The 70,344-nt window shown below is 41.2% G+C and overlaps 1 protein-coding gene across 1 annotated transcript; it reads left to right on the plus strand.

Moving 5' to 3' along the window:
• Positions 1-10,478: 10,478 nt before the first annotated feature.
• On the plus strand, positions 10,479-59,895 carry dars1 (aspartyl-tRNA synthetase 1). Its single transcript, XM_052020825.1, has 18 exons — positions 10,479-10,707; positions 24,583-24,679; positions 25,624-25,650; positions 27,259-27,316; positions 27,851-27,943; positions 30,243-30,345; positions 37,431-37,533; positions 38,477-38,554; positions 41,239-41,298; positions 47,296-47,407; positions 51,914-52,048; positions 52,725-52,872; positions 56,043-56,189; positions 56,599-56,641; positions 58,622-58,702; positions 58,796-58,907; positions 59,533-59,604; positions 59,697-59,895. The coding sequence occupies exons 1-18, from the start codon at positions 10,685-10,687 to the stop codon at positions 59,786-59,788; spliced, it is 1,584 nt and encodes a 527-aa protein (XP_051876785.1). The 5' UTR covers positions 10,479-10,684; the 3' UTR covers positions 59,789-59,895.
• Positions 59,896-70,344: the final 10,449 nt, after the last annotated feature.

Below are 70,344 nucleotides of genomic sequence, written 5' to 3' on the forward strand. Positions count from 1 at the left end.
TGTTAGTTGGCTCTGATGAAGGATCATTGACCTGATATGTAACTCTGTTTCTCTGTCCACAAATGCTGCCACAAATAGTTACATTTTTATTTTGATATTTTCTGTTTTATGTAGTTTTCTAGCATCTGAAGTAGTTTGCTTTTTATGAGTTAAGAAAAACAACTGAAAGGATTAAGTTCAGAGTGTGCACTGACATACAGCTATATACTGGAAATAAGACAGCTGTTCAGGAGTGGTAACGAGGCATAGATAAGAGTTTCAGCAGCAAGTGAATTAAGACCAGAGCAGAGTCACCTTATGCCATGGATGTATAGGTGATGTGGGGTCAGGTGCTCAGCTCAGGATCAAACAGGATACCAAAGTAAAAACCGTTTGGTTCAGGCTTAGACATTGGCCAGGAAGGCAAATGATGTCAAGAGTATAGAATTTTAGGGTTCAGCCTTCTCTATACAATAAATGACGTATTTCTTAACCTTGTTCCGGAAAACTAAATGAGCAATGTCATTTATGTGGAGGTGGAAGAACAATTTATAAACAATGGCCATAACATTGTTAGGTACAATGTAAGATATAAAAGAATTATTAGAGAGGTAGCCCTTTAAGTGAATATCCTGTCCTGATGGGATGCATGTTAGGTTGCTGAGGAACTTGTGGATAGAAATTGTAGACTAGAATCACTGTCTTCTCATCTTCCTTGCATATCACGGTGATGCCAAATGGCTGAAGCATTGCAAATATTACAAACATGATAGAGCTAAAAATGGTAAGGAGGATAAACTGAGCAATGAATAATGAGTCGGTTAGAACAAGAGAACTTAACAGCCACTTGGGTATGTACAAACTAATAATGAGGCTACTGTGGCCTTGTTAACAAGAAATTGTGTTTGACTAGTTCGATTTTTGATTAGGATAACAGAGGCAGCTGGAAATAATTTAGTTGATGTGAAAATAGATTTTCAAAGCCATTTCCCTAAGTACAATGTGCTAGATGTTAGCAAAATTAAACCTCATAGGATTAAAGGGGTAGTGCCGATATTATGTAAAATTCACTTAAAGGATAGAAATTAGACAGCTGTGATGAATGTCTGTTTATTGAAAAGGGGAGAGTTATATAAGATTCTGGGACTACAGTTAATGAATTGGACTTGAATCTACAGGTCACAATTTCAAAAGTTGCAAATGGGATAAAGTTTGGAGTGTAGCAAACATTGAGAAAGATAGTAATGGACTGATCATATCAGTAGACCAGTGGCTGAGGTAATTCAATGCAGAAAATTGTAAGGGATCCATTTTGATAAGAAGGATAAGAATGAGTGAATGTGGCAGAACATATGAGCAATCACAAAAACATATGGCATCTTAGGCTACATAAACAAAGGCATAGAGCACTAAAGGCAGAAAATTACGATAATCCAATATAGAATACGAGATCAGCTACAGCTGTAGTATGATGTTCAATTCTGGGCAGCACACCTTTTAGGAAAGATTTAAATGGTTTGGAGAGAGTACACCGGGGATTTACAGGAATAGTTCCAGGGATAAGGAATTACATTATGTGAATACACCGGAGAAGTTAGGGTTGCTCTCTAAAGAGCAGAAAAGATGTGGAGAAAATTTAGTAGATGTGTTTAAAATCATGAAGAATTTAGATGGAGTTAATAAATAAAATCATTTACAAATGCGACTTCATCAATAACCAGAGGGAAAAGCTTTAAAGTGATTGACAAAAGAATCACGGAAAACATGAGGAAAACAACTATTCTGCCAAACTTTATGAAAGGCATAGACAGGGTAGATAGCTGTTTTTTTTTCCCCAGGATGGAAGTATCAAATATGAGAGGGCATAGCTTTAAGGTGAGAGTGGGAATATTTAAAGGAGATTTATGTGACAACTTTTATACACATTGAGTGGTAGGTGCCTGGAACGTGCTGCTGGGGAGCTGGTGGAAGCAGATACAATAGTGATATTAACAGAGGCATTTAGACAAGCACATAAGCAGGCAGGGAATGGAGGGAAATAGACCATGTGCTGGCAGATGGAATTAGTTTAGCTTGGCATCATGGTTGGCACAAGCATCATGGGGCGAAGGGCCTGATCCTGTGCTGTACTGTTCTAAGTGTCTATCTTTGGAATGCCTGATACAGTGGTGAAAAGAGATTCAATTCTCACTGTCAAAATATTTGAAGGAAAAAAAATGCAAGAATGTAGACAGAAAGCTGAGAGTGGGCCTAAGTGGATTATTCTTTGATAGGGCAGGCTGGTATTCAATGGGTCAAGTGACCTGTTCTGTGTTGTACTGTTCTATGATTTGAAGGTGGATGGAGGGACAAAAGTAAAGGTGTTGGTCAAGTAAAGTCAACACTCTCAGAAATAAGGAGAAATCTAAATAAAATTAACAAGGCAAAAAAAACATTGGAAAATGATCAAATATGTGGTGGATGGAATAAGATTGCATTTTCTGAAAAAGATAGAATTTTGTAGATGAAGGCAACATAAATGAAACAAAAGAAGCCACTTGGTACCAAACAGAATCCAAGATTGCTTTACAAAACAATGAAAATGAAGAATTAGGTGACAAATAGGAAATACTAAAATGGTTAGCAAATAATATAAAATAAAATGTTATATGCTTTATTTGCATCTTCAAATATTGAGGATAGGAGGGATTGGCAAAGAGAAAAGCAATGTAATTGTGAAAGACAATGGCATTATAGATTTTAAAAATACTGCACTAAATGATGCAGTGCAGTATACAATGATATTCAGTTGTCTTATGGAGTAATTCTTCGAGACAACTGATGAAATAAAACGTCTCTGATAGAAGTAAGCAGAGCTAAGAGTGGTTTGAATCATCTGTCGTTGGGAAATTTATTCCGTCTATTAAAAGAAGTCAGAGAAAAGGACTTTTGCTATAATTGTACAATCATTCTTATTTATGCAAATTGCAGAAATGAACCTTTGCCCCAGTGTAAGACTTCTGTTGAACAATATAGAAATGGATACATGGTAACGATGGGTCAACTATTTTAACAACAGTTCACATCCATTCTTAGAATGTATAATTCATGACATAAATAGAAAGTAAAATGTATGGATTAATCAAGGACAATCAATTTGGATTGGTCATATTTGACATTTTTGAAGTAGTAACTGATTGGATGATGAAGGGAAGGAAAAGGAGGAGTATGTATAATAGTCAAAAGGTAAATATCTTTCACAATATGATTGTTAAATCAATTTTAAATTAGTACAGTGAAAAACTTGTCTTGCATACCGTTTATACAGAACAATTCATTGCACAGTGCATTGAAGTAGTACAAGGTAAAACAAAAGAGAATGCAGAATGAGGTGTTACAGTTAGAGAAAGTGCAGTACAGGCAGACAATAAGGTGCAAGGTCGTAACAAGGTAGATTGTGAGGTCGAGAGTCCATTTTACCGTATTAGGGAACCATTCAGTAGTCATATAACAGTGGGATAGAAACTGTCCTTGAGCCTGGTGGTATGTGCTTTCAGGCTTTTGTATCTTCTGCCCAATTGGAGAGGGGAGAAAAGAGAATGTCCAGGATGGATGGGGTCTTTAATTATGCTGGCTGCTTTACTAAGGCAGCAAAAAGTATAGACAGAGTCCATGGAAGGGAGACTGCTTTGTCCACAACTCTCTGCAGTTTCTTGCGGTCCCGGGCAGAGCAGTTGCTATACCAAGCCATGATGCATCCAGATAGGATGCTTTCCGTGGTGCATAGATAAAAATTGGTGAGGGTCAAAGGGGACATGCCAAATTTCTTTAGCCTCCTGAGGAAGTAGAGGTGCCAGTGAGATTTCTTGGCCGTGGCATCTATGTGGTTGGACCAGGACAGGGTCAGGGTGTTGGTGATGTTCACCTAGAGGAACATGAAGCTCTTAACCCTCTCGACCTCAGCACCTTTGTTGTACACAGGAACATGTGCACTGCCCCCCTTCCTGAAGTCAATGATCAGCCCTTTTGTTTTGCTGACATTGAGAAAAAGGTTGTTGTCATGACACCTTGTCACTAAGCTCTCTATCTCCATCCTGTACTCTGACTCATTGTTAGTTGAGATACAGCCCAGTACGGTGGTATCATCTACAAACTTGTAGATGGAGTTAGAGCAGAACCTGACCATGCAGTTGTGAGTGTACAGGGAGCAGAGTAGGGGCCTAAGAATGCAGCCTCATGGGGCACCAGTGTTGAGAATAATTATGGCAAAGGTGTTGCTGCCTATCCTCACTGATCGTAGACTGTTGGTCAGAAAGTCAAAGATCCAGTTGCAAAGAGAGGTGTTGAGTCTCAGGTTTCGGAGTTTGGTGATGAGTTTGCTTGGAATGATAGTATTGAAGGCGGAGCTGTAGTCAATAAACAATAGTCTAACATAGGTGTCTTTATTGTCCAAATGCTCCAGAGATGAGTGTAAGCCAGGGAGATGGCGTCCACTGTAGACCTGTTTCAGCAGTAGGCGAATTGCAGTGGGTTAAGGTTGCCTGGGAGGCTGGAGTTGATGCGTGCCAAGGCCAGCCTTTCAAAGTACTTCATGGTGGTGGATGTCAGAGCCACCAGTCAGTTGTCATTAAGGCATGTTACCTTGTTTTTCTCAGGTACCGGGATGATAGTGGTCTTCTTATGTTACGTACCAGCAACAATAGGAACACAACGAGCCATGTATAAATGTTAGAATCTATTTATTAATAACTACTTGAAATAATAAGAGGAATAAAAATGTTAGATATCAGACATTCACCCCAAAATAAACTCAAAGTGCCTGTGTGTGGCAAGTTCCCAAACCCCAAGTCTAGGAATAGTTCTCAAAGTTCAGTTCAGCAAGTCATGGAGTAGAACAATGAGCAAAGGCTTCTGAAAACCACAGCAGAATGTAGAGAGAATGTAGAGAGAAGGAGTTTACGAAATCCACAAGTTCCACGATGGAACAATACGATGCCTCAATCACCAAAGATCTCCATTGCTTTGTTCCGAAATATCTGCCACACCGAGAGCACTCGATATGTGGCCACCCACCGGCATACCTGCTTTCCAGTACAGGTTAACAACAAAGTGGACTCCACAGATTGCTCCACGGATCCATACATGGATTTTACATTGGCAGTCACAACAATTGTTATTCATCCTTAGATACAGAGACCGGCAGTCAGTGAGTCAGTGTCCCTCCCTCCCTCTCTCTGTGTAACTGCCAGTACGCTCCAGTTATAGTCGTTTGTTTTTTCACTCGCAGTAGTCAGACAAAGCCACACACACACTAATACACTACTGTCCAGGTGCCTTAAAGGGACACTCACCAAGTAGCAACCTGGCTTGTAACACTTAAAACAGGTGGGAACCTCATATTGAAGCAGTGAGAGGTTAAATATATCTGCAAATACCCCCGCCAGCTAATCAGCACAAGATCTGAGCACATGGCCAGGGACACCATCTGGACCAGATGCTTTCCATGGGTTCACTCTCTGGAGGACTGATCTTACATCTGCAACGGTGACTGTGGTTTCAGGTGCATTGGAGGCTGTCGGGGTGGGGTGACATTCAAATCCCCTTATGTTCAAAACATGACTAGAATGCGTTAAGCTCTTGCGGAAGAGATGCACTGTTGTCAGCGATGCTGCCTGACTTCGTTTTGTAGACCCTGCCACAACTGACAATATAGCAGACATATGATGAGGAAATGGCATTGAATAGGTTGAAAGTGAGGTGATGAATGGATGTTGCTTGAACTAGAGAAGGAATGGAAGTAATGCACCCAGGTCCAATGCTGGGTGCACTTTTGTTGCCAGTATTTATAAATGTTTTAGACTTCAGTGTTGTGGATGAAATCTTAAAATTTGCTGTCAACACAAAAATTTAAGAATTGGCAAACAGCCTGCAGGATATAAGAGTCTTTAAGAAGACACAGCTAGATTAACAAAATGGAGCAACAAGTGATAGGTGCAATCTAATGTGGATATCGTAATTTTATATGGTTATACATTTTGGGTAACAAAAGAAGAACAAACAATCTACATTCAATCTTGTTTATATTTATTCATTTTTCAGGAACTGGATGTCTTTGGCAGGCCTAGTAGTTATTGCCTATTGCAAATGGCCCTTGAGAAGTTGGTGATCAGCTGCCATCTTGAACTGCTGCTGTGCTTTTGGTGTTTGGGAGGGAATTCCAGGATAAATACGGCAGTGATGAAGAAACAACCACGTATTTTAAAGTCAGGGCAGTGTGTTGGAGAACCAGGAGTGGTGGTGTTCTCACAAGCCTGAAACCCTTGCCCTTCATGTGGTTAGCAATTGCAGATTTGGGAGGTGCTGTGTGAGTAGTCTAGGCGAATAACTGCAGTGCATTTTGTAGATGGTTAACTTTGCAGCCACTGTGAGTCAGTGAAGGGGAGAATAAATATTTAGGGTGGTGGTTGGGGTGCAAAATAAATGAGTTGCATTGTCCTGGATAGTGCCAAGCTTTTTGAGAGCTGTTGGCGCTGCATTCGTCCAGGGAAGTGGAGAATGTTCCATCATATTCTTGGTATGCCTCAAGGAAAGACCAGGATTGCAGGAGAAGAGTCCGCTGCTGCAGGATGCTCAACCTCTGAAATGTCCTTGCAGCCACTGTACCTGTGTAATTGGTTTAGATTCATGTCTGGACAATGATGGGTCCCCAATGACATTGATGATGAAGACACTGACAGTGATAATTCCACTGAATATAGAGAATTGGTGGTTAGACTCTTTTATTGAAAAAGGTCATAGTTTGGCACTTTGGATTAGATTAGCTTAATTTATTGTCATATATACCAGGGTGCCATGAAATTCCTTGTTTGCATGAAGCTCACAGAGTAAACAGCATACATGGTAATAATAAATACAACAACAAGCACAACACAGCATAATGGTGCAAAGGTTGTATTGCAGTCTGAAGTAGTGCAATCTGGAAAATACTGAAGCCACAATAATGGAATAACCGAGAGAGGTAGAGTTAAGAGTCTGAGGACGTGGCAGCACCACCAGGTAGTGGAAATGAAAGAGGTAATTGGTTCAGAAGTCTAAAGACTTTTGCAGTACTTCCCATGCCTAAATGTGGTCTTTCTCAATGCAAGCATGGATTGCTTCATTGGCTGAAGCTTTTCAAATGGAATTGAATATTGTGCAATCGTAGGTTTTTCCATTTTTAACCTTATGATGAAAGGAAGTTCATTAATGAAGCCAGCAGAAGATATTTCAGCCTAGGACACCACCCTGAGGAGCTCCTGCAGTGATGCCCTGGTGCTGGAATGATTAACACCAACTCATAGTGTTTACTGTCTACAAAATGCACTGAGTTCTTTGCCAGGCTACTCACACAGCACCTCCCAAATCCACAAACAAATCAGAAATCACAACCATATTTCTCTGTACAAGGTATGTCTCCAACCATTGTAATGTTTTCACTTTGATGCTCATTGATTTTAGTTTTATCAGGGCTCCTCAATCCCACACTTGGTCACATGTTGCTTTGATGTCAAAGGCAGTCACACTCTTCGCACCTCTGGAATTCAGCTCTTTGGTCCACAATTCAACCAAAGCAATGATAGTCTGGAGCAAAGTGGTCATAGTAATACACAGTTTTGCATCGGTGAGCAGGTTATGACTGAGTATGTGTGCCTCAACAAAAATTTCCAGCAGTTTGCTGCTGAATGAAAGTACGCTGATTTACAGCTACAGTGGTGGCTCAGCTGTTGTTACCTGAATTCAAATCTTGGCATGGCAGCTGTGAAACAAATTTAAACTATTTTTCACAATGATCACAGCCTATCTGGTTCACTGATTCTCATCCGGGATGTAAATCTGGCATCCTGACCCAGTCTGGTCTAGATATAACTCCAGATACAGCAGTGTGATTGACTCTTTAATAGCCTCTGAAATGGCCAAGCAAGCAATTTGGTTGTACTATAACTGCTACATTAAAAGAATAAAACCAGACCGACTAACAAGCATCATCTTAGGAACTTGGATAGATAACTATGTCAGCACTGTAGAAGTAACCATTGCGGAGACCTCGTGAACACGAGGTCCCATCTTCATACTAAAGATACCCTCCATCACAGTTGTGTTAAATGGGATAAACTCAGAATAGATCTGGAAGGAGAGAAACAAAGGACTGCAGATGCTGGAATCTTGAAGGATGGAGGTGTTCTTGGAATCTGGAAGTTCAGAAATGATAAGGTAAGATTTCTTTATTAGTCACATGTATATCGAAACATACACTGAAATGCATCTTTGCGTAGAATGTTCTGGGCGCAGCCCACAAGTGTCCCCATGCTTCAGGCGCCAACATAGCATGTCCACAACTTCCTAACCCATAAGTCTTTGGAATGTGGGAGGAAACCGGAGCACCCAGAGGAAACCCATGCAGTCACGGGGAGAACATACAAACTCCTTACAGACAGCGGCCGGAATTGAACCCGGGTCGCTGGCACTGTAATAGCGTTACACCAACCGCTGCACTACTGTGCCATCATAAGATGCCGTGGACTATCAGCAGCAACAGATTTGTACGGATATGAATTCCTTTAACATCTGAAATCTCAAGGCCTGCATATTTTTCACTGTATTGTTGGTATGAAACCAGGAGATCAGACTGGATTCATACAGACAATACAGTGGTTTAAAGAGGAATGTGGAAGGCCATTCTGGGAACAGCATGAGGCATATCTAAAAATGAGATGCTGACCTGTTGAAACTGCATGCTGAACAGCAAAATGGAATGCAGTAGACTGAGTTAAGCAGTTTCACAGCTAACAGATCAGATAAAAGCCTGCCATGCCTCAACATGAACAGTGGCAAACAATGAAACAATTATTGGGAAAACGGGGTTCCAAGAACACCTCCATCCTTTATGTGAGTGCTAAGGACAAGGTTGAAACATTTGCAACCATGCTCAACCACAAATGCCAAGTAAAACATCATGGCTTTTCCTGAGATCACGGAAGCCAAGCTGCAGCCAAATCAGTTCACTCTACAGGATACTAAGAAGCAACTGAGAGCACTTGTTATAGTAAAGTCTATGGGACCAGACTATAATATCTCCGCTATGACAATGAAGACCTGCTTTCCATAACTAGCTATGCCTCTATCCAAGCTGTTCTAGTACAGTTACATTGGCATCTACCTGCCTATGCAGAAATTGCCCAGTTATTTCATGTTCACAATAACATGATAAATCCAATTGACTTATTGCTGCCCAATTATTCTACTCTCAATCATTAACAAAGTATGAAAGGTGCCATCAACAGTGCCTTTGAATAGCTTCTACCCACTAATAATGTGCTGATCAATGCCTAGTTTGGGTTTTGTCCACACCACTCGCATTGCACCCCTCCATGGAAAAACGCATCTGGTTAAGCACAAACATTTGTTCAAAGATATAAAATTCTGAGCATGCAAGTACAAGTATGTACTGTCATAAAGTGGCTGAGAGCAATGTAGGATTCATTCAAAAGCAAATAAGTTATTTTGAAAATATATACATTTTATGCCAAAGTTAGCTTTGGAGGGCCCAATATAGCGAAAATATTGAATTTACGGCAATATCTTCCAAAAGAATAAATGAATGGTAAGGTATAGTTTTGAGTAAATGAGGTATCAAGACTTAAAAAACAAACTGCTGGAAGAACTCAGTGGGCCAAGCAGTTGTGTTTCTCCAGCAGTTTGTTTTTTTTTTGCTCCATATCCCAGCATCTGTAGTCTCTTGTGTCTCTGGCTACCAAGACTATTTCGATTGAAACCTGAATCAAGATTTTGTGCATATTTTTCAAACTGAGGATTTTTGATAGTAACTAAGGAAATAACATTTCCCTTGAGAGTTGATGTCAATTATCAGCAGTTTTAAAAAGTGTAGAAAAACCTATATTCCTGAAACAATTACATTAACATTATATAGTTTTACAAAGTACCAGGAAAAATAAGAAACTACAGATGCTGGAATCTGGAGCAACAGACAATCTGCTGTAGGAACTCAGCGGGTCAAATTCCTCCAGCAGATTGTTGTTACAAAGCACCAACATTGATCTAACAGTAGAGGCACAAGAGACTGCAGATGCTGGAACATGGAGCAACAAACAATGGGCTGGAGGAACTCAGCGGTCGAGCAGCATCTGTGGGGGAAAGAAATTGTCGACATTCCAGTCCATTGTTTGTTGATCTAACAGTAGACTGAGCATTTTCCAAATAAGGTTTGATTCTACACCAAAACAATGTTATAAAGTCTCTCACTACCAGACTCTGCTCTGGAGTTAGTTTAGCCATAAATCAGGAATTTATTGTGTGATAATAATAGATATTGACAATGTACATGCATGGTAAAAGCACTGAAGTAGTAACACTGTAATTCTGAAATTAGTTTAATTTTCAGTGAACAGTTATAATGATCTTTTCCCTTCCACAAATTCAGGTTCCGTTGCTTAATAGGTTTTAAAAAGGACTCGAGCGTCTGGCTGTCCGCACAGCACAGGTTACAGTGCAGTACTCTGCAAGTTCAGCGGGCCCTGCCTGGACGGATCCATGTTTGGAGACGTCTGTTGCACCCGGAGCGGTGGTTGGCGTGCAGTCAGCCTCTTCCGGTTGGTGCAGAGTGTTGAGTCGGACAAATTCGTGGATTCAGGCGAGATTTGAACCGGTTCTTTGTAAAGGAATCGTCAAGATGACAAAAGGAGAGGCCGTTGGGTAAGGTGTAAGCATGGAAAGGTGGCCAAGATGAAATATTTTTTTCAGCACATGATGGAGTCTCCGCTTTCATGCACATTGCATCATCCCCGCAGGATCCCCACCCACCACCCCCGGGCTTCCCATCACCCCCACTCCCCAGGCTTCCACCCCCGACCTACCGGGCTTCCCAATCCCTCACCCACCCGCCGGGCCTTCCTACTCCTCCCCACCCCCACCCCCCGGCTTCCCCTCCCCCCCCCCACCCCCCCCCCCCCGGCTTCCACTCCCCCACCCCAGCCCCCCTGGCTTCCCCTCCCCCTCCTGAACCCACCACCCCCTTGGATTCCCCCCTAAAGCCACGGGCTCTCCTTTCCCCCCCCCCGTACCAACCGGGCTTTCCTCCCCCCTCCCCAGGGCTTTCCCCCAAACCCCGGGTTTTCCTCCCCTCCCCCCCTCAAACCCCGCCGGGTTTTCCTCCCCTCCCCCCCCTCAAACCCCGCCGGGCTTTCCTCCCCTCCCCCCCCTCAAACCCCGCCGGGCTTTCCTCCCCTCCCCCCCCTCAAACCCCGCCGGGCTTTCCTCCCCTCCCCCCCCTCAAACCCCGCCGGGCTTTCCTCCCCTCCCCCCCCTCAAACCCCGCCGGGCTTTCCTCCCCTCCCCCCCTCAACCCCCCCCGGGCTTTCCTCCCCCTCCCCCCCCAACCCCCCGGGCTTTCCTCCCCCTCCCCCCCCCAACCCCCCGGGCTTTCCTCCCCCTCCCCCCCCCAACCCCCCGGGCTTTCCTCCCCCTCCCCCCCCCAACCCCCCGGGCTTTCCTCCCCCTCCCCCCCCCAACCCCCCGGGCTTTCCTCCCCCTCCCCCCCGCCCAAAACCCCCGGCCTTTCCTCCTCCCCCCCCGCCCCAAACCCCCGGGCTTTCCTCCCCCTTCTCCCCCCCCAACCCCCGGGCTTTCCTCCCCCTCCCTCCCCCCCCAACCCCCCGGGCTTTCCTCCCCCTCCCTCCCCCCCCCAACCCCCCGGGCTTTCCTCCCCCTCCCTCCCCCCCCCAACCCCCCGGGCTTTCCTCCCCCTCCCTCCCCCCCCCCAACCCCCCGGGCTTTCCTCCCCCTCCCTCCCCCCCCCCAACCCCCCGGGCTTTCCTCCCCTCCCTCCCCCCCCCCAACCCCCCGGGCTTTCCTCCCCCTCCCTCCCCCCCCCCAACCCCCCGGGCTTTCCTCCCCCTCCCTCCCCCCCCCCAACCCCCCGGGCTTTCCTCCCCCTCCCTCCCCCCCCCCAACCCCCGGGCTTACCTCCCCCTCCCTCCCCCCCGCCCAACCCCCCGGGCTTTCCTCCCCCTCCCTCCCCCCCCCCAACCCCCCGGGCTTTCCTCCCCCTCCCTCCCCCCCCCCCCCCCAACCCCCCGGGCTTTCCTCCCCCTCCCTCCCCCCCCCAACCCCCCGGGCTTTCCTCCCCCTCCCTCCCCCCCCCAACCCCCCGGGCTTTCCTCCCCCTCCCTCCCCCCCCCAACCCCCCGGGCTTTCCTCCCCCTCCCTCCCCCCCCAACCCCCCGGGCTTTCCTCCCCCTCCCTCCCCCCCCCCAACCCCCCGGGCTTTCCTCCCCCTCCCTCCCCCCGCCCAACCCCCCGGGCTTTCCTCCCCCTCCCTCCCCCCGCCCAACCCCCCGGGCTTTCCTCCCCCTCCCTCCCCCCCCCAACCCCCCGGGCTTTCCTCCCCTCCCTCCCCCCCCCAACCCCCCGGGCTTTCCTCCCCCTCCCTCCCCCCCCCAACCCCCCGGGCTTTCCTCCCCCTCCCTCCCCCCCCCAACCCCCCGGGCTTTCCTCCCCCTCCCTCCCCCCCCCAACCCCCCGGGCTTTCCTCCCCCTCCCCCCCCGCCCAAAACCCCCGGCCTTTCCTCCCCCTCCCCCCCCGCCCAAAACCCCCGGCCTTTCCTCCCCCTCCCCCCCCGCCCAAAACCCCCGGCCTTTCCTCCTCCCCCCCGCCCAAAACCCCCGGCCTTTCCTCCTCCCCCCCGCCCAAAACCCCCGGCCTTTCCTCCTCCCCCCCGCCCAAAACCCCCGGCCTTTCCTCCTCCCCCCCCGCCCAAAACCCCCGGCCTTTCCTCCTCCACCCCGCCCAAAACCCCCGGCCTTTCCTCCTCCCCCACCGCCCCAAACCCCCCGGCATTTCCTCCTCCCCCCCCCCCAAACCCCCCGGCATTTCCTCCCCCCCCCCCCAACCCCCCGGGCTTTCCTCCCCCTTCCCCCCCCCAACCCCCCGGGCTTTCCTCCCCCTTCCCCCCCCCAACCCCCCGGGCTTTCCTCCCCCTTCCCCCCCCAACCCCCCGGGCTTTCCTCCCCCTTCCCCCCCCCAACCCCCGGGCTTTCCTCCCCCTTCCCCCCCCAACCCCCCGGGCTTTCCTCCCCTTCCCCCCCCCCACCCCCCGGGCTTTCCTCCCCCTCCCCCCCCCCAACCCCCCGGGCTTTCCTCCCCCTTCTCCCCCCAACCCACCGGCCTTTCCTCCTTCTCCCCCCCCCTCCAACCCACCGGTCTTTCCTCCTTCTCCCCCCCCTCCAACCCACCGGCCTTTCCTCCTTCCCCCCCCCCTCCAACCCCCCGGCCTTTCCTCCCCCCCCCAACCCCCCGGCCTTTCCTCCCCCCCCCAACCCCCCGGCCTTTCCTCCCCCCCCCCAACCCCCCGGCCTTTCCCCCCCCAACCCCCCGGCCTTTCCTCCTCCCCAACCCACCGGCCATTCCTCCTCCCCCCCCCCAACCCCCCGGCCTTTCCTCCCCCCTCCCCCACCCAACCCCCGGCCTTTCCTCCCCCTCCCTCCCCCCCAACCCCCCGGGCTTTCCTCCCCCCCCAACCCCCCGGCCAAAACCCCCGGCCTTTCCTCCTCCCCCCCGCCCAAAACCCCCGGCCTTTCCTCCTCCCCCACCGCCCCAAACCCCCCGGCATTTCCTCCTCCCCCCCGCCCAAAACCCCCGGCATTTCCTCCTCCCCCCCCCCGCCCCAAACCCCCGGCCTTTCCTCCTCCCCCCCGCCCCAAACCCCCGGCCTTTCCTCCTCCCCACCGCCCCAAACCCCCGGCCTTTCCTCCTCCCCCACCGCCCCAACCCCCCGGGCTTTCCTCCCCCTTCCCCCCCCCCAAACCCCCGGGCTTTCCTCCCCCTCCCCCCCCCCAACCCCCCGGGCTTTCCTCCCCCTTCCCCCCCCCCCAACCCCCCGGGCTTTCCTCCCCCTTCCCCCCCCCCCAACCCCCCGGGCTTTCCTCCCCCTTCCCCCCCCAACCCCCCGGGCTTTCCTCCCCCTTCCCCCCCCCAACCCCCCGGGCTTTCCTCCCCCTTCCCCCCCCCCCAACCCCCCGGGCTTTCCTCCCCCTTCCCCCCCCCAACCCCCCGGGCTTTCCTCCCCCTCCCTCCCCCCGCCCAACCCCCCGGGCTTACCTCCCCCTCCCTCCCCCCGCCCAACCCCCCGGGCTTACCTCCCCCTCCCTCCCCCCGCCCAACCCCCCGGGCTTTCCTCCCCCTCCCTCCCCCCCCCAACCCCCTGGGCTTTCCTCCCCCTCCCTCCCCCCCCCAACCCCCCGGGCTTTCCTCCCCCTCCCTCCCCCCCCAACCCCCCGGCCTTTCCTCCCCCTCCCCCCCCGCCCAAAACCCCCGGCCTTTCCTCCCCCTCCCCCCCCGCCCAAAACCCCCGGCCTTTCCTCCTCCCCCCCGCCCAAAACCCCCGGCCTTTCCTCCTCCCCCCCGCCCAAAACCCCCGGCCTTTCCTCCTCCACCCCGCCCAAAACCCCCGGCCTTTCCTCCTCCCCCACCGCCCCAAACCCCCCGGCATTTCCTCCTCCCCCCCGCCCAAACCCCCCGGCATTTCCTCCTCCCCCCCGCCCCAAACCCCCGGCATTTCCTCCTCCCCCCCCCCCCCAACCCCCCGGGCTTTCCTCCCCCTTCCCCCCCCAACCCCCCGGGCTTTCCTCCCCCTTTCCCCCCCCCAACCCCCCGGGCTTTCCTCCCTCTTCTCCCCCCCAACCCACCGGCCTTTCCTCCTTCTCCCCCCCCTCCAACCCACCGGCCTTTCCTCCTTCCCCCCCCCCCCAACCCCCCGGCCTTTCCTCCCCCCCCTCCAACCCCCCGGCCTTTCCCCCTCCAACCCCCCGGCCTTTCCCCCTCCAACCCCCCGGCCTTTCCTCCTCCCCAACCCACCGGCCATTCCTCCTCCCCCCCCCAACCCCCCGGCCTTTCCTCCCCCCCTCCCCCACCCAACCCCCCGGCCTTTCCTCCCCCCCTCCCCCACCCAACCCCCCGGCCTTTCCTCCCCAATTCTCTCCCCTCACAGGCCTTTGCTATCCCCAACTTCCACAGCCAGGCTCTCACTAATCCCTGTTCCCTTCATTGTCCTCGACACGCCCATGCCATGACACTAATCAGCCCACTCCCAGACATTTGTGGTTCATTACTACCCACTAACCTACTGGGCAGTTTCCTTGTGTGACCAACCTTCCCCACTGTTATACACTTCCTCAATTCTCTTTAGACCTCAAGGACCACCTGCACCTTGGTACAAACCTGCCACAGGAGCTTCTTTATCTTCCTCCCTTCCCACACCGTGATTCTCAGTCAACATGTTCTGTAGATCAACTCATTCAGTTGCTCCACTGTCAAGTTTGTACCATCCTTGCTTTACCTAAGGGATGATTTTTGGTTGAAAACCAATGCGCTGCAGGTGCTGGACCAAAATAAAAATGGAAAAATGCTGGAAACACTCAGTAGGTCAGGCAACATCTGTGCAAAGAGAAATGATTAATGTTTCAGGTTAATGATGCTTCATCAGAACTGGGAAAGAGTGGAGATAAGCTGCTTTTAAACCGAGAAGACAAACTAGCTTTAAGCAGAGAGTGTGGGGAGAGATGAATAGATAGAACAAATATTGGGTGTTTTGTGTTGAATGAAGCAATGACAAAATAATGTGGTGTAATTTTAAAAGGGAGGTAATGACAAATTTGGGGATATTCATACACAGTTTTTGAAAGATAGCAGTTGAGAAGCTGCATTATATCTTTGGCAGTTGAAGTGGAGGTTTAAATTGTCAATGCAAGTTATGTACTTGACTATTAAAGTGAACACGTTACTGTCCATTTGGAAGATTTCCTCCAATTCGATACCATGTGTCAGGAAGGAGTTGTGGTGAGATTAGAAATGGTACTCTGAGCATACTAGAAAAGTGTTAGGGATGAAAAACATTGAAAGATTTGATAAACTTTTCTCTTTTACGAAGATTAAAGGAAGAATAGAAGTGTTTGAGATCTTGAATGGTTTTAATAGAATAAATAAGGGAAAATTGTCTCCTGTGGCAGAAGGATCAATAACCAGAGAACAAAAACATTTAAAGGATATCAGCACCTTTATGCATATGTTAAATGTTACAGTGTTTTATACCTTGAGCTAGAATTCTATACTGTTCACTTTTGGTACAGCTCATACGGCATTTTTGTAGAGGCCAGACACCCAACTCTCGGGCACTTCCTCCTACCTACTCCTGAACCATGACCCCACCAAGGACCACCAGGACATTATCTCCCACACTATCACCGACCTCATCGCCTCGAACGATCATCCCCCCCCCCCCCCCCCCCCCCCGTTACCAATTTGATGGTCCTGAAACCTTGGACTGCCCACTTCTGTCTCCTCCCCCAAAATCCACACGATAGACTGTCCCAGCAGACCTATTGTTTCCACATGCTCTTGCCCCACGGAGCTCTTATCCTTGTACCTGGATGCTATCCTGCCCTCCCTGGTTCAATAATCTCTGTTCTAAGCCTACTCCAGCCCCATTCCTCAACTCTTTCTCCGCTATATCGACAACTGCATTGGTGCCACCTCTTGTACCTGTGCGGAACTAGACAGTTTCATAAATTTCACCACAAATTTTCACCCTGCTCTCCAATTCACTTGGACTAACTCTGACACCGCTCTCTCCTTCCTCGATCTTTCCATCTCCATCTCAGGAGGTTCCCTATCCACCGACATCTCTACAAACCCAGTGACGCCCATAGCTACCTCGATTACAGCTCCTCCCATCCTGTCTCTTGCAAGGACGTGATCCCTTTTTCTCAATTTCTTTGCCTCTGCCACATCTGCTCCCATGATGAGGCTTTTCACTTCAGGACATCCGAGATGTCCAACTTCTTTTCCAACTGTAGCTTCCCCCTGACTGTGGTCGAGAGAGCTCGCACCCACATCTCTGCCATTTCCTGCACCTCTGCTGTCACCTCCACCCCTCCCAGACCCAACAGGGATATGGTCCCCCTTGTCCTCACATTTCATTCGACTAGCCTACGTATCCAACACATTCTCCGCCACTTCTGCCATCTCCAACGGGACCCCACTACCAAGCATATCTTCCCCTGCCCACCTCTTTCTGCCGCCGCTCTCTCTGCTATTCCTTAGCTCTCTGCTCTGCTTTTCCCTCCCATATATTGGGCTTCCCCTTTTTCTATCTTCAGTCCTGAAGAAGAGTCCTGACCCGAAACGTTGACCGCCTGCTTCACTCCACGGATGCTGTCTAGCCTGCTGAGTTTCTCTAGCATCATAGTGTTTTTCATCATAGGCATTTTTGTTTATTTAAAAGAGAACTTCAGGCAAATATGCCAACTTCCAGTTTCTTTTACAAATTCCAACTAAATTGCCAATGATAATAGAGTCCTAGGTACAGCATGAAAACAGTCCATGACCATTAACCACCCATTTGCACTAATTCTCCATTAATCCCCTTTTATTTTCCCCATAATCCCATCAACTATCCCCAGATTCTGCTACTCACCTACACACTAGAGGCAATTTATAGTGGCCAATTAACCTACCAACCTGCATGTGTTTGGGATGTGGGAAGAAACTGGAGCACCTGCAGGAAACCCATGCAATTATACTGATAACGTGGAAACGCCACACAGGCGGTGTCAGAGGTCAAGATTGAACCCAGGTCACTGGAGCTGTAAGGCAGCATCTCTACTCGCTGCACTACTAGGCCGCCAATAAATAATAGGTTTATTTATGATAATAAATAATAGGTACTGAACATTAGATGGTGGTTCCGTGGAAAATTGCTGGCTATTTGCAGTTCCTGACTTCTGTGTTGCATCGCTGAAATTGGGAATGAACTTGAGATCAAGTGAAAATGTCAAATGCTGGAGTGCGTAGCTTTAAAGTGAGAGAAGGAAAGTTGAACTGACAAGGCAGGTTTTTTTTTACACAAGAGTGGTAGGTGCCTGGAGTGCCTGCCAGGGGAAATCATGGCAATAGAGACAATAGCAATGTTTAAGAGGCTTTTAGACAGGCACATGAACAGACAGAGAAAGGAGGGATATAGACCATGTGCAGGCAGATGTGCAGTTTAAATTGGAATCATGGTCTGCACAGACATTGTGGGCCGAAGGGCCTGTTCCTGTGCTGTACCGTTCTATCAAGTGCTGGCAGACCTCATCACCTGGCTTGCTTGCTAGACTCTGCACTGAGTCCAGGGAAGGACCACAGACGTACTTACTAGGTGAGGGACTGGATACACTTTGTATAAAAGGCAACCCTATTATTTGAATGTGATTGCTGACATTGATTGGATAGATAAAGGCAGGTGATCTTTCTTTATTTAATCTCAATATTTTGAATTAGTCTCTCGTGCCTTTAAGTAAAAGTGTTTTTTAAAAATAATTTAGGTGTGTCATCAGAGACATTTAAAAAATGTTCAAAAGCCTTTGACAACAGTGAATTATTAAAAGGTCAATAGGATATTCAAGGGGTACGGCCCTGGGATCTGCCACCTGAGGTCTAGTCAACACCAGTGGACTGCTTGTGCAGTGTGCAATGCCAGTTGAATATGTAGGAGGAATCATAAAAAGCTAATGCAAGTTTAAAAATAATGAATGTTTTAAGTTTGTCTTTGGAGGTAGTATTCTGGTTATTTCAATTTAAAAAAAATGAAATTTCCATGCCCAAATTCTATCTGACTAGAACAAATAGTGTAAAGAATACTTGTATTACTTTCAGTTATTACTATTAATATAAAATGACTCATTTTAGTCTCCCACTTCCTTAATCTAATTTGTTAGCAGTTTTAAAGTTTTACTGTCATGTGGTAGGGGTGCAACTTTAGTCATTTTCTCTATTTTAAAAATTGTTTTCTGTTTATCAATAAATTCCAATCACACTGAAACCTGGTTTCTCTCATGCAGCATCTACAAAACTCTTAGGGCAGACTTGGCCTATGTTAAACATTGGTCATGGTTCTGATCATGTTAATTCTGATCTGGTCTGAGGACAGTCTCTTTGCCAGGAAAGATCTCTTGGCTATTTCAATGATTTATGTTTGGGATTGTTACCTGCAGGTGATTTCCTACACAAGTAGACCAGTGACAAATCTAAAAAAGTCTTGCCCAACGGAGAAAAGCTGGAAGACCAGATCTTCCTGTTAAACTGCAATTTTGTTTCATTACTAAGCAGATTTGGCAATGTAGAGTTGTTTGCATAGTATGGCAACACAAAAGAAAAAGAGACAAGCCAGTGAATCACACTTCCCTGAATTTCACGTGATGTATCCAGCTGCATTTTAGTTTTATTTAATATTTTAGTTGTTGTAATGATTCATTATACAACTCTGGTTATCCAGTAGATCCAGAGTGGATCTACTCTGGTACCGTCTCCATAATGGACTCTGATGCGTACATTGAACATATTTTTCCTCTCAGAATGTGCTATTATTTAAAATAAGATGATGGTGGCAAGTAATTCAAATTCTATGACAGTTTCACTTGTTAGAACCAGGCTTCTGAGATTTCTGTACACTAGCTTACTGCCTTCAGCTGAAGTATGAAAGTTTTTAAGAACTATAGAAAATGTGATTTGGACAGAGGGGGTAAAACTGTCATTTATTGTTCTTCTTTCTCTGAATTTTTACTTTGGCCTATCATGCAGAAATTAATTGTCCAACTGATCCATCCGTAACTAATAATGTTAAATGGTTGATTTTTTGGGGGGGTTTTTTGTGATTGTAGTTATGAACATTGGTGCTAATAATATTTTCAATCTAATGCTATGACATAGCTCCTACTCATTTTTGAGAGGACTCCTTATTGGCATTTTGCCCACTTCTGATAGTAGATTTTATTATTTTTCAGGCTTTACCATAAGTGTTATGTGAAGGAAATCACGGTTAGGATTTCCTGTTTACCCAAGGAAATGTTTGAAGCTGAATTTTCTGTATTGTCCCACCATTCAGAAAAGCTGCAGGTGTAGCCATTCATAGTTTTGAACAGCTGTATTTTAAAGAAAACAGTTAATTGTGGATTTGCATGGATTAGATCCAGGATTGTGTCAGTGCAACTAAACTCGTCTTTCCTTGGTCATATATTGGTCTACTAAATGGAATTTAGAAAAATTTCCACATACATTTGGCCTATTTTAACTGTACCACCAGCCCAGGCTTTTCCACGATGATTTCCACTGGCTGTTCCTTAATTTAAATTTATAACCTTTGTCAATCAAGGCAAAGACTTCAGACATCATATTTTCCAATGTACAAATTGATTTAAAAACAATTAAATGGTGATATGTCCATCTGTTCTCTACTCTAGCTTAACCAAACTTTGATTTCTGGTCTCTTTGTAGCTCAGATGTAAGGTGTTGGGTATAAGATAGGTGACTATTTCCTGCCTTGTGATATAACCAAGGCTAGCGTGTGACTCCCTCTGGGAATTGCATTCTATGATTTGTGTTCTGTGCAACCAGTATCCAGCAAATATTGCTCCTATGCTCTATCTTGTGGACTGGCATTTATTTTCTACCTCCAATTTATTTCTCCTCCTCTTATATTATCATAGTCCACCTGTCACTAAAAAAAATTATTTGGCACTTGAGCCTAATTTCTAAATGTTTCAGCTATTGCGGCAGCTCAAGAAGTTTCACTATCACAACCTAACAAATCATTCACAATGGAAAAGGCACTGCTAATGTCACCCACTTCATATAAATAAAAGGGAAACCTGAAAACGCAATTGTAATCACCTCTATCAATCTTACCTTCATTACTAATGGTAAACTTTGACAGTTTTGTGTCTGTTGTTGTCAGGACTAGAAGGCCTGAGTTATAGGGAGAGGTTGGCCAGGCTAGATCTTTATTCCTTGGAATATAGGAGAATGAGGGGAGACCTTATAGAAGTGTTTAAAAAAATTATGAGTGGCAGAGATAAGGTGGATGGTAACAGTCTATTCCCCAGGGCAGGGGAGTCCAAAACTAGGGGTCATAGGTTTAAGGTGAGGGGGAAAGATTTAAAAGGGACCTGAGGGACAATTTTTTTCATGCAGAGGGTGATGAGTATATGGAATGAGCTGCCAGTGGAAGTGGTTGAGGCAGGTACAATAGTATCATTTGGGAAGCACTTGGATAGGTACACGCAGGGGCAGGGCTTAGAGGGATATGGGCCGAATGCAGGAAATTGGGACTAGTTGGGTGTGCACTGTGGTTGGCATGGACTGGTTGGGCTGAAGGGCTTATATCCGTGCTGTATTGCTCCATGACTCTATTTCTAAATCCATGTAATTGGTGTACCCGATTAGCAAATGTTTCAGCACTTTTTTGCGAATGTGCAACTAATTACTCTCTTATTATAAGTAGCTGTTTACATGAGCTGGATAAATAGGATATTTTGTAACAAATTTGCCAAATCAATTTCACTATGTGCCAACCATCCCATGTTTTTTCTCGGTATGACCAAATGCCTATGTGATACAAATTCAAAAGCATTCCTGAAACTTGAAATTAATATTCTTGGAGTCCTTTCATGCATGACCTACCAGTACCTTTTCAAAGAATTTGCCAGCTTTCCAAGCACTGATGTCTCCCTCTAAATCCACAGTCTATTCAAAGTTGATGCATGGTGTCTGTGTTGGGGTTATTTGATGGGCTTGAGGGAGGATGAACCTTGAAGAATCTGGACAGTGATTCAGAACAAGAATGTTGGAAGTATCACAGTGAATAGTAGATGATTGGCACAGGTTTTGCACAGGGAAGCCCAAGCAAGGGCAAGCTGTAGGGCAGGAGAAATATGAAGCAATTTAAATGTGAAGATGATCATCTTAAATTTGTGAAATTAAGCCATTGCTCATCTGGAAGGACTTTAGGGATAGGTGTGCAGGACTCGATGAAATATTAGAGGCAGCAGAATTTTGGACAGCATTGAAAGACTCAAGTTGGGAGGTGACAAAGCCATGAAGCCTTCAGTAACAATTTGACTGATGCATGGGATAGGAAGATTTTCATGCTTCTTTACTGCACAGAAGTAGGCCATTTGGCCCAGTGAGTCTATACTGTCTCTCAGAGCAACCCCATTTCCCCCACTAATTACCCCTTTAACCTACTTTTCCCACATTCCCATCAATCCATCACCTAGCTACTATAGTGGTCAATGATTCTACCAATCCACATATCTTTGGGACTTAGGAGAAAACCAGAGCACCCGAAGGAAACCCACACAATGTGCGAACTCCCTTAAGGCAGCACTGGAAGTTGGGATTGAACCTGGGTTGCTGGATCTGTGAGGCAGCAATTCCTCTAGCTGTGCCACTGTGCACTTCCTAAAGAATACGTAGCTATGACCATGTAAAGATGCTGAGCTTGCAGTCATCCTCCTGCCGTAGAGTATAATGAAATTTGTGGCAATGGCACAGAATACATGAGGAGTTACAGTGCTTAATTCAAATTTCTGACTCCAGCAAGCAGTCTGATATTGTATTTTTTTTATTTGAGTCTATGTTTGCTGTCAGAACATTCTTCAATCTCATTCTCTCACACATTGTAACCCATTCAGATGCCTATCAACCCCACCCTGATTCTCCACCACCCATACAATTGATAAATTAACTTACCATCCAGCACATCTTTTGGATGTGGGAGAAAACCAGGGAAAGCCAAATGGTCACAGGGCTAATGTACAAATTTCATGCAGACAGACTGGAACGGTGAATTTAGATCACTAGAGTTTTAAGACAGCATATTACCTGCTGCACCAGTAGGCCATCCACAAGTCACTGGCAGGTCAAGACATGGTTGGAAAGTTGAACATCTAGAATGTGCCTCGTGATTTTGGATGTCATTGCCAAAGGGCATTGTATAGGAAAGGGTCAGCTAGCATCAGGTATATATTGATGAGTTCTCTGAAAATGGCATGGAAAAGAAAATCTTCATTGATGGGGCACGGTAGTGTAGCGGTTAGTGTAACGCTATCACTGCACCAATGACCCGGGTTCAATTCTGCCACTGTCTGTAAGTAGTTTGTATGTTCTCCGTGTCTGCGTGGGTTTCCTCTGGGTGCTCTGGTTTCCTCCCACATTCCAAAAAGATGTACAGGTTAGGAGCTGTGGGCATGCTATGTTGGCGCCAGAAGAGTGGCGACCCTTGTGGGCTGCCCCCAGCACATTCTCAGTAACGCAAAAAGACGCATTTCACCGTGTGTTTCGATGTACCTGTGACTAATAAATAAATATCTTGTTTGCTGGCTGTAATTTGTTTGGTAAATGTCGAACTATGAAGTTAATTCCATAAAGTTGAATAACAGTCAAGATATTGCAGGCAGGGTGTTAATCTTGTCATAGACCACATAATCTGAGAGAAAAAGTACATTTTATTCCCCGCAAAATCTAGTGCTTTAATGTTAATCTATTAAACATTTCCCCAAATTATGAGAATTAATGTAATAATCTATTAATATCAATTGGTTAAGTAAAAAGGTTGGCTGAATTTGGTTATAATTTCAACAGGTAAAAATGGTGTGATTTTGGAAATAACTTCAACTTTTAATCATTTTGTTTCTTCAGGATTACACAGAATCAGATTTCACATCAACAAATTTCACATCATATGTCAGTGATAATAAATCTGATTCTTCTGATTCTGAATTCGGGCTGAGGTACATAATTTATCATCAAGAATATTATTTGAAGCCTTGTGTGTCAAAATATTAAGAGCAAATGCATGTAAATCAACATATTGTTCCTGCGTTAATTTATTATGTTCAGTTGGCAGTAATAATACATTCACAAGAAAAAAAACCTGAAAATACAAAAAAAAATACCCCAGTCTTTTGTTACATTGGAACGAGCAGAGCTGCATGAATTGGGTGGTGGTCTGGAATTATGTCTGTTGTTAGCATTGTGTTTAATAAAAGCTACTTAATGGTAATAACAAAGGATATTCCAGGGATTTAAGGACTTAAACCAAATCTATTGCTTATCTCTGTATAACATCTGTTGTAGTCCTGCTGCATTTATGGAATTACAGAACAACTTTTTGATAGTCCAGGCTTTTGATGGTGGAAGTCAGCTGTAGATGAGTGTTCATTTCTTCTCCCTCCTCTGGGAGATCACGCTGAGTCTGATTCTAGTCCAGTGTGATTACATTATGTCTGGATATCCCATGCTTGGGTATTCTAATTTTAGTGGAAGTAACAAGATGGTCAAAACAAGTTTTGAACTTAAACTTTGTTCTCTTTGTTTTCCTTACAGCTGGTATCCCACAATAAAAGTTCTTGTGTGTTTATTTCCTGAAGTAGTTCAATAATTGAATGCCAAATGGATTATTTGTCCACCTTGATATATTATAGTTCTTTTGGTTAAAGGCAATGTTGTGTGGAATAAAGATGTGCAAATTCACAATGTTGTAAAATACAAATCTTTGAACTGCAAAATATAAATAAAGAACTGTATCTAGAAATTACTAAATCACCTCCATATCCAGTAGAATTCTGTCTTTCTAACAACTTTTTATCATCCTAAAGTACATACATGAAATGCATAATAGGTAGAAATAAAAAGTTGCTAATTTTGCATTATCATTTCAAAAGCATTTCAATGATTGCTACCATTTTATCCTACAGTGTCCCAGAGGACCAGGCACAGTCGAAGAAAGCAGCAAAGAAACTACAGAAAGAAGCAGAAAAGGCTGCTAAAAAGGCAGAGAAGCAAGCCAAATTGGTTGGTTTGAAAACCTTTTCAGATGCATGCAGTTGCCTAGACCATTTGTGAAAAATGGGTAACTAGTTGATTAGATTTGCAGATGTGGCTTTTGCAATTTTTAAATAAAATTAAGTTACAGAAGATATTGCTGAAGCATGCCTTTAATCTTGTGCTCAACATCAAAGATGTCAGAACCGTAACCTCTGTTGTGAAGTCCATTCTTCCAATGTGCATTGTGGAGTTTAATTGTAGATTGGATGATTACTGCATTCAGGGCAAGAAATGTTTATTTTAATTCCCAAGAAGTATGTTGTTTTGTTTTACTCCAGGTTTTTCCACTCTTTCCCAGACATTAGTGACTCATGCTCTCTACAACTCATGGCTGTCAGCAAGCTTCTGGGGCCCTACCCAATGGGCATTCTTTCTTAGAGACCAAGAAGCTTTGTAATCATGGGAAGTATTTCATCCCAACCTAATCTTGTCCTTGCCTAAAGTCCACAAAGTGGGCATTTTCTAGCATTTGTCACTAAATGATGACTAGAGATTCCTGGATTTTTTTTTGCTTTTTCTCATCCATATCTTTCATCCATAAGTGAAGGACCCTTGGGCTCCAAATGTGGTACCAAATTGCCACTTTGTCTAAGATTAGTTGACTCATTGTGTACTAATTTAGATTATTTGGCTCAGCACTTAGTTACCAAGTTATCAGGATGGCTACTCAAGCAGCATTTTGACAAATTTGCTTTAAGAGTGCAATTTAAGGAAAATGTATTGAAACATAATTATGGAGATATAGTTGTTCAGGTTTCTGAATACAAGATAATGGGTGACAATTTGTATAATTGTCTGGCAATCATAAATAATGGCATGTAAAATTTAATCAGTCCTTATATTTGTGTACTTTAATTCAAAAATAGTGTGATTGATGTAACTAAGATTGTTAATATTTTTATTCACTATAGGCAGCAGAAAATCAAGCAGATGAGGAGGTGGGTGCATATCTAAATTAAAGATTTTGTTTAATTTAAATTTTAAAAATTACATATGATAATGTGTCCAGAAATGTTGCTAATTTTTATCATTAAATAGTTTTGCAAAAGTTAATGTAAAATACCTTTCCATTCGTATGTCTGAGATTTCCAATCCGCATTTAGATTGGTTAACTGTAGAGACTTTTAAAACCTAAGCATGTTTGGTTCTCTTCAAAAGAAATGTTTTCTTGTGTACTGATTATACCACATGGAAGTCATCCATTACCTACATGACTTTATTTTCATTCTTGCGTTAACTGTGTCTCGGAATAATGAGATTTCAGTGTAGAGTTTTGTGCACTTGTATGTCCATTTGGGAGCATCACTTTTCTTCGTGCATGTGCATGGAATTTGAAATTGGCTCTTGGTTCAGTAACCTAATTCTCTTGGGCTGCCTTCAGGATATGCAAAATGCCCCAAGATCCATTATTCCCTTAGGTATTCCTGTTGTTTCTCCTGATCTTGTTTATAACCCATGATTTTTTAAAAATGGTCATGCTGGTGAACATATTGTGCTTCCTGCATTTGAGGATGAGTGTTTGGAGGTCTATTTCTTTGTAGTAGAGCTTGATACATCCCTGATGTTTTCATGGATGAAGACTTTATTTTAAGATCGTGATTGCAGGCTATATTAGCTCAGGCCTTGATTGTGAATTTGCCCCATAGATAGCAAGAAAAATTTCTCAGATACATTAGGAAACTATGCATAATTGGAATTGGGTGGTGAAATTATCTTCTCAATAATCAAAACAGTTGAATGATGCAATTGGTCTTTTTGTTTGTTTTGGAGGTGTTTGGGTCATAGTTCCGTTAATGTACATGCCTACAAAGGTCCCTACAAACTGTTGCATCCAACTTGCAAATGGGGAAAGAAATGAGGCAGAGACAATGTGTTCATTACTGGAAAACGGTAAATTTTGTACCTGCCCTTCATGAAAGTGGGAACGATGGTGATAAATATTCCTGGGCATTTTTCCGTCCATAACCACTCAAGTTCTATGTGGAAGCTGCAAACTAGGCTTCTTCATATTTGGTGGTGACCGAGGCAAAGAGTTTAAGTTGATTTAATGTTTTATTTTAAGAGAATACATCTGTTGTAGGGTATTGGCTGTTAATGGATTCTGAACTATTTTTAATCAGTTAGATTGAATTTCAGTCTCCATTTAAGACTGATGATGTTGCAATAACAAAATTAGCATTAGAGTGTATTTCAGTGCAACGTTCTGAAAAGAATTTTGAACCAATTGGACAAGACCTTGAATGTTCATTTAATTAGGAGATTGTGCATTTTTATGATTGTGTTATATGTAAGGTTTGAATAGTTTGTTATAAACTTCATAATAATTTGCATTAATGATAGAAGTAGATACAGTTTCAACATCACAGTTCATGTGAAGAATCACAAAGGCCTTCTCAACTATATCAATACAATTATTTAAAATTTGTGGTGATATTATGCCAGGTGCTTTATGATTTGTATGAACTGTTAGCATCAAATTATCATATATGCCATATTTATTGTTTATATATAATCTTCCAGTGTATTAAATATGGTTTCCCTTTTAGGACTTCGCTAAGGACAAATATGGAATTCTTCCAATGATTCAATCACAAGAAAAACTGGGTGAGTTTAATAATAAAAAAGGACTTGCAAATAATGCAGTCAACAAGAAAAATACCAGACACTTTTTTTAAGAGCTCTAAGTAAAAGTCTGGTTAGATAGAGTCTCTTTTTGAAACTAAATTCAAGTGCTTTCTTCAAGCACATTGATGCTATTGTATCAGCTAAAATGTCAGAAACAAAAAACTGAATAAATATGTTAATGTTTTCTGAGACAGACTCAAGAAAAAAAGTCTCAAAAAAGTGATTTCACTAATATTAGCTTGTCTCTGAGAGAATGCTAAAGCCTAAGGTTTTTAACAAAGGGAAAGATAGTAAGTGTACTAACTTCTGATGTGTGCTTAAATGGTGGAAGTTTGACTTCCTTTATGGGGGTGTGCATGTCCCATCCCAAACCCTCATATTGAGAAAATACGAAGCCTAACCAGATTTATATGTTTTGCTTGCGCATCTGAATACCTTGATGTTTTGATCTTTGAGGTGACACACTATTTTCTGAGCTAACTCTAAAACAGTGATATCTTCTTCATTGCAAAGACCGTGTGTTGGTTCATGTGAAAAATCTGACAGAAGATAAAGCCGACCAGATGGTCTGGCTCCGTGCCAGAGTCCACACCAGTAGAGCCAAAGGTAAGAACAACGCATAACAGTATTCAGTTGTCTTTCCCTTTATACTTGGTCAACAGGAAACAGCTTTCTGGAGGTAGAAGTTTCTCATCATAAGAATAAAGCTTTTGTAGGCTTATTTCAGCCCTAACAACAAATTAGATAACAAGCTTTGAATTTTTTGAAGATAAAATGGAAAGTATACATAAAACCAATTTATGCAAAACATTTGGTTGATTAACAATAGTGCTCTCATTCTGTGAATGGGAACATACAAGACCAATAGCAAAAAGTACAGCTACTATAAAACTCTGGTTAGGCTTCATCTGGAGTTCTGAATTCAGTTCTGGTCACCCCATTATAGGAAGGATATTGAGGCTTTGGGGAGGGTGCAGTGGCGGTTTACCAGGATGCTGCCTGGATTAGAGGGCATACCCTACAAGGAGAGGTTGGATAAACCTGGGTGGTTTTCTCTGGAGTAGCAGAGACTGAAGTGAGATCTGATAGAGGTTCATAAGGTTATGAGAGGCATAGATAGAGTAGACAGCTGGTACTGTTCTCCCAGGTTAAAGTGTCTAATAGAAGAGATGAGAGGGGTTAGGTTCAAAGTGCAGGGCCTTTTTTTTTTACATAAAGTGTGGTGGGTGCCTGGAATGTGCTGCCAGGATTGGCAGTGGAGGCAAATACAATAGAGGCATTTCAGAGCCTCTTAGATAGCCACATGGATATGCAGAGAATGGAGGGATATTGACTTGTGGAGGCAGAAGGAATTAGTTTAGTTAGATGTTTAATTACTAGTTTAATTAGTTTGGCCCAACATCTTGGGACGAAGGGCCTGTTCCTGTGCTGTGCTGTTCTATGTTCTACATTATTAGATGAATCCAACTTCAACCATTCATAAAAGAATATGTACATTTTTAAAATTTCTGCTTAAACTTTTGTTTGAAAACCAAAAGAAAGATGATACTACGTCAGCTGGTTAAGAAATATTTGAAATTGCAATGTCAAGTTAAACAGTCAATAATTAAGATTCACTTCAGAGAGTTGAAACTTTGGCTGGCACATTAGTACCGTGGAATGCTGCACTGCTCAAAGTGCTGTCGTTTGGAAGAGATCTTAAGCTGAGGTCCTGTTAACATCGTCATAAGAGAGAAGTGGAGGGCTTATGGTGTTCTGGCAAATACTTAGCTGTGAGCGAATATCGCAAAGTACCACATTTTGCCCAGATGAATTCCCATTTCTTGTCATTACGTAAGAGGCCACAGGAATTTCTTGATCTTTCAGCATTGAAGGGAGGTCACTAACTGAGGGAAGTTGAGAAGTTTATAGGATAGACAGTTATGTAGAAAATATTAATTCTGAAGATCATTTCCAACTAAAATATAACTTGGGTCCTTGTTCATATTGGCAAAAGTGTAATTTAAGGCAAATGCCTTAAAGTTACCTGCACAACTCCCTCACATGGATGAATTTTATTATATGATGGAAATGGCAAAAATCTTCAGCAATTAACTCTGTTTTGTGTTTAATAGGTAATCAAACATGTACAGGTTCTTTTTTGAATGGGTGAGGTTGAATTGGTCAAATAACTTCCCAATATTCATATTAATCATGTATGCTCTCATTTAAAGAATGAAAGCGCTACTGGTAATCAGTCCAGTTTTTAGTGTATGATTGTCTCTGCCATCTGGACGGTTTTACATTACGGTGTGAATCTGGTAATTCTTTGTTATTTATGTTTGCAAGATGTTATAGCAAAGGGTGTAAGAAATAGTTGTAGGCTCAACTGCCCCTTGAGCCTGCTCAGCCATGGAATAAGCACGTCATTCTCCCATCCTTTCTCAGTTTCATTCAAGTCTCTTCATGTACAAAAACCTATTGATCCTAGACTTTAATATAATCATTAACTTTGCATCCATGTTCCTATATTTTAAGTTTCATTTAAACACATTTAGTAGATTGCCTTTGTTTAATGAAGCTTACAAGAATGTTACCTGTATGGCTTACTCATTTTTGGCAGTAATTTTTGTTAAAATCATTTTGGCAAGCTAGGAATCAAGAAATATTTTGCCACAATGAAAAATTTGGAATTAGTCTTTCTGGATAATTTAAATAATTGATTTGTTCTGTGAGATTCTGAGAGCTGATATTTCCATTTAATTTATGTGGATAGAAATATTTTTCCACACATGCTTCCATGTAGCTTTAAAGGAAAAGTCTATGAATAATAAAAAAATTGTGACTAAGTTGAAAGAAACAAAGGAGTGTGTCAGGGGATCTTGTGTTATGTAGCACTCAATGCACACTATTTTTATCTCCACAGGGAAGCAATGCTTTTTAGTTCTACGTCAGCAGCAGTTTAACATCCAAGGACTTGTGGCTGTGGGAGACCATGTGAGCAAACAGATGGTCAAATTTGCTGCTAAGTGAGTTCAGAATTACATCCTGTTGTCTCAAGTACAAATATGAGAAAGTTAATTGTAGGGTTACTTTGTTGGCATAGTTCTGAAATATCATCGTTAGTATGCAGTTCCTAAATGGCATTGTTTTGATGTTCAGGCAGCAAAGGAATCTTAGACATATTAAGATTATTGAAACCCAGTCTATTTTGAAGATTCATGCAAACTGAAACTAATCTGGTATTTCTGAAGGATGAACCTGATTGATGTATACAAAATAATGAGGGCCATAGATTGGATAGACAGATGCCTCTACTATGGTGAGAAAGTTGTTCACTAAGACTAGAGGGCATAGGCTTGAGGTAAGGGATGGGAGAAGTAGAAGGGATCGGAGGAAGAATTTTTTCACCAATATGGTAGTTGTAATCAGGAAAGCAATGCCTGAAGAGGAGGCAGAGACTCTTGCAACATTTAAAAAGTATCGAAATGAGCACTTGAATCACTAAGGCATAGCAGGCTACAGGCTTCTACGCCTTGGTGATTCAAGTGCTCATTTCGATGAGTATTGGAAAATGGGTTTAGTATAGATGCATACAGTATGTGATGATTTGCATGGACCTGGTGGGCCAAAGGGCCTGTATTCATGTTGTGCAGCTCTCTGACAACAACTTGAAAGTGGCAACACAAGTAGATAGAGTGGTAAAGAAGGCGTATGGCACGCTTGCCTTCATCGCTAGGGGCATAGTCAGGAAGTCATGATGCAGTTGTATAAAATTTTGGTAAGCCACACTTGGAGTATTGCATGCGGTTCTGGTCACCACATTACAAGAAGGATGTGGAGGCTTTGAAGAGGGTACAGAAGAGGTTTACCAGGATGGTCCCTGGATTAGAGGGTATTACCTATGTCCTGTAATTGTAAACTTCCCTATTCTGGAAAAAGACTGTGACCATCCACCTTATCTATGACCCTCATAATTTTATAAACCTCTATAGGGTTATATCTCAGCCTCGTTCGCTCCAGGGAAAACAGTCCCATCCTATCCAGTCTTTCCTTATAACTCAAGCATTCTAGTCCAGTTAACATCCTTGTGAATCTTTTCTGCACCCTCTTGCGCTTAATCACATCCTTCATATTGTATGACAACCAGAAATGCACTACTCCAGGTGATCTCACCAATGTCATGTACAGCTGCAACATGACTTCCCAACTCTTGTACTCATTGCCCCAAGCGATGAAGACAATGCATGCCATATGACACCTTCACCAGCCTGTCTACCTGTGTTGCAATTTTAAGGGAATTATTTATCTGTACCCCTAGGTCTTTCTGTTCTATAACACAATCCCAGGGCTCTGCCATTCACTGTCTATGTCCTGCCCTGGTTTAACTTCCCAAAATGCATCACTTCACACTTGTTTGAGTTAAGTTCCATCTGCCATTCCTTTGCCCACTTTCCCAGTTGATCTAGATCCTGCTGTAACCTTAGACGACCTTCTTTACTGTCCACTACACCACCAATTTTGATATTATCTGCAAATTTACTAATCACGCCACCTACATTCTCATCCATATTGTTTTTATATATGACAAACAACAGGGGACCCAGTACTGATCCTTGTGGCACATCAGTGGTCACAGGCCTCCAATTTGAAAAACAACCCTCCACTACCACCCTCTGACTCCTGTGGATAGAAAGAATATGATCTCTCACATCACATCTCCCCCACATTGCCCCTCTCCCTTTCACCATTTTTTTCCCCTCCCTCATCTGCTTTCACCACTGTCTGCTGCTCTCCCACTGCCTTCAACTCTGCCCCCTATGACTCTGGTTGGTGGGTAGCTTGCCACCCTTTTCCCCAAAAGGTGGATTGATAACTGGAGTCATTAATTTAAAATAATTTGTGCAAGATTTTATCGAATTTTCTCCACATACAGAATTTTTATGATCATGCCTATTTGATGGGGTACGAGAAGCAAATTCTATAGGAATTTCTGAATTCTAATTGTATTCTTATTTGAAAAAATTGAAGGTTAAAGATAAAGAAAAAGCTAGGGTTTGGCACTGTATTAAATAGCTTTAAAGGAATTAAGACAGTTTAGGAATCTCTTTTTAAAAAATATGATGTGCATGTGTATATTCATCTTGTACTGTTAAAAATATCTTTAAGAATATTTTGAATCAAGGTCTCAAGTCCTAATTTTTAAATGGTCTAATAATTTCTTAGATTCTAAAGCATTTCTTCTTAAAGAACCACATCCTATTGTGCAATTATATTGTGGTGTTTAAAATAGATATCCTGACGGATGTTTTTGTAAGGGTGATTACAGGTTGCTGGTCACTAAAGGGCTTTGTAAACTTATGTAATCACTTTACTGCAGACTTTTTTCACAGATGGCTCGGCTTGGTTGTGTTAAACTGATATGCCTGGTTTAACAGATGAGACAGGAAGTTCATTTGCACCTGTCTCAGTTCATAATGTTCTGTGTCACCATGCACAGTATTTTTGTGTGGGAGTGTGATCACAGATTCAACAGAAGGGTTGTTAGTTAGCAAAATATGTGTTGTGTCTGTATATGCCTATAATATGTGCACTGCCTACTCATGCAAGAAATGTGTATCTGAATTTATATTTTCTTAATTATAATCTCTTGGTAAATTTAAAGTTTCCTTTCAAGTAAAAAGAGTTATGGATATAGCTGTCATTGCTATTTTTGGTAAGGGCTTCGCATAGCCTAAAAGCCATCTTCATATGTTGTTGGTAATAACCTATCTGCCTTCTGATGATCTACTTATCAGCCTACAGAAACTGGGTTTTGTTAGCCTTATGAAATCCTTCAGAATTTCGAAATTGCATTATAGCCACAACATAAGAGCAGGGAGGTTTTGCTAGAAGTGTATACAATGCCAGTTAGAACACAACTTGAACACTGGAAAAAAAAGTCTGTAGTAAAGTGATCACACATAATAAGTTCCAGATACCATATTACAGGAAAGATGTGATTGTACTGGAAAGGATACAGAAGAGATGAAAAAGGATATTGCCCAGATTGGAAAATTACAAGCTACAAGGATATAGAGGAGAATCTGAGGTTGTTTACTTTTGAAGAGGGGAGGCTGAAGGGAGACTTAATAGAGGTGTATCAAATGTGAAGGGCCCAGATGGAATAAATAAGAAAGGTGTATGACTGTTATCAGAGGGGTCAAAAACCAGGGAGCATAGAGTAATTGGCATAAAGATTAAATGAGAGATGTGGAAATGTTTTTTCACCGAGTGGGTGCTAGGAGTCTATAACTCACTACCTGAAGTGCTTGAATGTGTCCTTGAAGGCACTGACCTGCATGGAGGAAACTTGGTGCCAAAAGGTGCAATTAGGCTGCTTCATTTTTTTTTGACTCGCAAGGACATGATGGTCCTGCAATTAGGAAAGTTAACAGAATGTTATTGTTTATTGCTAAGGGATAAAGTAGGGGGGTTGTGCTTCAGGTATCAAGGGCATTGCTAAGCTCACATCTCGAATACTGTGTATAGCATTGATCTTTTTCAAGGAAGGATGTAAGTGTTGGAAGCAGGTCAGAGAAGATTTACTAGACTAATGTGTGAATGGCAGGTTGTCTTATGAGGAGAATTTAATTGGGCTAGGCTTGTATTGGCTGGAGTTTATAAGAATGAGAAGGGTTGATTCAAATAAGGGTGATGTAGAGAGGATATTTCCTCTTGTGGGACAATCTAGGAAAAGGAGGGGTTGTCTATTTAAGACAGATTAGGTGAAGCAAAGGAAGTGGAAGGTTACTGTGGTTAGATGGGAATGCAGAGTTGAGGTTACAGTCAGGTCAACAATGATCTTTTTAAAAGGCTTGAAGGACCAAATGGCCTCTAACGGAGAACAATACAGCACAGGCACGGCACTTTGACCCACAATGTCTGTGCTGACCATGATGCCAATTTAAATTGCACATCTGCCTGCATGTGGTCTATATTCCTCAATTCCCTGCCTGTTCATGTGCCTGTCTAAATGCCTCTTAAATGTTATCACATTATCGTATTGTATCAATTATCGTATCTGCTTCCACTACCTCCCCTGGCAGCGCATTCCAGGCACCTACCACTCAGTGTCAAAAACTTACCACATAAATCTCCTTTAAAGTTTCCCCCTCTCATTTTGAAGCTATGCCTCTAGTATTTGACATTTGCATCCTGGGGTAAAAGACTTTGACTATCTACCCTGTCTGTGCCTCCCATAGTTTCATATGCATCAATCAGGTCGCCCCTCAGCGTCCGACACTCCAGAGAAAATAATTCAATTTTGTATAACCTCTCCTTTTAGCTAATGTACCCCATTCAAAGCAACATCCTGGTTAACCTCTTCTGCACCCTCTCCAAAGCCTCCACATCCTTCCAATAGTGTGGCAACTAGAATTGCACACGATATTCCAAATATGTCTTAACCAAAGTTTTATACAATTGCAACATGACTTCCTGACTTTTATACTCAATGCCCCAACCGATGAAGGCATGTATGCCATATGCTTTCTTTACCACTCTACCTGCCACATTCAGGGAGCAGTGGACTTGCACCCCAAGCTCCCTCTGTACATCAATGCTCCTAAGGGTCTTGCTATTTAATTTTAAACTCCATTTGCCACTTCTCTGAGGAGCGACCTGATTGATGCGTATGAAACTATGAGAGGCATAGACTGATTACATTTCTGCTGCCGCTGATGACCCACAATGATTCATGCATGCCCAGAGTTAGGTTGCTGGATCTATTTAGCATAACGGTTGTGCCACATGCACCATGACGTGTATTTTCACTGTGAAGACAGGATTTTTTTCTCCACAAAGACTCTGGTGGTCACTCCTACCAATGCTGTTGTGGACAGATGCATCTGTGACAGGTAGATATGAGGATGAGATCAAGTAAGTTTTTCCCTCTTGTTGATGCCCTCATCACCTGCCACAGACCCAATCTAACAGCAATGTGCTTTAGCACCCGACTAGTTTGGTCAGTAGTGGTGCTACTGAGCCACTTCTTGTGATGGACATTGAGGACCCCCTCCCCAGAGTACTTTCCTCACCTTTGCCATTCTTGGTGCTTCCTCCAAAGTCAAAGTCGAGTTTATTGTCATATGCACAAGTATATGTATGCACAGGTGCAATGAAAAACTTACTTGCAGCTGTATCGCAGCTTAAAAAAATCCATTTGAAGTAACTAAAATAGGTGAGTATGTTTCAAGCATGATGGGTAACTTTCTATTTATGGATTCTATTTCTTTAGATAATTTGGAGAGAGATACTGTTCATCTCTATTTCACACTTCTCGCCTTTTTTGTCCACCCAACCCATGTTTAGATCAAATATGGTGCAGAAAAGAAGCATTTTTAAAGTGGGTTTACGTTTTCCCTAAACTCCTGAATTCTGTATTAATTTGCATGAAGAAATATGGAATTGACTGGGTCCTTGTTCCTTGAACAGGAGCCAGATCAAGCCCTCTCCATCACCACCCTTTTCTGCCCCTCTGATATTGTACAAATTTATCTTTGACTGCTCTTGCTCCCAAAGGAACTGATGTGACATCCAAGCTATGGCTGTCTCTTTTTGAGATACTTGGAGCTTTCTTTGTTTCAGTACTGTTCAGGTTCCCTCCCTTGCATCTCTTCCAGTGCATAGACTGAATCAGTGTCCCCATTGTCCTGAAGTGGAATATTTTGGCAATTTCTCTCAGCTTCATCTGGTCTTTTCTGATTCTTTATTTTGTGTCTCTATTCCCATTTCAGGGGCTAGGCTAGTAACAGTAAGTATAAGCCCATTCACTCCCTTGTCTGACTTGGTGCCATATATTCTGACAATGCTGGCATCCATACAACTGTAGGACTGCATCTCACCTTCTCTCATGACATGCTACAAACTTCTGGAGTCAACTTTTTGAACTTGTCAGTTTCAGGCAATGAGCATTTCCATCATTTTCTACTTTGCATTTCAATTTTTCATGTAATGATTCTGTTTCTATTTACACCTGTAGTTGAAACTTCTGTTTTCTTGCTTATCACATTACAATACTTTTGCCCTTTTGTTTTAATTCCAACTACTTTCTATGCTTTTGTAGACATATTGTTCTCTCCTGCCCTTCCTTCTTCCTTTATGTCTTGAAATCTCTGTTTAAACAATAAACATATGTTCCAGTTAGGATGAAAGATTTTTCATTCCTTTGACATTATGGGAGAGGGCCCTGAAGGAACATGTGATATATGTGGCAGGCACGGTAGTGTAGCGGTTAGCGTAATGCTTTACAGTGCCAGTGACCCAGGTTCAATTCTGGCCACTGTCTGTAAGGAGTTTGTACGTTCTCCCCATGTCTGCGTGGGTTTCCTCCGGGTGCTCCGGTTTCCTCCCCCATTCCAAAGGCGTACGGGTTAGGAAGTTGTGGGCATGCTATGTTGGCGCTGGAAGCGTGGCGACACTTGCGGGCTGCCCCCAGAACACACTACACAAAAGATGCATTTCACTGTGTGTTTCGATGTACATGTGACTAATAAAGATATCTTATCTTACCTTACCAATATTCTCAACGATTCAAAGCTGACCTCATGAGTATGTGGATCTGCAGATACTTACTCAGCAGATGGAGGACTTAGTTTACTTAACACCTTAATTTATTTTCTCTTTTCTCTTATTTATTCCATGCTAGTGGCATCACTAACCTTAAATGACATCTTCTGGTGCAGCCTGTTTGTGCCTTCTGTTGTGCATACAATCTCCTTCTCTCTCTCTATCCATTCTGGGATAGTGCATTCACAACTTTGCCGCTGGCTACCTCAGATCCACAGGTTATTCCACTATGTTAACTTGTAGTGGCTAAATGAACAATGCAGGGTGAAATGCTTATTTAAAAAAAAGTGCAGAAGTATGTGAAATAAATGTAGGTGAGATCTTTTTAATGTGTGCGTGACAAAAGACATATACATATCATTGTTTGATTTCTTGTGTTTGATCAGTCATAATCTGACAATAAAACTTCCAAAAATTTTCAAGTATTTTGCAAGGTTGTCTTTCATGCGACAATTTATAGATTGGAAATACTCATCTAGATCATAGTACTTTTTCTTGTCTGTAGCATTAGCAAAGAGAGTATCGTGGACGTGGAAGGTTATGTTCGGAAGGTGGAGCAGAAAGTAGAGAGCTGTTCCCAGTGTGATGTTGAGCTCCACATTGTAAAAGTAAGTAGCTTCTAAAGCTATAGGATATGTCGTATGTGCTGAGTTAACCACTGTCTAATATTGCAGTTAGGTGTGGTGATAACCTTATAAAATGTACATTTTTGATGAAGTTTTTAAATTAAAGTCATTTTCTTGATCAGCCAAATAATTCAATTAAGAACAGGCAGCACCTGTGATAAGAGAAACAATTAACATGCAAGGTCATTGACGTGCATACTGGGCAGGTGGTAAGTGAGGACCAGAGGAACTTTATACTTGTTTTGTCTAGAAAGAGAGCAGAGTTGAGGGAAATAGATGAGATGTCTTTATGGAGCTGTCAACTATAGTAGAAGGGAAATCACAATTAAAGTAGAAATATGCAATAGCATCCTTACAGGAGGCAGAGTGGGAGAAAGTATACTCCGGATAATTGTGTTAGTCTTTGAGCTTGTAATGGATGTTTGCCACAACATATCCCAGAGATCCAGAAAGGGAAGGACATGAAGGAGATATGAGGATGATGTTTTCAGAAATGGATCATGTGAAGGTGATAGTAGGATTGAAATAGGCAGCAGAAGTAATTAATTCTTCGAGTCGTGCATGAATGCAGGAAACAGCAGCATTACAGTCATCGATGTATTGGAAAAAAGTGGTGAGGGAGGGATCTGAGTGGGACTGAAGATAGGACTTCCTTTAAACCCTAATGTGGTCTTTTAGTTAACATGTTGTACTTTGAACCAATCATCCCAGTGTTTTCTGTATTGCTTTAAAAACAATCAGTGCTGGTTAATGTTAGTCCATCTGCTTTCTGTAATATATATTTGGGAATCACATGCCTACTTAAAGTACAAATTCAATTTGTTACATCTGAGATCTATAAGGTGAAGACCTATCCCTATTTATGGTTCTGTTCATTCTGCCATTTTGTTACTGTCCTAATATTTATGGCATAATTTGCTTTCAGCTCTTTGTTGTAAGTGCAGCTGAACCACGCCTTCCTTTGCAACTGGATGATGCGATACGACCTGAGACAGGTGATGAGGTGAGTCACATAATAGATAATTCCATTCTTACTAGATATCGATGCTGTATTTTATGATTTAATATACTCTTAATTCCACACAGTTTGCCAAAGGTTTTAGTTTTCTTTACCTTGCTTAGATATTGTTTAAAACATAACAAATACATTCCATATAGTTTTAAAAAGTCAAATTCTGTTAGCTCCTCATTTGCTAGATTTAATTGTTTGAATAGAATTGAATGTCTGCAAAAATGAGTGTATGGTCATATCACAGATGTAAAAAATCATGGAGGACATATTTAGCATCCCCTCTTAACAGTCAAGATGTATTACAATGAACTTACCTAAGTGTCAGGTGTATTTGTTTTTCAGTCATTCATAACCAAGTCCGCAGTTGATGAAAGGAATTTGATTGCATTCTTAAATCTAGTGTTAAAAATAACCTTGTCCATTCATTCAGTCACATTTTCCTGTGAATATTTCCAAAATTTGAGTTTTATCTTTCTCTTGGCCCTTTCATTGTTTTGTTGAAACTAATTGTGTCATTCTGCCAAGGATATATTAGTTAAAGTATTATGCTTTATTTTGTTGGACCATTGTCACATGTACATATCTGAAGATATAACCCATGTAATATGGTAAATTTATTCCAAATGTTAATAGAAAAAGTAAACCAATGTGATCCCACTTTTCAACACAAGTCCGTACCTCTTGGCTCTTCACATCTAAGTACTTTTTAAATATAAAGTGATTTTCTGCCTCTACCATGCTTTAAAGCAATTAATTCCAGAATCCTGATATTTTATGGGCAAAAAAAAGAGGTTTCCTCCTCTCTCTTTAATCCTTCCATCAGTTACTTTAAACCATTACCCCTGGTTTTTGGACCCCCTGCTAATGAAAATATTTCTTTATTCTGCACAGATCCCTTTATAATTTTAAAACTTGAATTGTCTCCTCTCAATTTCCTCTATTCCAAAGAAAGCAATCCAAACTTATTTAATTTTTCTTCAAATCTGCAATTTTCCTGTACTGGTAGCATCCTCATAAATTTCTTCTGCGCCCTCTCCAGCACAATTCTATCTTTTCTCTGAAAATCAAAAAAAAATGTAAATGCTGGAACTTTCTGAGTAAGAACTAGCCATGTCTACTGTAAGGCTACACATTTTTAATGTTTCTTTAAATTTTCTCTCTACAGACACTGTCTGGTCTGCTAGACATTCTATTTTTGGTTCAGTTCTCCGTAACAGCTCCAACCTGCACTTCACAGCTTTTGCTCTTCCCTTTGTTTGTTTTCTCTCTAACTGCCTTCATTAATCATTCAACCATGGTAGAAAGATTAAGGTATCACCATGGCAACCTTGATCCCGCCCTTTCAGATATATTCCCTTCTGTCCTTTCCATCCCTCGCCCACCCTCTCTGCAACTTAGAACTCATTTGCTTTTTTACTTTCACAATTCTGATGGAGTCTTTGACCTTAAAAGTTAACTGTTTCTTTTTCCACAAGTGCTACCTTACCTGAGTGTTTTCACTAATTTCTGTTTATATCTCATCTTTCCTCTGATGTCACTAGGACTGTATCTTTTTAAATGTGACTTAAAATAGTATATTTGCTAGCTATATAATCTTATTAAATTTGTAATTCACGCCCAAAAATATCTTAACACAGTAGTATCATTTGAAGGCTTCACCCAGATAGTTTAACTATTCTCACTGGGATTGACACTGTATTAATTAGAATCTGTTCTAACATTAGATTCTTGAGGAGCAAATTAAATCGTGCATTATTTTGACTGTATTTTACCTGTAAATTTGTGATAAGTAAACTTTTGACCAATCATGATTTACTACTATTATAACTGATCTATTTGGTGTGTTCATTTTGACTTTTTGGGAAAATTGAGGATAATGATGGCAGTTAATTCTCATGGGGAATTGCAGTAATACATTAATGTTATAAACAATTCTTCACTGAGACTTGGATGAAAATTAATTTTGGAGTTCCAAATAAAATTTATTGTATTTTCATTATTAATGCTTTATTAAATTTCATCATATTAGAATATTTGTATGCTTTTTCATTACAAAATAGAAATGATCTCAGACTAAAAGTAATAAAAGTAATATTGCTCTCCATAAACATGAAGACGAATAAAGACCGATGGGACAGTGTATCTGAAGGGAGTTGGAGAACCTTGATTTTAAACTTTTAAAACCAGCCTTGTGTGGTCAATAAAAAAAAACAAAAATGGTAACTTATTTAAGATGATGGAGTATGTTTCAGAACCCTGATAAGATTTGGATTGTTATTGAAACAATAACTGCTTTTCCTGCTCACCATCATACTAAATGCAGGAAATGGATTAGATAATTCCTCAATCGCCATTATTATCCTGTTTATGCACTGAACTAATGGATTAAGTTCTTTGATCATAACTCTACTACTAAACCATTCATTTCAATGGGTAACAACAGGAAAGTCAACACCAATAGCTTCCATCAAAATTTGACCAATTGGGATTGGCCAATTTTTGTATGTTAATTTGCTGATTTATTGTATGGATTTAGAATTTTGGGACTGTGGAAACCAGAATTGACCTTCAGTTTCTGTAAAAGTATCCCTTCCTACCTGTTGGAAGCAAGATTCAGTGGTTATAATTATTCAACCTGTTGATCATTTGATATATATTCTAATATTTCTATATAGGAAGGACGGGCCACCGTCAACCAAGATACGAGACTTGATAATCGAATAATTGATCTAAGGGTAAGCTATAGCATGCATGGTTCACTGGCCTTCTTAACATTTTCTCACATTGATAATAATAAATGTTCTTTCTTGCTGCATTTAATTTAAATTACCAAAGTTGCGATGATTTCAATCGACATTTGTTCAGGTTTCTTCCTCATCACCCTGGACTTTATCGTGGGACATAATTTGCATAATCAAAATCCAGTTTATTATCACTGATTTGTATGTTGTGAAATCTGTTGTTTTGTGGCAGCAGTGCAGTGCAAAGACATAAAATTACTCTAAATTAAGAAATAAATAGAGCAAAAAAAGGAATAATGAAGTAGTAATTGAGTTGAGTTCCTCTCATTTGTACTTCCTTCCACCATATAACCAATTTTACAAGCTTCACTCCTATTAGAAAATGCATCATCTTCCTCATAGGAGTTGCTCATTTCATATTTATCTTGTAAGTGTGTTGAAGTAATCCAATAGTTACAACCAGTAACTGTAGTTTATACAAACCATATCTTGAGCAGCCAGCCCCCTACCTGAGGGCCAGCAGTCTATGCTCTGTAGATGCTTCTTAATTTCAAAACGGATTACTTCTTTAACTTTACATTTCGACGGGTTTGTTTTTGAAAATTGGTTGTTTCTTGTTTGTATTAACACCTGCTATCCCTATTCTGTAACCCCTAAAAGATGTCCCATGTCTGACAGTTCCCTAACACCTCCCACACATGCTGCTTGACCTGCTGAGCTCTTCCAGCAGTTTGTCTGTTGCTCCAAAAATAATCTATGCTTTTCTGTCCCCAGTTCATCTTTGATGTTAAATGTTAAAATATTATGAGCTCTGTCTTAGTAATTCATTTTTGAAACTGTACATGCTCTAATAATAGTCACCATAGAGAAAACTTCCCCAGAGTTTATTAATTTTAAATTGATAAGCACTAATCACTTTCTGTCCAGTAGAACTAAGTGGCCTTTGCCTTATCAAAATATTGTTTAATTGTTTGTCTGCTCAGCATGGTTCCAAAGTCACAAATTCTGAACTCTGAACTGGAACTTATCGGCATGCAGTTAGATGGAATGGTTATATTGCACAGAAGGAATCCATTCAGCAAATAGATTCTGCAGCAATTCTTCCAAAGAGAAATTCATTTAATCCCAATATATCTACTGTTTTCCAATGTCTTACAATTTTTCCCCCAAGTTCATTTTGAAGGGTAATATTGAATCTGCATCCATCCTTCTTCATCAGACAGAGTTCCAAATCCTGACTATTCATTGCATACATGGTTTTTCGTGTGTTGCCTTTTATTCTTTTATCTGTGCCTGTAGTTGTGAGCTTAAATTTGTGACCTTGTAGTTGTGACCTGACCTTAAATCTACGCCTGTAGTTGTGTATCTCTTAGCCATTGGAAACCTTTTCTCTGAACTTTATCTAATTCTTTTTAAAATCTTCATTAAATCTCCTTTTAGCCTTTAGGGTAAATGACCCCAGCTTCTTCACTCACTAATATGAAAAATAGTCTTAAGGTACTTCATGGAGGTGTGAATAAAAACAGGCCATATTGAGGAAGGTAGGATTAGGTGGTTTTACAAACATTTGGTTAAGTAGCAAGGTTTTAAGGATTCTCTTAAAGAAAGTGGTAAAAACAGAGGTTTAGGAAGTTACACTACAGGAACTTGGCTGGAGTATTCTTGGTAGATTGAGCCATGTACAAGTACAAACATGACAACCAAGAGCAAATTGGTGCATATAGGAAGCTTTGGTTGAGCTGAAATTTGCGGAGTGTTTGAAATGAGAGATTGGCCAGAAGAGCAATTGTGGCTAGTGATGACAAAGCTTTTCTGAGGGTTTTGTTGAAGCTGAGCTGATAATTAGAGCGGGCAAATGATCTTATGGAGGTGGAAGCAGATGGACTTGACAATAGTGAGAAGATATGGCAGACGCTCTGCTTTAAGTCAAATGGCATATTGGAATTGCCAGCAGGTTAATTGAGAGGACACAATTTATCAGAACAAAAGCTGTGAGCTTCATTTTTTCCCGTTTTTAGCTGAAGGAAATTACACTATATCCAGGAGGAGATGTTTTAGAGACTGTCTTATTGGCATGAAGGCAATGTTGAGATTGTAAGCATTCACGTATACATAAATTATATTTAAGGAGCGGTGTGGTGTATTTGCACTTCCAGAAGGCTTTTGATACAGCTACTAAAGAGATTTTTAAAGATGATTAGAGTGGACAGTATTGATGTGGATTAAGGATTAGTTTAAAGATGGAAGGCAGAGTAGAAATAAACAGGTTGAGAGTCTATGACCAGTGGGGTTTACAGGGATTGTTTTGGAGCAACAGGTGTTCATGTTCCATAACAATTATTTGGATGAGTGGGTTAAATGTAAGATTTATGTTTGCTGATGTTGCAAAGCAGCGTGGACTGTGAGTGTGATACAATGGACATTAACAGGATAAGTGAATGGTGGCACAAGAGATGTGGAAGGATTGAAAAGCGAAAAAAGTGCACATGCTAGAAATCTGAAATAAAAAAAATGTTGGAAATACTTGGCAAGTCAGACGGTATCAGTGGGGGGATAAACAGATTGATGGCTTTTCATCAGAACTGAGAAAGGTCAGAAATCAAACATGTTTTAAGTTGAAAGGAAAGGGTGGTTAGAGAGAAGAAAGAATGCCTGTGATAAGGTGGAAACCAGGATGGACCAGTTGGCACAAGTGAAGGTCATGCTGGCTAAGCATGGGTGGTGAAGGTTTGTTAATCTCAGCTGGTCTATCTGGAAGAGACATAAATTGACAATGAATGAAAATGGAAAAAAATGTTAGAACTGTGAGATAAAAATTCTGGAAATCTGAATAAAGTGAACAATCCTGGTATTACTCAGCAGGACAGGCAGCGACTGTGGAGAGAGAGAAACAATTGCTGTACAAGTTGATGATCTGTCATCAGAACTGGAAAAGTTGGTTTTCTGAAATTGTTGAATTTAGTGTTAAGTCCTGGGGTCTGTAACGTACCCAGTAGGATGATGAGGATACTGTTCAATTTGCATTAGGCTTTATTAGAGCGGTGTAAGAAGCCTAAGACACAGTGTGAATGTGATGGAAAATTTAAGTAACATGTGACTGGAAGCTCAGGGTCACCCTTGTACAATGATGGAACTGCTCTGCAAAGCAGTCACACAATCTGTGTATGGTTATTCCAGTGTTGAGCAGGTCACATCGTGATCCCTAATTGTAGTACTGTAAATTTAAGAAAGTACAAGTGGATTGCTCTTTCTACATGAAGTGTTTGGATTGCCAGATATGGGAAGAGCAGGTGTTTCTCCTGTGGTTGTATGGGAATGTGCCTTGAGAAGAAACATAGGTGTAGATGAAAGTGAAAGAGTGAAGCAGGGAATAATAGAGAACAGTCCTCTTGGCATGTTGAAAGGAGAAGGGAGGGGCAAGGTGGTGGAGGTTTTGACTAGGAGACTGGTGGAGTGGAAAGTGAGGATAAGGGGGACCCTTATCCCCTCCTTTCCTTCCGGGAGGTGATGCAGAGGGGGTAACAGCAGAAATGCAGGAAATGAAATGGAGACCTGTCATTATGTGGAAAGGGAAACTTCAATTAAGAGAAAAAGATAACATCTCAGAAGCACTGGACTGGAAAGTGTGGTATCTAATCTGATGAAAACAGAGCTGGGGAAACTGGGAGAATGGAATGGAATCCTTACAGGAAGAGAGTGAGAAGTTGTCATCAAGGTAGCTGTCGGAGTTTGGACTCGTAATGGAAACTGGTCGCTAACTTATTCTCTGAAGTGGAGCAAATGAAAGTGAGAACAGAGCAAAAATTGTACCAAAGGTGATGTAGCTTTCTAGTCAATGGGAAGTAGCACCAACAGTCATTAATGTACCGGGATAAGAGATGAGCTGAGTAGGACTGAAATAAGACTCATTTATTCTGCCAATAGACGGGCAAGTCTTGGTCTCGTGGGATCCCATGGCTACAACTTTAATTTGGATGAAATGGGTGGAGTTGAAGGGGAAGCTTTCAGTATGAACACAAGTTCCATGTTGACTCTGCTCAATTCTACTATTATTTTCAAATGTCCTGTTACCACTTACTTGATAGATTCTGGCAAGTTTTCTACCAGTGATGCCAGGCTAATTGTCTGATGTTCCCTGATTTCTCTCTTCCTCCCTTCTTAAATAGTAGGGTTACATTGTCTCCCTTCCAATTTGTGGGAACTGTTCTAGAAGCTATGGAAATTTGGAAAACTACTTGACTATCTCCATAGCTACCTGTTTCAAAATCCTCAGAAGCAGGTTATCACTGATTTTCCTTTTAAGGAAATGCTAATTTCTTTGAGTGCCTGATTTACTGTGGACTTACAGTCCTCCACTATTTCTGAAAAGTTTCCTGTATCTTCTGTGAAAATGGGCACAGAAGGTTGGTTGGTTTGTTATCTTCCATTTTTTTTGCTCTCCAATATAATTTCTCCACTTGCAGTGTGTAAGGGACCCATGTTAACTTTTGTAAATCTTTTCCCTTTTGTTCTTGCAGATGTTTCCCACTAGCCTACTGTTGTCTATTTCTATTTCTATTTCTCTTTCCTTGTCAGACAATAATGAGTGCTTGGGGGTCAGTGTGGACTTGGTGGGCTGCAGGACTCTTGTTTCAGTCCAAAATGTCTCTGATTCTATTGTTCCTGATATCATTAGGCTGCTGAGCAGTCAATCGCATTAAAGTAAAATTCTCACACTGGAAATCAAGAAACAAATAACACAATTTTTAATTAATGTGTTCAGTGGTATGCTGAATGCTAAATAAAAAGTGGAACTTGTGTGACTGAAGCAGAAAACTGAAAAGTTTCAAAAAAAAATAATTAGGATCTTTATTTTGAAAATGCTTTTAAGATTTAGTTTGTTTGCCAAACAGTAATTGTGGCCTAGACCAGCACTTAGAAACTGGTTTAAATCTCATATAAAGCATATGAATTTCTGCACATTTTACATCGAGACCAGTCATGTTACCTGAGGTTCATGTCCAAAAAGATATTAATTTATTGAAGTCATGAAGTGACTATACTGTGAGTGCATTATATTATTGTCACTTTATGACTTGAATAAGTTAATATTTTGTTTCTGTTAGGATAATTTGTATCAGTAGATTGCAGTTGTTCAAGGAGTGGCTCAAATCTTACCTAAGTATTCACAGTGGTGGTCCTGTCGATATTGCTCAAATCTTGTGGATGGATTTTTCTTTTAAAAGTGGTTTTCATTTTGTTTCTGATCAACTGTTGAATAGTGAAACTGTTTTCATAAGTTTAGTGACAAGAACTGGGGTTTGTGTGGTTATGAAGGGAAACCACGTATATTTTATCTTCTGTAATAGTATACGTCAGTGATTAAATGTGCACATTGTTTATGTGCCTTGCACCAAAGATTTGAATATTACATTTTGCAATCATACCTCTCAGTATTTCAACAGCTATTGTAGTAAGTTCAACTGTGACAATTTTTTTTGGAGTTTTGCAGATGCAATGATCAGAATTGGATTTTCCCCACTTGAGTTGGAGGAAGACAAACTTTGGCTGTTTCAGGCCTCGCTTGTGGACACTTGCAGGAAAGCAGTGCTGTCTGACACCCTGGTTAGGCATAGGAGCCAGCTTGAGTGTATGAACTTGTCAACATAAAATAAATATATTAATTTTGCAGGACATCTTTCAGGTTAATTTACATTAGTTATTGCAGTTATAGTTAAGAATGACCATTTTCAATGGCCTTTTTATAACTTTGTGGATCCTGCCCTAACTAATTCCCCTAAACACTTTCATTTTAATGGTGGCAATCTTAAACAACCTCAAATTTGTATGAAATTATCATTTAGGAATTTTACCCTGACTGGTTTTGTAAGATTGTTCCAATAAAACCTTTTGATCATAATTGTATGTGAAACCTGAGGAAAATAAATCTGGTTATAAACTTTAGTGATTAGATAATGATGTTTTAAAATCTCCTCTTTGGCTTTATTGCAGACCATGACCAGTCAATCCATCTTTCGTCTACAGTCAGGTGTGTGCCAACTGTTCCGGGAAACATTAATCAAAAAGGAGTTTGTAGAAGTCCAGACTCCAAAAATTATATCAGGTACATAAAATTTGATTTCTCGTTTGTGATCTGGTCATGGGTAATTCAGGCGCAGTGTTGTGCAAAGTATGAATTAAAAACTAGAATTCTACATTGTAAAGACATGAGGATGAAAATATTTTATAAATATATTGGCCCAGATTTTGTTGTTTAAATATTGGGAATTCTGAGTGGTATTTTGCCTTTTAAATGCTTTTGTGTGTGTGCATTAGTTTTCTCTGGGTGGGTCGTCAAATGTGGAACCTAATTCAGTGACAGAGCTCAGCCGATCTGAGATTTTTCAGTATTACACTTGGGGGAATTGATTCTCAGACCTGTGTCAGCTTTCACCTATACTAACAAAATTAAAATTAAATATTTCAAGAACCTTTATCTTTAGACATAAACATAATTTAAAATGATTCAAACCGAATTAAAAACAGAAAATGTTGGGAATACTTGGGTCAGGCAGAGAACAGAGTTTGTGTTTTAGGTCATCATGCTAAGCCCATACTTCACTTTTCCGGGAGGCAATAGCATTGCATTTGTTGGTGCCCTTCAGTGTAGTTGTACAAATATGTGTGATGCAGCGGGACAGTCTGCACTTATAATATCTACATTTTTACAAGCTTTTTGCACAGTAATTTGCAATTTCCCACTTCATTATTGCAAAGTAATTTTTTAATTAAATAAATGTGCCAAATCGTCTATCTAGGCAAGCGGAAATTAACTTTTATGAACATAAAGAAGTGAGGTATTAAAAAGAGTTGTACATTAAATTTAAAGGTTAATGGATTGGTCTGGGTGGTGGTGTGATGTTTGCCAAAGGTGGAGTTGGGCTTTTATTTTCCATGCGGGCATTTCTATGAAAGTACTTAAAAATATTAGTACTACTTGTTAATGAATTTTCTTGCGCCTAGTATGGATCATTTAAAACTGTTACCATTATACACCCCCCCAAAAAAAACAAAATTATTAATGTTGTTCAGTTTCAGTGACACATATGTTGCTTTTGAACTTAAATTGTTTAATTTGTTAAGACAACAGTGCCCCCTGCTGTCCAAAGGTGAAATGGAGGTTTTTATTACCAGACTCTGTATGCCTTTGAGAAATTGTTGCTTTAAACTGCTGTAGTTCTTCTGTCAAAGTGCCATTTGGAAGAAAGTTCCAGGATTTAGACTCATTGATAAAGGATATATGAAACTTGGATATATTTCCAAATTTGGGTCAGTGTGTGACTTGGAACAGAACAGGTAGGCGGTTGTGTCCCTTTGTGGTACAGATCACAGGTTGAGGAGCTCGTGTTAGAGTAGCCCAGCCCAGCATTTTGTAGATGGTGCACACTGCAGCCGCAATGCGCTGGTTGTGTTTAGGGATGCTTTGTCCTGAATGGTGTTGAGCTGCATGAATGCTCTTGACTTGTTATAAACACCGAAAACACTGGAAGTACTGGGCAAGTCGGGCAGCATCTGTGGAGAACAAAACAGACTCGTCATCTGATGAAAGGTCATTGACCTGAAACATTAAATCTTTTTCTCTCTTCAAAGATGCTGGCTGATCTGAGCTTTTCCGGTATTTTCAGATGTTATTGCAGATTTTCAGCATCTGCAATTTTTAACACCACTGACGTGCCTGGTAGATGGTGGGAAAGTTGCTGCTGTCAGGGGAGTGCATGTGCTGAATTTGTTCCAATATGATGACCAATGTGTGTACATGTAAACTCCTAGCATATGTTGAGCCAGCTGCCTCTTTTGCAGTAGTGTTAACATACGTGAAATGAATGCCTGCTGGAACAATGCAGGTGGGCAGGTTATGGTATCGTTTAGCATGCAACACTGATTTGATGCTGCCCAATGAGAATTCTGCTCTCTGAAGTCTGTTGTTAAGCCCATTCTGCTGAACATGTGGTCAACCAAAGGAAACATTATTGAAAGAGATGACCCACTATTTATGGGTTGGAAGCTGATTTTTTTTTTGTAACCTGCTTTTGCTTTGATTGACATCTAGTTTTGTGTTTTCTAGACAACTTTTAAGGCAATACAGAAAGGTGTGCCACATGCTGAAGAATTTTTTCCTTAAGGATTCACTAATAACCAATGTTCCAGATTTGGATACACTTGTAGGTAGTGCCCTTGGGAGTGCAGCTTCTGCGGATGGATGGGGCCTCAGTTTAACATCTCAACTGAAAGATGATACTTTGGACAATGAAGTACTTCTCTTGTGTTGAACTGGATTTTTGTGCTCAGCTCTTCTGAATTAGGATTTGAAACCACATCCTTCTGATTCAGCAGGTGGCTAATGTGCCATTATTAAGAAGAGTTGCAAGAACAAGCCAGTGAACTACAGGCCAGTGGGCCTGACATCAATGGTGGGAAAGTTGCTAGAGGGAATTCTGAGAGAGACAATTTATCTGGTTCTATCTGCATTTGGGAAGGCGAGGACTGATTAGGGATAGTAAACGTGACTTTGTGCGTGGGAAATCATGTCCCACGAATTTAACTTCTTTTGAAGAATTGACCAAGAGGGTTGATAAAGGCCTGGCAATAAACATTGTTTATGTGGACTTTAGCAAGCCCTTTGACAAGATCCACATGGTAGGCTAGTGCAGAAGATTAGATCCACATGGTATTCTAGATGAGCTAGCCAATGGGATACAAAATTGGCTTGATGAAAGGAGGCAGAGGGTTTTAGTGGAGGGTTATTATTCAGACTGGGGCCCTGTGATCAGTGGTGTGTCATAGGGACTGGTGCTGGATCCCCAGTTGTTGGTCATGTTTATTAATGATTTAGATGAGAATGTAGGGGGCATGATTAGTAAGTTTGTGGATGACACCAAAATTGGTGGTGTAGTGGGCAACGCAGAAGGTTGTCTAAGATTACAACAAGATCTAGATCAACTGGGAAAGTGGGCAAAGGAATGGAAGATGGAATTTATCTCTGACAAGTGCGAAGTGATGCATTGTGGGAAGTTAAACCAGGGCAGGAAATACACTGTTAATAGGGGGACCCTAGGGAGTATTGTAGAGCAGAGAGACGAGGGGTACAAGTACATAGTTCCCTGAAGGTGGTGACAAAGGTAGACAGTGGTGAAGAAGACATGTGGCACTCTTGCCTTCATCGGTCGGGACAATGAGAACAAGAGTTGGGACTTCATGTTCCAGCTGTACGAGATTGGTGAGACTTCACTTGGAGTATTGTGTGTAACTCTGGTCATGATACTATAGGAAGGGTGTGATTAAGCTAGAGAGGTTGCAGTAAAGACTCACAGGGATGCTGGTAGGACTGGAGGGCTTGAGTTATAAGGAGAGACTGGTTAGGCTGGTACAGTTTTCCCTGGAGTGAATGATGCATAGATGTTAATAAGATTGTGAGGGGCATGGATAAAATGGATGGTTACAGTCTTTTCATAGGGTAGGGAAATCTAAAACTACGGGGCATAGGTATATGGAACGTGCAGTCAGAGGAAGCTGTAGAGGTGGGTACAATTACAACATTGAAAAGACATTTGGATGGGTACATGGATATAAAAAGTTTAGAAGGATATGGACCAAACATAGGCAAATGGGTAGGCACCTTGGTCAGCATGGACAAGTTGTACCGAAGGGCCTGCTTCCATGCTGTAGAACCCTATGATGTAAAGGTGCTGCCAACTAAGCCACAATTAATGTGTGACAAAAATGTACAAGAGAAGTATCCTGCTTGTCAATTCTGATATTTCAATTGAAAATAATGCAACTAAATTAAACATATACAAAGCGATAAGTACCAGCTCAGTTTTCAAATTGATCAAATTCAGCTTAAAGAAATTTAAAGTATCATGCATTTGTGCATGTATTTGATCTACTTTTGGAGTCCACTCACTGTTCTAAGATAATGTGATGGCGAAAGTGCACGCAGCAAAAGATTAGAAGGGCGGTTGCATTGCACCTATTTAAAATGCACAATCAACAAAGTTTCAGTGAATTTAAGGGCTTCCTTATCCACATGACAGTTCGGGTCCCTATTAAGTCTCAGCACAGCAGAACACCCTATCACAAAAAGAAAAGGCAACTTAGTTCTGCTGCAGCATTGTCTTAAAACCTAATCAAACGGACTCCTTAATCTGAATCTGAAATATTAATCCTTAATCTGAATCTGTTTAATCTGAAATAATTTCTTTTGTTTTTCTAATATACAAATGTGTTTTATTATGCAAGGTGTATGAGAGGTACATGATATTGTTGTATTTGTTTCCAGTGTATGCTTGGATACATTATTTATTGTTAATTTTTGCTGATTTATGTTTTGAATTCCTTATTATATAAGAAATAGGATTTTTTTCTGAACTTCCAAGATACTATCTCAAAAGGTAGCCTTGTCAATGTAGGGTTACAGAAGTCAGAGAATTTGAAAAGATTCCCCAATCAGATTTGCAGTGTCAAAAGATTAAGATAGAAGACAGTTTTTATCTTAAAAATTAATAATTATGTTGCAAAGATACAAATGATTATTTGGTGTAATAGAACAAAATTATTGATTTTCTTGCAGCTGCCAGTGAAGGAGGGGCCAATGTGTTTACTGTGTCCTATTTTAAAACCAGTGCTTACTTGGCTCAGTCACCACAGCTCTACAAGCAAATGTGTATTTGTGCTGACTTCGACAAAGTGTTTTGTATTGGACCTGGTAAGCCATTATTTTGTACTCCATCCTCTAATGTTATAATTAAGGCAGAGGATTGTGTTGGATTATAGGATACTTTTACTGATTCTGCACAGTTATGGATGATAGTAAATAGCTTACAACTGTGCCACTTCATATAAGCCTGCATTACATGGGGGGGAGGAGAGGAGGAATAGTCTGTACCGTTAATTTCTGTTGTGTGAAGCCATGTCATCTACGCATGCATCATAAAACGTGAGTTGAAAAAAAGTAAATTCTGTGTTTATTTACTTTTTTTTGACATGAATTCCGTGAGAGTGAATTTTATTCCATATCTCAAATTACTGGGTAGTGATTTGTGAATTCTATGAGGGCAAATTTCCTTTACCTAAACAGCTGTAATGCAGGGGTTGCCTGTACTACCTTAGTATGTTCCACTGATGCAGTATTCCTGACATCAATTTTGATACAATTTTTTGAAATGTTCCTGTACTCTGAAGCTGAGAATTTAAAGCATCATTGGTGCCATCAGCTATACCATATTTTCACTGTCTGCATTGTCAGTTTTAATATTATCATTTTGTGGTAATTCAGATTTCTGTTGATTTTAAACAAAGCTTAATTTTTTATTATACCCCTACCATAACAAAAGTAATTTTTAATTTTAGAAAATTATTAAGTTTTCTCGAATTTTCCACAGTCTTCCGAGCTGAAGACTCCAATACCCATCGCCACCTGACTGAGTTTGTTGGGCTGGATATTGAGATGGCATTCAACTATCACTACCATGAGGTGGTAACTGAAATTGCTGATACTCTGGTACAGATTTTCAAGGGTTTGAGAGACAGGTAAAGTAACTTCTGGTTAAATTCAGTTTAATTTTTTAATTTTAATTTTTTTTTACAAATTTTTCCCACAAGGTCATTGCATTGGAAGGTGAAAGTATAATTTGAGTGTGCAAGGTTGTGTTCAAATATTTAATGATGTGCACTCAATAAATGCTATACTTGAGCTATAATGAAACATATTTACTAAATTACGAGATGGTGGTGTTTTTGCTAATTGCTTCAAGCCCCATGCAAGGAACTTCTGCTGCCTTCAGATGAGATGTCAGATCAAACCCTAATGAAGTCTTGCAGCACAGAGACCGGCCCTTCAGCCCACTGAGTCCTTGCGAACCATCAAGCATCCATTTCTACTAATACTACACTAACCTATTTTGTCTACATACATAAGATGGTATTCAGAAGCAACAAGAGATTTTCTCCAGTGGTGACAAGTAACAATTATCCTTCAGCTAATAATAACTTGCATTGCTTCCACTTCACAACGTGTCAACAAAGTTTAAACTTTGTGCTAAAGTGACAATTTAGGACCGGAGTTGCAGCTTTTAAGGAATTAATTGAAGGATGAGTGAGAGCCTTGAGGAATTCCAGAGCTATTGGGATTTAGGCTGCTGAAGGCACAGTCGTCAATGCTGGGCCAGTGAAAATTAGGGAATCCCAAGAAGTTGGGAGATCACAAGGTTTGTAGGGCTAGAGAAACTGAAGGCGTAGAAGGGATAAAACAAGGATGAAATTTTTTAAATCAAAGTACAGTCTGATGGGGAGCCAATATAAGTTAATGAGCATAAAGGTGATCAATGAATAGTAATAAATGCAAATTAAGATACAAGCAGCGAGAGTTCTGAAATGTTCAATTTTACAGGGAAGCATTGAAACATCCATAAGTAACAGAACTATAGTTGAGAATTTTAGCATCAGAGGAGATGTGATAGAGCTGGAGATGAGTTATGATATCAAAAAATTATTAACTAGTCATACGTCTATTGCTTTTAATTAGATTTTGCTGTTTGCACGTGATCAATGTAACAATGTGACTATGTTTCAAAAATAATAAGTTCATCCCCAAAGGGATAACCTGCTAACTTACTCTTCATTATAACTAAAATTTGAGTTCCAAATATAATTCCAGGAAAGAATATGAAATCTTTGTACAATTTTGTGGAACACAGTTCCTCATATCATGGTCCTTCAGATAGATTTCATAAAAAAGAATGTGAAGATAAACCCAATAACTATTTAACAGTTAGTCCATTTAACAGAGAGACTGATGAGGGCAATGGTACTAAAATGTATGTGGATTTTCAAAAAGCAATGGATAAAGTGCCAAATTATTGGCTTTTAGTGGAATTGAAGCCCATTGGAATAAAAGAGACTGTGGCAGCTTAGATATATGATTAGGTAAGGGACAGGAAAGAGTTGGACTGAATGGTTGTTTCTTGGAATTAATATTGGTATGTACCAGTGTTTCCCAGAAATCAGTACCAACACTATTGTTTTTCTTGATGAACTAGGACATTGGTTTACAGGGGCTAGTTTTGAAATTTGCAGCTGGCACACAAGTTAGAAGTGCGGTAGATGGAGAGGAAGATGTTATAACATACTTCAGTGGTATAACATACTTCAAGGGGACATCAACAGGCTGGTGGGATATGTGTTCGAAGAAATTTAACACAAGTGCGAAGTGATGTACAGTATCTTGATTGGAACAATGAGGAGAAGCAATATAATCTAAAATGTATTATTTTAAAAAGGATGCAGGAACAGTGTGTCCTGGGTATATGTGGACAAATTCCTGAAAATAGTGGGACGGTTTGAGAAAGCAATTTTAGTTGTTCATTTTCAGTTTGGAAGTGTGCAATTCTGAGCATTGTTGAGGAAGGATGGAAAGCCAATATAGAAGGTAAGAAAAGATTAACTAGAATATTTTCAAGATTGAGACACTTCATTTATGCAAATGAAGGGATAGTTCTCCTTGGATTAGAGAAGGTTGTGTAGTAGTGTTGAAAATAATGAAGGCTCTAGAAGGAGAACATAAAGAAAAACTCTCCCAGTGTGAGAGAGAGAGATTTAAGGTGACTGGCTAAAGAAGTAAAGGAAACATTAGGAAAACATTTTCATGTGACAAATAGTTTTAATCTGGACTGTACTGCCAGAAAGGAAGGTAAAATTTAACTTTATCTTTCACAAAGGAAATTGGATACCAAGTTAAAGGGAAATAAATTCCAAAAGAAGCCAGAAATAGAACTGACTGGACTGTATAAAGATGGGCCAAGTGGCTTCCAATATTTAAAGATTTTATGTTCAGGTTTTTTAAAAAAGCTCATTAAAGTGCTGAAAGTATGAGTTGTTAGTTTAGTGAAGGCAAAAGGGCATCTGCAACGTTTACAAATATCAAGAATATATTTCCTTAACCCATGAGGTCTAGGAATTAAAAGAAATAAGCAAAAGATGGTTGATTGGTGATCATTAATAATTGCAACGTTTACAAACTGATATTTATGCTGATTTGATTTTCTCTTCGATCAAACTGGCAATTCATTTACAGAAGCAGCGAGATCCTCAACTATTAAGAGGTTAATTGTGCGATGTTTTTATAAAGTCAGTGTGCCATGGTACATACTAGTTTTTTGTCTGTTAATCATTCAAATATCTTTTCATTGTGCTGCAAGTTGTTGACCACTTTATAAAATAATAATGTCACCCATCATCCAGGCACCTTTTTTAAAATTCAGAATTGTGTGGAAATTCAGTTACGTGAAGTCTCAGTACATCAGTTCCAATTGTAAAATGCTTGAGATGAGAAAAGTTTAATAATATATTTGCATAATTTCTGCTAGTTACGACAAATAGTTGTTTCTAAATGAATTTTATTCTGCATCCAATTAATTGTTATTGCTGCATGCATACAATGAAAATTGTTGTGATTCATGTAAAGTTTACATCTGTACAGATCACAGCGAAAATAATTAGACAAAAATAAATTGTTGAAGCATTAGTTAAAAGTTAAAAATTGACAAGTACTGAATAGTTTAAACGTTGCTTCCTCTTATAGCTAGGGCTAAAAACAAAAATAAATGAAAGCTAAAAGTTCATTAAAATTAATAAGCACTGTAATCTAAAAGTATGTGAAATTATAATAAAACATTCATTGCATTTTTTTAAAAAATGGATAGGTTTCAAACTGAGATTCAAACAGTTGGCAAACAATACCCATGTGAACCTTTTAAGTTCCTGGAACCAACTTTGAGGCTGGAATATTTGGAAGCTGTGGCTATGCTGAGAGAAGCTGGTGTGGAGATGGGTGATGAAGAGGATTTGAGGTAAATATCAGAATGAAACTAGTTTTCCACTTGATTCATGACTGAACATATATACCTTATTCTGCATTGATAGCTTTAACAACATTTTAACTGAAAAATTAATAATCTTGGGAATTAAAGCAATTATATTGACTTTTTCTTGCATTATTTGTAGAAGAATCGTTACCTGTCTGCTCAGTCTGGCAACAAAATGTTAATCAAGTTAGTTCATTTATTATAGCATAAACCAATTGCATCTACCAAGAAATTACTGGAAGAACTAGATATTTGTAATAACTAGTTAATAAGAGATTTTTCAATTTCATTCTTGGAGGTAGAATTAGGCATAAGATGGTAAATATTGATTTTGCTCTATTAATGGTTAAAGAGTTACCAATTCAGATTATGAGCATATTATCTCTACTTTCAGCACTCCAAATGAAAAGCTTTTGGGTCGCCTGGTGAAAGAAAAGGTACCAAAGATATAATTATCATGTTATTTGTAGGGTGAAGGAAAGAATATTAGGGATATGAATGTCATGTTATTCTTAAGAAAATCAAGAATATTTGAATATAATGCATTAAATATCCTGCTACATTAATAGCATGTAAAGTGATCTCTGTATTTTTATCATTGTTATTATATTGAGGGCATTTTACATGGGGACTCATCTGTAAATAGCTTAAATTTAAATTGGTTCAAGTGCTTTATATAATATAGAATTATCTCACAACATCTGATTTTTCCCTGAGAGTAGTCAACTGGAACTAGTGCAAATATCCCTTACTTGGCTTTGCTAAAATTTCAGATCAAGAATAATTATATGAAAAAAATCATATAATACAGAATTATCTCATAACCTGATGCAAGATGGAACCTGCATTGACTGCAAGTATAAAGACTGCAATCAATGCTGGTTCCATCTTGCATCCCCGCTGGCACTATCACAAATAAATTATTGATTCGTGACATGAAAGTAGAACATTACAGCACAGTACAGGCCCTTCAGCCCACAATGTTGTGCCAATATTTTATCCTGCTCTAAGATCTGTCTAACCCTTCCCTCCCACATAGCCCTCCATTTCTCTAACATTCATGTGCCTATCTAAGATTCTCTTACATGTCCCTAATGTATCTGCCCCCATAACCTCTGCTGGCAGTGCATTCCACGCACCCAGCACTCTGTGTGTAAAAAAAAACTTAACCCTGCCATCCCCTTTGTATCTTTCTCCAATCACCTTAAAATTATGCCCCCTTGTTTTAGCCATTATCACCCAGGGGAAAAGTCTCTGACTGTCCATCTGCCACTTCTCAGCCCAGCTCTGCATTCTATCAATGTCCTGTTGTAATCTACAGCAACCTTCTACACTATCCACAACACACCAACCTTAGGAAGGAAGTAAAATAATTATGAAGTCTCACAGTATTGGCGATGGCAATCTGATCCTGTTCTTTGAGCATCATGTCCTACAGTAGGGCAAATTCAGTAATGAACTGTATGTAATTTTGTGCTGATTACATTTTAAAAAATGGATGGATAGTAATTATCATTTTATAGTTTTAAAATTGATGGAATAAAATTGAAAATCAGCTCTTTAAAGAAACACAAGTGACTGCAGATGCTGGAATCGTAAACAAAAAATAAACTGCTGGTAGAACTCAGTGGGTCAGGCAGCATCTGTGGAGGTAAAGGGATGGTCGATGTTTTGGGTTGAGACTGCATCAGGGCTGAGAGTGTAGAGGGAAGAAAGTCAGTGGATAGAAGTGAGAGGGAGGGGTGAAACAGAGGCTGGTAGGCGATAGGTGGAACCAGATGAAGGGAGGATGATGGCAAACAGAGCTGGGAGGGGAGCATGTTGAGAGAGAGGCTGGTAGGTGATGGGTGGAAACATAAAAGAAGAACCTAGGCAGTTAGAGCAAGGTAGGGCGGGGGAAGGGTAGAGTTGGAAGCTGGTAGGTGATATGTAGAACCGGGTAAGGAAGGGATGATGGGCCCCTTGTTACCAACACTGATCACCCTCCAGCACCTGGTTTCATCTGCCCATCACCCACATACCTACCTACCTGGGTTTCTTCTCCCTTGGTTCGCATTTCCTATCCTCTCCCCCACCTGGTTATATCTGTCCATCATCCCTCCCTTATCTGGTTCGACCTATCATCAGAAGCCTCTGTGTCTATTCTTCTTCCTTCCTCTCGCAGTCTGTCCCCATCCAATGTCCAACCTGACACCTCCTGTCTATTGTTTTTCTTCTTTCATGTCTCCTCCTCCTCCCCCACCTGGCTCCATCACACGCACATGCTGGCTTCCCTGGACATTAGATGTGAATTGGTTTTAATGCGTCCGGATTCTGAAATATAAATATTATCTGAACTCCAATTATTTTTTAATTCAAGAGACAGAGTTATTTTGCAAAAAGAAAGTGTTCAATTTTATTGTTTTTTTTTGTCACAGTATGATACAGACTTTTATATCCTTGACAAGTATCCTCTGGCTGTGAGACCTTTCTATACAATGCCAGATCCACACGACCCTGTGAGTAATACTTTTGTTTTAACTTTAATGTAACTTCATACTAGCAATAGCAGTTACATTTATATATTTTATTTTAAATGTTAAACATTCCAGAAATATTCCAACTCGTATGACATGTTTATGAGAGGGGAGGAGATTTTGTCTGGTGCCCAGAGAATCCATGATCCTCAGGTCCTAACAGATCGAGCACTCCAGCTTGGGATAGGTATGTGTATTTCATTGTTTAAAAATATGTACCACCTACGTAATTTACTATTTTAATTTTGTTTGAATCTCCATTTAAACAAAGTTAACATATACAATGGCCTGGCAATTAGATTGTACCTGATAAGGTTGGTGCCAGGATTATGGCACATTAGTCTCCTGGCCTTTAGTCACTGGCTGGCTGCAAGTCTCAGAAGTGGTGAGAGAAACAGCAAACTCAGTTGACTTGGATGCTTGCTGAAACCATTAAGAACTGAAAGCAAATGACACCAGTCAGCTGTGGGAGATGGGACATTTCCTGTCTTACTGGATGATCTGAAATTGATAACTTGCCCAACACCTATCAACTGTTGCCATTAATTGCAATAAATTGGATAATTAATTTACAAATGTGAAATGATTTTCTGTCATACCCTTGATGTTAAATTATAACTGATATATTAATGTCAAAAAAATTCCCTTGCTATTTTGTCACATCCTCCATGACGACGCAATGCTGGTGAAGTATTTCTTGGACAAGGATGGACTCAATGTCTCCAGCAAATTATTTCCCTATCAAGTAAGAATGCTAATTGCCACTTAATGCCTTTTTATTGTCATATAATTGAGATTTATTTGCATTACAGATATAGAGAAGATAAAATCATATATTGATTCCTTCCGTTTTGGTGCTCCTCCACATGCTGGTGGTGGTATAGGTAATGTCTTGTTATTGCACCAGTCAATATAAAAATAGTTACAAATAGATTTAAGTAGATATTCATTTTTTTTTCCTTTCCTCAACATTTAGGTTTGGAACGTGTCACCATGCTGTACTTGGGCTTGCACAATGTACGTCAGACTTCTATGTTTCCCCGTGATCCCAAGCGACTAACTCCCTGATTGGGCCCTAAGGATCTGAAGATCTGTTGATATAGTATTATACATGGTATATGTGTTTTCAGAAATAACAAATGCTAAATACTAATAAATGCCAAAATTGTTTTTCATCTTGTTGCTAAATTAACATTTTATGTGTTTTGAATTAGAATACTTAAATTATAGGACTGAAAATTGAAATTCTGTTAAGAAAACACAGTTTTACTTAACAATTTCTAACGTAATGACAATTTATAAGATTTGCAAGGATAAGAAAAAACCTAAATATAGTAAGTAATGTGTAGGGACAACATTCTGCTGTAGTTTGCATGTGGTAATTTACAAGATGGTTTGCAAATATAGCCTTAATTTCAAGTGGTAAATCAAGGAGAATTACGGGGTAAAAGTAGTGAATTATTAACTTACTATTGTAATAATTTTTCAATTTTAATATATTCTGGACTTAGTTGCAATAAATTGGATAATTAATAACAAATGTGAAATGATTTTCTGTCATACCCTCTATTAAATTGTTAAATTATAACTGATATATTGACATCAAAAATCTTCCTTTGCTATTTTTGTCACATCCTCTATGACTATGCAATGCTGGTGAAGTATTTCTTGGACAAGGGTGGACTCAATGTCTCCTGTATATTATTGCCCTCCCAAGTAAGAATGCTAACTGCCAATCCTTTTTTTAAAAAAAACTTTATTTAGACAGCACGGTAACAGGCCTTACAGCCCAGCGAGTCCGCACCGCCCATTTAAACCCATGTTAACCTATCCGTACGTCTTTGGAATGTGGGAGGAAACAGGAGCAGCCGGAGGAAACCCACGCAGACATGGGGAGAACATACAAACTCCTTACAGCGGGAAATGAACCCCGATCACTGGCGCTGTAATAGTGTCACACTAACTGCTACACTACCGTGCCACACCGGTATCAAATCAAAATCCAAGAAGTGGTTTAGAAATATTGGGACTGCTGTGTATGATGTATGCAGACACAGTTCCCACTGCTTTTTGTGTTTTCTTACAGTTTTGTTCAGTCTGTGTAAGCTGCTTTTGATGTATGAAGTCCATGTACAGATCTGCTCTGACTAAGAGTCCAAGTTGAGAATTGTCACCTTCAAATCGAATCTGGATTGAAAGAGATGGAAAGGAAGAGGCCTATTAAAAGTGGAAAAGGGTGACGTGATCAGACTTAGTTTAGGGGAATTCTGACTAAAGTTTTGCAGTGTTAATTAAATTATAATATTTTTGATAATTACAGTTACTATATGCTTGCAATGCTAGTTACATCTGTGAGTTTTGTATTACTTTTGGGTTTGATGGAACTCTGTGAAGTTATTGGTGCAATTTTAGTGAGTTACTGTTGGTTATTTGTGGAATTTAAGGTTTTCTGACAAGTTTCCCATATGAATCATACTTCTGTATCTATTTTGTTGATAAGCTTCTAGGTCAGGGATGACCAAACCTTTTGAGCTTTGAAGTACTGTGCAATAATATTAAATGTTTCGTGAGCCACAAGATGTACAACTTCGATAAATGCACTTGGTGGGAAAGTTACTGGAGGGGATTCTGAGGTACAGGATCTACCAGCATTTGGAAAGGTAGGGACTGATTAGGGATGCTCATCGTAGCTTTGTGCTTGGGAAATTGTGCCTCACAAATTTGATTGAGTTCTTTAAAGAGGTGACACAGATAAGGGCAGTGCAGTAGACGATGTCTGCATGGGCCTTAGCAAGGTCTTTGACAAGGTGCCACATGGTAGACTTGTCTGGAAGGTTGGATCACATGATCCAGGGTAGGGTGGGCTAGCCAATTGGATACAAAATTGGCTTGGTGGAAGGAGACAGAAGGTGGTAGTGGAGGATTATTATTCAGGTTGGAGGCCTGTGACCAATGATGTGCCACAGGGACCTCTGCTGGGTCACTGGTTGTCATCTATATTAACGATTTGGATGACAGTGTTGTAAATGTGGTTAGTAAGTTTGCGAATCACACCAAAATTGATAGTGTAGTGGACAATGAAGAAAGTTTTCTAAGATTACAACAGGGTCTAGGTCAACTGGGGAAATGAGTCAAGGAATGGCAGATGTCATTTAACTTTGACAAGCGCAAAGTGTTGCACTTTGGTAAGTTAAACCAGGGCAGGACTTGCATAATAAATGGTAGTGCCCTGAAGAGTGTACAAGAGTGTTTTAGGATACAGGTACATAGTTCCCTAAAAGTGGCGACACTGGTAGACAGGGCGATGAAGAAGGTGTTTAGCATGCTTGCCTTCACCAGTTAACATTGAGTACAAGAGTTGGGACATCATGTTGCAACTGTACAAGTCGCTGATGAGACCACACTTGGAGTATTGTGTGCAGTTCTGGTCGCCCAGCTATAGGAAGGACGTGACTAAGCTGGGAAAAGGTACAGAAAAGATTCATGAGGATGTTACTGGGACTGGAGGGCTTGAGTTATAAGGAGAGGCTGGATAGGCTGGAAGCTTTTTCCCCTGGAGCGTGGGAGGCTGAGGTGTGACCTTGTAGAGACTTAGATAAGGTGGATAGTCAGGCTTTTTCCCAGGGTAGGGAAATCTAAAAGTAGAGGACATAGATTTAAGGTGAGAGGGAAAAGTTTTAAAGGGGACCTGAGGGGAAACTTCTTCATAAAGAGGGTAGTGGGTAAATAGAACGAATTGCCAGATGAAGCTGTAGAGGTGGGTACAAAAGTTTGAGACATTTAGACAGGTACATGGATAGAAAAAGTTTAGAGGATATGGGCCAAATGCATGCCAATGGTACTAGCTTGGATAGACAATGGATGAATTGGGCTGAAGGACCTGCTTTGGTGCTGTGTAACTCCATGCTGATATTCTACCTTCTGAAGTTTAATAAAATAACACTAAATCTATATTTGTTGCATTGTCACCAAAAACTGCTAAAACTTTTTTGGTCTTTATCCTGGTTGTGGGTTTTTATGGATTCTGTCATCTACTTTATTAGTAGCTGATGTATTATGTTACTTGAATATAAAATTGCAGGCACTTCTGCAATACCATTCACAAAATCTGTATCAGAATATGGACGTTTACTGTGAGCAGTATTCCAGGAAACCAACCCTCTTTAGTTTATCTGTCAACTTCCCTGCAGAACTTTGAATTTGGCAGCTGTTAGGATTATTTTAATGCAGTTACCTTGTTGATCAATAATTCTGATCCAGGAGAATATTCAAATGAAAAGTTGTGATTTGTTCTGTGGTCACGTTTCAAGTTGCTTGCTTTTTAGTGAGTCAGCAATGCTTGGCAGATGAAGTCTGCTACTGATGAATGCAAATCTTCTTTGCATTCTGGCTTTCACCATGTTTTCTTCTTTATACTGCAGTTCTTCCAACTAGATGAAGTCACTGGAAATTAATGTGCAATTACTATCATTTAAATCTTCCAAGTAGTGAGTACAACTTGTAATACATAGGCTCTAAATTCTGCATAAATATTCTGTAAAGAGATCACAAGCACACAGTGTTTAATAGCCAATCTGGCATTATCATGTAATGCTGCCCACATTCATTTTATGTCCAGTCTGCTGAGGTTAGAGAGCAGATAAGAATATGTAGGAGGAGGAATGGTCCATTTGGTCCCTTCAGTCCACTCCTCCATCATGTCGTGATTTATTTTAAATACCATTCTCCTATCCTCGTTCCATATTCCTTGATTCCATTAATATTCCAGAAATACATTGCCTCCTTGATAACCTGTTGCACCTGCAAACCAACCTATTGCGATTCATGCACAAGCATTCCCAAGTCCCTCTGCACAACAGCATGCTGCAATATTTCATCATTTAAATAATTATCTGATCTATTTTCCTTCCAAAGTGGATGACCTCGCATTTACCAACATTGTACTCCATGTGCCAGACCCTTGCCTGCTCACTTAAATTTTATTTATTTACAGCGTGGTAACAGGCCCTTCCGGCCCAACGAGTCGGCACCACCCATTTTAAACTCAAATTAACCTACCCGTACGTCTTTTTGCAATGTGGGAGGGAACCGGAGCACCCGGGGGAAACCCACGCAGACATGGGAGAACGTACAAACTCCTTACAGACAGCGACGGGAATCGTTTCTGCAAACTCTCCACATCCTCTGCAAAATTTGCTTTTCCACTCAATGTCTTCCGCAAACTTAGATATGCTACACTCGGTCCCCTCTTCCAAATCATTAATGTATATTGTGAACAGTTGTGGGCCCAGCACCAGCCCCTGCAGCACCCTGCTCACCACTGATTGCCAACCAGAGAAACATCCATTTATCCCCAACTCTCTGCCTTTTGTTTAACCAATCCTCTATCCATGCCAATACCTTACCCCCAACTCCATGCATCCTTATCTTATGGATAAGTCTTTTATGTGACACCTTATCAAACACCTTCCGGAAATCCAAGTATATGACATCCACCTGTTCCCCTCTATCCACTGTGCTCATTACGTCCTCAAAGAACTCCAGTAAGTTTTTCAAGCAGGACCTGCCCTTCCTGAATCCATGCTGTGTCTGCCTGATGGAACCACTTCTATCCAGATGTCTCACTACTTCTTCCTTAATGATAGCTTCAAGCATTTTCCCGACTACAGGTGTTAAGCTAACTGGCCTATAGTTACCTGCCTTTTGCCTACATCCTTTTTTAAACAGTGGCGTGACATTCACTGTCTTCCAATCTGCCGGGACCTGCCCAGAGTCCAGAGAATTTTGGCAAATTTATCACAAACGCCTCTACTATAACTTCCGCCATTTCTGTCAGTACCCTGGGATGCATTCCCATCAGGACCAGGGGCTTGTCTATCTTTAGGCCCACTAGTTTTCTCATCACTGCCTCCTTAGTGACAGCACCGTGAAAAATTTATTGGAAAGTCTTCCACTGTTCCTCAAACGTTCCACCATATAGCCTGTGTTTCCAGAGTTAGCGTAACGCTATGACAGCACCAGCAACCCAGGTTCAATTCCGGCCACTGCCTGTAAGGAGTTTGTACGTTCTTCCCGTCACTGCGTGGGTTTCCTCCAGGTGCTTTGGTTTCCTCCCACATTCCAAAGACGTACAGGTTAGGAAGTTGTGGGCTTGCTATGTTGGCACCGGAAGTGTGGTGACACTTGTGGGCTGCCCCCAGAACACTCTACTCAAAAGATGCATTTCACTGTGTATTTCAATGTACATGTGACTAATAAAGACATTTTATCTTATAAAAACTCCTCCCTCATCCTGTTGTAGTGATCCTGTTTAGGCATAATACACTGGTTTTAGATCAAACTTGCACCCTCCATTTGAATGAGAATTTACTCTTTCCAAGAGGATCCCTAACTACAGGATCATTAATTTTACCTGTCTCATTGCACAGGACCGGATCTAAGATAGCATTTTCCCTTCTAGGTTCACTTAACATGCTGTTCAAGAAAGCTATCACAGATACATTCTATGAAGTCCTCCTCAAGACTGCCTCGACCAACTTGATTCGCCCAATCTATGTGGAAGTTGAAGTCCCCCATGACGACTGCTATTCCATTCTTACATGTATTAAATATTTCTTGGTTTATTGCCTGTGCCGCTGTAATGTTATTATTCGGTGGCCTATAGACAACTCCCACCAGTGATTTTCTTTTTCTCTTTACTGTTCCCAATCTCTACCCAGATGGACTCAACATTCTGCTCCTTAGATCTTACATCATCTCTCACTATCTTCCTGATCTCATTCTTAAATAAGAGCAGTACCCCACCTCCCTTACCTTCCAGCCTATCCGTATTACCTGAGATATCCTTGGATATTTAATTCCTGCTCATCTCCACCCTGCAACCATGTTTCTGTAATGGCCACTATATCATACCCCTTTGTACTGATTTGTGCCACAAGTTCACTGACCTTGTTTTGAATACTACAGGCATTTGGATAAAGTGCCCTTACACTCATTGGCCTTTTAGAATCGAGTAACCTCTGTGTCCCTTGTGTTTGACTTTTCTGTACTCCACTCTTACTTTTCTCTTTAACTTTTGCTCTGGTCTCCGCTTTACTTCCCTCTGTCTTTCTGCATGGATTCCCATCCCCCTGCCATATTAGTTTAAACCCTCCCCAACAGGACTAGCAAATAATCAAGGATTGGCGGGAAGGTATTGGTATTAGTTTATTATTGTCACTTGTACCGAGGTACAGTGTAAAACTTGTCTTGCATACCGATCTTACAGGTCAAATCATTACACAATGCAGTTACATTGAGTTAGTACAGAGTGCATTGATGTAGTACAGGTAAAAACAATAACAGTACAGAGTAAAGTGTCACAGCTACAGAGAAAGTGCAGTGCAACAAGGTAGATCGTGAAGTCATAGTCCATCTCATCGTATAAGGGAACCGTTCAATAGTCTTATCACAGTGGGGGAGAAGCTGTCCTTAAGTCTGGTGGTACATGCCTTCAGGCTCCTGTATATTCTACCCGAGAGGAGAGAAGAGAGAAAGTCCTGGGTGGTGTGGTCTTTGATTATATTGGCTGCTTCAAGACAACGAGATGTAAAGACCGAGTCCAAGGAGGGGAGGCTGGTGTCCGTGATGCGCTGGGCTGTGTCCACAACTCTCTGCAGTTTCTTGCGGTCCTGGGCAGAGCGGTTGCCGTACCAAGCCATGATACATCCAGATAGTATGCTTTCTATGGTGCATCGGTAAAAGTTGGTGAGAGTCAAAGGGGACAAACCAAATTTCTTTAGCCTCCTGAGGAAGTAGAGGTGCTGGTGAGCTTTCTTTGCCGTGGCATCTACGTGATTTGACCAGGATGGGCTGTTGGTGATGTTCACTTCCAGGAACTTGAAGCTCTCAACCCTCTCGACCTCAGCACCATTGATGTAGACAGGTGCATGTACACCGCCCCCTTTCCTGAAGTCAATGACCAGCTCTTTTGTTGACATTGAGGGCAAGGTTGTTGTCATGACACCATTCCACTAAGCTCTGTACTCCGCCTCATTACTGTTTGAGATACGGCCTACAACGGTGGTATCATCTGCAAACTTGTAGATGGAGTTAGAGCAGAATCTGGCCACACAGTCATGAGTGTATAGGGAGTAGAGGGCTGAGGATGCAGCCTTGTGGGGCACCAGTGTTGAGAATAATCATGTCGGAGGTATTGCTGCCTATTCTTACTGATTGCGGTTTGTTTCTTAGAAAGTCAAGGATCCAGTTACAGAGGGAGGTGTTGAGTCCTAGGTCTCAGAGTTTGGTGACAAGCTTGCCTGGAATTATTGTATTGAAGGCAGAGCTGTAGTCAATAAACAAAAGTCTAACGTAGGTGCTCTACGTTAGGGCTCCAGAGCTGAGTGTAGGGCCAGGGAGATGGCGTCCGCTGTAGACCTGTTCTGGCGATAGGCAAATTGCAGTGGGTCCAGGTTGTCTGGGAGGCTGGAGTTGATGCGTGCCATGACCAACCTCTCAAAGGTGGGGACAGTTAAAAACCAAAATGAAAATTTACTCATGGGAGGCTGAAAGCATGGCTGCGGTACTAAGTGAATGTTTTATGCCATCTTTACCAGAGAGGAGAATGCTGCTGGAGTTTCAGTAAAGGAAGATGCAGCTGAGATTCTGGATGGGCTAATAATCGGTAAGGAGTCCTGTAGTTTCAGATTGTCTGAGGAAGGATTTTTATTTCTTATTTTTGAGAATAGCTCAGTTAATTCTGTTCCAGTAACAAATTTGTTATGGTTCATTGTACTGGTTGACCATACTGATTAATGGGATTTTTTATTTTCAAGTAAATGTTTATTACTTTATGTTAAAACTTCATCACAATTTCAGCTCGGCTAAATGGACACACTTGCTTTGCTGGTTGCAGTGATGGAGACAATCACTAGTCCTTATATTTACCATACTGGTAAAAATCAGTAAAAACTCAACATAATCAAGACGATGCCTAATAAAGTACAACAATAAATTGAGGAAAAAAAAGTCTTGGCAACAATGGGTTTAGAGAAATATGGGCCAAATGCAGGCAAATGGGACTAGCTTGGTTGGCACCATGGTCGACATGGATGAGTTAGGCTGAAGAGCCTGTTTCCATGTGTGACTTTATGACAAGTGAATTCTAAAAAAACAGATATTAGAAACTAAAGAGTTCAAAAAGCTGTGCATCTAATTGCAAACTTGCTTAAACATGGGAGCAAAGGAAATGCAAAATTGGAAACCACAATACAAAATGCTTAAAGGTTCATGCTTTAAAGTTTGTTTTCATTATTCTGACTAACCAGTTTACATCTACGAGTCTATTTCTATTGTAAGTGTGTGATGATATACTTTTCTGGGCGTGACATTAGAAATGATACAAAACATACTGAAACAAGCTTTCTGGACATGAAATTTTTAGTGCTATACAAACCAGAGGAACATGACAGTTCTCATTATCGGACATCAAGAGGGCTCCAGCATTGATTTCCCTGCACTTGTATTTGCTCACAAATTAGTGTCACATAAAACTATTCAAATAAGTAGCCACTAATTGAATTGCAAAGAAAAAATATAGATCCTAGAAATCTGAGAAAAAGCAGCTGGTAGAAATACCCAGCAGGTCAGGCAGCATCTGGAGAAAGACAGTGTTAACATTTCAGGTTGATAACCTTTAATCAGAAACATGCACTGATGTTCCCTGAGTGAACACCAAACCTTAAGGAAGGTGACATAAATAGCTTTTCTTATACAATCTAGTTTTTTTCGTCTCTGGAAGGTCAATCACATGACACAATGATACATAAGTAGGCCAAGTCAGATATGCAAATTTTATTTCATGTACCCTACAATATTTGGATCACCTGCAGTCAAATAATTGCTTGTATTTCCAACAGCTATTGATCAAGTTCTAAGAGCCCAGAACAGAGGTGGGGAAAGTCAGCTCCCAAGCTGCTCTTCCACCGTCTCAGAGAGTTGAGGCACAATTTGCTATTTAACCTTGACAAAAGCATGTTGGGGGCTTTGACGTCCAGCTCCTGGTGCTCTTCGGTCTCAGCACTAGTATTGGGAGGGCTGTGTTGACATGTAAAATTAAGTTGAGTATGTGGGTAATAGGCAGATGATACCAGGTGGGAGAGGGAATCAAGTCTTGGTAATTGAGGGGAGGGATGAAAAAAGTGAACAAAGGGAGAGAGAACCTGCTTGGACTGGAGGGAGTGGGAAAGGAACACAGGATGGGTTACCTGAAATTGGAAAATTCTACGTTCATGCCATTGGGTTGTAGGCTATCCAAGTTAGCTGTGAGATATTGTTCTTCCAGTTTGTGTTTGGCTTCATTTGGCTTGGCAGATCTTGGTGTACAAATGGAAGTAGTTTGGATGAAGCTAAGCAGCAGTACAGGGCAGAAGACATTGGTGGGAGTTGTCTGCAGGCCTCCTAAGTTGTGTCATAACCACAAGTACATGTATGCACAGGTCCAATGAAAAACAGATTTTTAGCCACATCACAGACACATAGCTTTAGATCAACGGTGCTGAGGTCAAGAGGGTTGAAAGTTTCAAGTTCCTAGCAGTGAACATCACCAGTAGCCTGTCCTGGTCCAACCACGTAGATACCACGGCAAAGAAAACTCACCAGTGCCTCTACTTCCTCAAGTGACTAAAGAAATTTGGCATGTACCCTTTGACCCTCACCAATTTTTATCGATGCACCATAGAAAGCATCCTGTCCGGGTGCATTACGGCTTGGTATGGCAACTGCTCTACTCAAGACTGCGAGTAACTGCAGAGAATTGTGACGCAGCTCAACACATCATGGAAATCAGCCTTCTCTCATGGAGTCTGTCTGCACTTCTCGCTGCCTCAGTAAAGCAGCCAGCATAATCAAAGACCCCACCCAACATGGACATTCTCTCTTCTCCCCCCTCCTATCGCGGAGAAGATAGAAAAGCTTGAAAGCACGTACCACCAGGCTCAAGGACAGCTTCTATCCCTCTGTTATAAGACTATTGAATGGTTCCCTAGTACGATAAGATGGACTCGACCTCACAATCTATCTTGTTCTGGCCTTGCATCTTATTGTCTACCTGTACTGTACTTTCTCTGTAACTTTAAAACTTTATACAGCACAGTAACAGGCCCTTATGGCCCAATTACACCCATGTTAACCTACTAACCTGTACATCTTTGGAATGTGGGACGAAAGCGGAGCACCCAGAGGAAACCCACAGTCACAGGAAGAATGTACAAACTCTTTGCAGACAGTGGCGGGAATTGAACCCCACTCGCTGGCACTGTAATGGCTTTACGCTAACCGCTATGCTACGTGCCGCCCTATCACACTTTGTTCTGCATTGTTATTGCTTTACCTTGTACCACCTCAATGCACCATTGTAATTAATTGATCTGCACGAATGGTATGCAAGACAAGTTTTTCAATGTACTTTGGTACATGTGATAATAATAAACCAATTTACCATTTACCAGATGCAGGAATCTGGAGCAAAAAACAATCTGCTGGGGGAACTCAACGGGCCAGGCAACATCTGTGGAGGGAAATGAGCAGTCGACGTTTCGGGTCTGTCCATTTCCCTCCACAGACGCTGCCTGACCTGTTGAGTT

Source organism: Pristis pectinata, chromosome 1 (genome assembly GCF_009764475.1).
Source record: "Pristis pectinata isolate sPriPec2 chromosome 1, sPriPec2.1.pri, whole genome shotgun sequence".
In the NCBI taxonomy this organism is placed as follows: domain Eukaryota; kingdom Metazoa; phylum Chordata; class Chondrichthyes; order Rhinopristiformes; family Pristidae; genus Pristis; species Pristis pectinata.

Coding starts and splice junctions, on each gene's coding strand:
- dars1 (XM_052020825.1), top strand. CDS start 10,685: ATGACAAAAGGAGAGGCCGTTGG. Junction 52,873..56,042: donor TTCAAGGGTTTGAGAGACAG/GTAAAGTAACTT, acceptor AAAAATGGATAG/GTTTCAAACTGAGATTCAAA. Junction 58,703..58,795: donor TGCCAGATCCACACGACCCT/GTGAGTAATACT, acceptor TAAACATTCCAG/AAATATTCCAACTCGTATGA.